At 36.1% G+C, this 72,089-nt stretch overlaps 5 protein-coding genes across 5 annotated transcripts; 4 read left to right on the plus strand and 1 right to left on the minus strand.

Annotated features, from left to right (window-relative positions):
• The first annotated feature begins 9,614 nt into the window (after positions 1-9,614).
• On the plus strand, positions 9,615-10,313 carry LOC145060528 (uncharacterized). The gene has a single exon (XM_079008178.1). The coding sequence runs from the start codon at positions 9,615-9,617 to the stop codon at positions 10,311-10,313; it is 699 nt and encodes a 232-aa protein (XP_078864304.1).
• Positions 10,314-11,418: 1,105 nt separating this feature from the next.
• On the minus strand, positions 11,419-11,736 carry LOC145060529 (uncharacterized). The gene has a single exon (XM_079008179.1). The coding sequence runs from the start codon at positions 11,734-11,736 to the stop codon at positions 11,419-11,421; it is 318 nt and encodes a 105-aa protein (XP_078864305.1).
• An 8,224-nt stretch (positions 11,737-19,960) lies between these two features.
• LOC145057701 (root allergen protein-like) lies at positions 19,961-20,733 on the plus strand. The gene is made up of 2 exons (XM_079005577.1): positions 19,961-20,191; positions 20,318-20,733. The coding sequence occupies exons 1-2, from the start codon at positions 20,011-20,013 to the stop codon at positions 20,611-20,613; spliced, it is 477 nt and encodes a 158-aa protein (XP_078861703.1). The 5' UTR covers positions 19,961-20,010; the 3' UTR covers positions 20,614-20,733.
• A 28,671-nt stretch (positions 20,734-49,404) lies between these two features.
• Positions 49,405-50,186, plus strand: LOC145059349 (root allergen protein-like). The gene is made up of 2 exons (XM_079007203.1): positions 49,405-49,638; positions 49,770-50,186. The coding sequence occupies exons 1-2, from the start codon at positions 49,452-49,454 to the stop codon at positions 50,063-50,065; spliced, it is 483 nt and encodes a 160-aa protein (XP_078863329.1). The 5' UTR covers positions 49,405-49,451; the 3' UTR covers positions 50,066-50,186.
• Positions 50,187-55,177: 4,991 nt separating this feature from the next.
• On the plus strand, positions 55,178-58,334 carry LOC145059350 (root allergen protein-like). Its single transcript, XM_079007204.1, has 4 exons — positions 55,178-55,273; positions 57,765-57,849; positions 57,963-58,137; positions 58,169-58,334. The coding sequence occupies exons 1-4, from the start codon at positions 55,178-55,180 to the stop codon at positions 58,287-58,289; spliced, it is 477 nt and encodes a 158-aa protein (XP_078863330.1). The 3' UTR covers positions 58,290-58,334.
• Positions 58,335-72,089: the final 13,755 nt, after the last annotated feature.

Consider the following 72,089-nt stretch of genomic DNA (forward strand, 5'->3'; position numbering starts at 1 on the left):
AATAATTACATACAAATTAAGACACTAAAATACTTATGATCTCACCAGCTTTAAAGCTGATACTCTCTTTCAAAATAACTTGTATCCTTAGGTCAACCATAGACAGGTCCCGATGCAAGGTTCAGAGAAGATGCTGCTCGTTCAAGACTCATCTGTCATTTTGATTTATACTTTAGTGTCTATTATAATTTGACAAAACACACTTGTATTAAATTATATTATTAATGCAATGGATGATGTTGTTGCTTGTTTACTACATTTCATTGTTGTGATACTGTACATGACGTCCTCTGCCCTAGAATGTTTCCGCCGTTCGTGGTTTTGGGGTGTGATAGAAGGCCATCAGATGATGACACGTGGCACCAACTCAGCAAGTCAATCAGGATTTCACACTATAAATAGATGTGTCGGGTTCTATTCATTCTCACACCTTTCCTCTTCCACTTTCTCTCTCTAAACTCTCTCTTTAGCCCCCCTTAAGCCCCCTAAAGCCTAGGTAAACCCCCTAGCACCCGAAGGAAGCCCCGAGGCTCCCGGAGTTCCAAGAAAAGATCCTTTTGGCTCGGGAACGCTGCTCCAGCGAAGCCCGGTTTTGCAAAAAAAACCCGCTGTAAGTGAGCTAAGCCTACGCTATTTTTAATATAGCTTCTAATTAATTATAGTAACATTATTAGGACCTTAAAATAATTATTTGGGCTATTATTATGAGTTATATAGTGTTGTTTAATGCTTATATAATAATAATAATAATAATAGCTAGACTATTAATTAGTCGCGGTTAACGTTAGACTAAACCCTAGTGGTATTGATACTAGGTTTTGTCGAGGAAAATTGTTTTAAGAATTACGAAGTACTGTCCGAGAACCGAGTCACCACCTACTCAGGTGAGTGCATAGTTACTTTCATCTTACACATAGATATGAAGTATTTTACATAAATTACGTGCTATGTGTGCATATTATCTGAATACTTGTTGTCTATGATGGATGAATGATTTTATACATGTTTTAGATGATTTAAACTGTATATTTATTTTATATCAACAAATATGTTGTGATAAAACATGGGTAGATGAAATAGTTGGTGTGTGATGAAATAAAATAATGAGAGATAGGTGATGATAATTAGGTGAGGATAGATAGGTGATGATGAATCGGTGATGTAGGATTCTACAACCTTGTCCGACAATTTGGAGATGTAGTCATCTACCAGAGTATAGATGGCGACCACACACTATTATAGACAACCCCGTGGAAACACCAACAGGCTCATAACCTGTAGGTGATGAATTTCGAGTTCAGGCGATGTTGTAACTACGTATTTATGCGATGATACTCTAACCCCCTTACTATGAATTACGAGTTCAGGCGATGTTGTAACTACGTATTTATGCGATGATACTCTAACCCCCTTACTATGAATTACGAGTTCAGGCGATGTTGTAACTACGTATTCATGCGATGATACCCTAACCCTTGGTGGGCACGTATTGAGGGAGTAATCCTTGAATCAATACTGTCTAGGCGATGTAGGCAATGATCCTTAAGGAAAGTCCTTAGGAACAAGCATGAAAGGAGAGGCGATGTAAGGAGATGAGAGGTAAAATATGATGTAGGAGACGACCCTTAGGATAAATCTTTAGGGAGGGTACTTAAGAATAAAGAAGATAATGGGGATGGGTAATTGGGTTAATTGTTTGATGATTGAACATAATAATTATATTATTGTGGGTTGAAAACCCTATGTACTCACCAGGGTTCCCAACCTGACCCACTCAGTTTATTTATATCACATGTGTTGTTATGAAGTCATGTTACACTGAGAGATTAAAGAGATGTAGATCACCAGTGTAAATAAATGTAAGTTTTGTTTATACTTATGTTTTTGTATTGATGATGACATCCCAAACGTTTTAAAATGAATAAAATACGTTTCTTCGAAAATGTTTTGATAACGTATTTAACATGTTTTTCTGGGAACAAATTCCGCAACATTTTTATGAAAAGAAGTACTCTGATTTTTACAAAGTATAAACAAAATCAGTCTTTTCTGGCCGTGAAAATGGGGATGTCACAGTATCTTAGCATCGAGTTCCACGACAATCTCAAGGAATGTGGAATCGTTTCACAATTGATTCCTCCTAGAACACCGCAAGTTAATGGTGTAGCTGAGAGGCGTAATCGAACATTGCTTGATATGGTTTTTTCCATCATGAGTCAATATTCTCTTCCTATTGATTTATGGGGTATTCCTTAGAGACAGTCGCCCATATCGTGAATCTTGTTCCAAAAAGAAGGTCGCCAAAACACCTCATGAGATGTGGACAGGGAAGGCTCCCTCGCTCGCACATATCAAGGTCTGGGGTTGCCAAAACACCTCATGAGATGTGGACAGGGAAGGCTCCCTCGCTCGCACATATCAAGGTCTGGGTTGTGAAGTACTCGTAAGACGAGATACGCATGACAAACTTGAACCCAGAGCCGAAAAGTGTTATTTCATTGGCTACCCACATAATTCCTTTTGATATTTGTTCTACAGACCTAGTAAGAACGTGGTCTTCATAGCTTGAAGAGGAGTCTTTCATGACAGAGAGCTCAACTTCAAAGAGGACAGTGAGAGTACTATTGATCTTGTAGAAATTCAAGAGTAATCCAATGAAGGAAGCTCATAAAACACTAGCACTCAACATAAGGAAGAAGTTCCATTTGAGCTAGTGGACAACTCATTACCCCTTCTTCATTCTAGTAGGGTTAGACTGACACTTGCGTTCTATGGCTTCCATATTAAATCATATTGTGATACATTTATCAGTGATAAAACTATGGTAAATTTTGATGATTCAGCTAACTACAAGGAAGCAATGGTTGACCTAAGGCTACAAAATGGAAGGATTAATCTAGCAAGCACAAGTAAAAATCATTAACATACAATCAATGGCTATTTAACTACACATAATTTAAAGGCAATGTAATAGAGAAAGAAACATTAACATGATAGGATTGATCTTGCAAGCACAAGTAAAAACCAACCTTAATAATCCATATATCTAATATTAACTCATAGTAAATTGAGGTTCATCTACACCAAACGAACATTAAGGGTATTAGCCCATGATTGGAAAAGAAAAAACAGCCAATCAAATAGTAGATAAAACTAAACATCATGCAAACTGAATGCTTGAGTCTATTTCGTGCAAATTATTCTTCTTCTCTCTATCTCCTGGCCAAAATCAGGTCTTCTATGGTTTCTTAGAAGTATTCTTTCCAAAAATTCCCATCCTCGTGGCATTTTAATTCATCCTTTATATATGAGGAAAAATTACCATAAATTAGCCACCACGACGTGGCCAATTGCTTGCTACACCCTAGTAACAATTTCCTTATCGTAATCATCAAGGTAATCTACTTTAGTCGAGATCCTTCCAGACGCCACGGCGGGTGTGGGCTAGACTTTACTGCACCGTGGTTAATGCCCTGAAACATGCTTTTGAAGCTTCTTTGGTCTTTATTTTCTAACTTCACCCTCCAACTTCCAGTTTTTTCCATTTTGGTCCCTTTTCTTCAAAAATGTCTTCTTGTGTTTAGACCAAAAGTCCTTGTATTTAGACCAAAATACTACTAAAATATAAGGAAATAATTCATAAAAATATGTATAAATATGACAATATTAATTTCCATCATTAAGATGGGTAGTTCTTCATTGGCTTGTGAGAGGTTCGCCTCCTCACTGTGGTTCTTTTCCAGGCACGCTGATGCATAATGACCAAACTTCTCACAGTTAAAGCATTTTACTTTGCTTTTATTTTTGTTGTGGTCATTTCGTTTTGCATTGGATTCATAGACACCTCATCGGCCACACCCTTGTCTTCGTCCTCTTCCTTGACCTCGACCACCATGACTACCTGTATCCTTTAAGGTGTTTGAAGAGCTCCCTTTGTTGGTTTTCTTGGATCATGATTCCCACAAGGCATGCGTAAGTAACAAGGAAGTTCCATCTCCTTGTACTACGTAACTCCGAAGCCTCTCTTCATGATATTTTAGACGACCCACAACCTCCTCCATAGTCATGTATTTTAACTCTCCAAATTGTTCGATAGATGTCACAATTTGCATAAATCGAGATGGGACTACTCGAATAAATTTCTTCAGTACCGTAATCTCCTCAATTTTCTCACCTAGAGATCGAATATCGCTCACATTGGTAGTTAATCTCATTTAAAAATCATCCACCGATTCACCGTCTTTCATTCGGATAACCACGAAGTCACCTCTCAAGGTTTCTACTTTAGCCTCTTTTACTCGATTGGCACCCATGTGCATCACCTTAAGTGTTTCCCATGCTTCTTTAGTTGTGTCCTTCTCAGCTAATAAAAGTAGCACATCAAATGCTTGGTAGATAGCAGCTAGAGCCATTCGATCTTTCTGTTCGTTTACATCGTTATCTTGAATTGCACACCACACTCCTTGTTCTTGCAAATTCACTTGCATCTTTGGCACCCATACTGAGTAATTTATTTTTTTAAGCATTGGATAGTGTAACATAACATTACCATTCTTCTCAGATTTTTGAACACCTTCACCTTTATCTACCATTAGTAACATTATCATATACTTTGGCATACAATCACCTTCCTCTTACAACACTTGTTGGGAAATAAAGATGTAACTATATACAATATTAAAGGTAAATTATTGTTCAAACGTGTGAGTCGGAAAAAATGCAAAGAGGCAAAAAGAAATAAATGAGACAAAGTATTAGAAGTTTAAAGCTTAAGTCTTTATTTAAGGAAAACAGACGGTTACATTAGTTGTAATAAAAGGCTGACCACATCTACTATTTATAACCAAAGACAACTAATATAATAATAAAAAAATCTAAGAGAGATCCCGCACATCTCTTAAAATCAGGAGCATGTCTACCTATTCTATTAATAAAATACTCACAAAGACGTATCTCACTTGCTTTTTTGACATACAATTAGAAATAGTTTTAAACAGTTGTACCCAAAAAACATTAAACAATTGTACCATACAATTTATTATTAATGAGAAAATGTATCTAGAAAAGAGAAACCATTTTTTCTATCATTTCCGTAAGAGAGAAAGCTACATTCCTTTCTATCTTTCCATAAAGCTATCTTTCCCATCCAAACGCTATCCCACAATTTTTTTACTATTATTATTATTAGTATCTAGTTTAATGTCACAACACATTAATATATATATATATATATATATATATATATATATATATATATATATATATATATATATATTAAGGAAATGAAAGTTAGAAACAATACCTGACCAGGGTGCTGCAGTGGTTAGTATTTACTTGCCGATCCTTCCACATATTTCCTTATCTCTACTCCAAATCATACACATCTATTTCTTCATCGTTTCACCCGGTTCTCCATTGTTACTGTTTCACCATCCGCCTCCTTCTGCATCGGATTCTTCCCGACTCCCTTAGTCGCACCCTCCATTATCTCTACAATCCTCAATCTACACAAATTGAAGTTATATATCGACACTCTTGTTGTCTCCGCACTTCGCATCGCCACCTCCGGTCATCTCCACTGTAGGTATGTTTTCTTTTCGTTTTTTGTTGATAACAGAGATGAAGCAACCTATCATAGGGTTACTCTAACTCTACACCGCCTCCATTGCTTACTTCCTACATGGATCTGCTTTATCTCTTCTATTCTCCCTCCACCGCTTGTATCATCTGAAGAATCCTTCTGTGGCTTCTAAAAGTAAAAACCCACCATCTTTATCACATGTCACCATTGTTGGTGGTCTCTTCTGATTCAGTTTTATAAAACCCTCCATTTTCCTAGCTTCTAATTTCTGACACCCATTTTTGCTCCCTTCATCGCTTCCCCCAATTTTGTAAAAGAGTTGCAAACTTGAAGAAAAGGCGTGGAAAATGTGGTTTCCGATCCTAAACATATGATTGAATGACATTGACAAAATTGCAAAAATGGTCCTTGTGGTTGACAATTTTATGTGCTTTTGTTCCAAAACAAAATCTTGGTGCACCACTGGTCCAAAATTGGATATTTCTATTGTTTTTGGTCCCTTTCCACTTAAAAAGACCATTTTGCCCTTATAATTTGTTTTTCCATTTTTTTATTATCTATTTTTATTAAGAAAAACCCACCACAATCCCGTCTCTCTCTCTCTCTCCATCTCTTTCTCTCTCTCTCTCTCTCTCTCTCTCTCTCTCTCTCTCTCCCTCTAACTAAATATTCATATGGGTTCTTTAACTTCGTCTTCTAAAACACACATACACACCCAAAATACAGAAAATTATGAAGATCCTCGTCCGATAGAGAAAAAGAAATACGAATGGGAACAACCCCAAGGTCGATCGATGGTCTAGTGGCCATATTCGTGAGTATGGGCACACAACACAAGAGGTCATCGCCTCTTATCGTTCATTGGGAAGAGAAATCGCTGCCTCTCAGTGTTTTACTCATCCGGAGTGGAGGATGAAGCGAGGGCAACAATGGCTGCTTGAGCAGCTCTTATGCTCTTCTGTCTCGGAAAAAGGATATGAAGGAAGGGAGCTCGGTGTGGCTACGAGTTTCGAAAGGAAGGAGGCCAGAAAAGAGTTCAGATGAGAAGCACGACGACGCAGGTCTTTTGGTGACGTTTGCTTTGACGGGAGAAGAAGAGATGTGCGAGAGGTGAGGCTGTTGTCTCGATGGTTCATCGAAGCACCGCTACAGTCGGTGGTTCATGACAGAGGACGAAGAAACAGGCCGAAAATCAAGGAAGAAAGGTGAGAATTTTTTTCAGCTTTATTTTAATTATCAACAATGGAAATGGGGAAAAGGGTGCCATTTTCTTGATTTCACAAGTAATCAGCCACTCTAATGGTGTGTGGTCTTGACAGGTGATCAAAGATGAATGAAGAACAACCTCAAAATCTTTAGCGTGTTTGGTGTTTCATTTGACAACTTTATTTGAGGAAGGAAACACGAGGAACGTATTCCTTTATGTGTAGTTTTGTATAAAAAAAATTATTGTGGTGGGTTTATTTTGTTTAGAGAGAGAGAAAGAGAGAGGTGGGTTTATTTTGTTTTTGTTTTTCATTTTATTATAAGAGTAAGAAAATGAATAAAAGAAATTAAAATATAATTATTTGAGGGGCATATTAGTCATCTTAGGTGGGATAAAGACCAAAAATACAAGAAAATACAACCATAGGGACCAAAGCCACACAAGGTATCTAAAATTGGACCACTGGTGCACCAACATTTCATTTTGGACCAAAACTACATAATTTTGCCAACCACAGGGACCATTAGTAAGGGGGTGTTTGGATAGGAAAAAAAAAGTGCTTATTTCTTATTCCCACAATAAGCTAATTTGAGTGTTTTGATAAAATCCAGCTTATTAGGCTAAATAAGCTAATTTTAATAAGCATTCCTCCCCATGCTTATTGCTTATTGCTTATTCCCACCACAAATAAGCTATAAGCAATAAGCTAAAAATCTAATCCAAACACCCCCTAAGACCAAAGTGAGCTTCTATTCCACCATCATATGGCAAGGTCATATGTAAGTGACTTGGTTTTTTTGGTTTTGTTTTCCAGATTGTAGAAAAGTTGAGGCAAACCCTAATGTTTCTGTGATTCCTCTTTATTCTTTTCTAATTTTCAGTGCTTTAGTTTTGTTTTCAGGTTTTCAATTGCAACTATTTACTATTATAAAGGTGAAACACATATATCATTTCACTATTATTTCTTCCTTCAATTGGTCTTCATTCTTTCTTCCTCAATATATTATCACTTAGCACCTCTTGGGCGCAATAAGCCATACGGTCAATTTTATTGAAAAGGAATGAAATTCATATGGCCCCTAAAGCTCTAGGAAAGTTGTTTTTTCCAGTTAGTAATTCAAACTAATTCTGATATTGTTGTTCATCGTATATTTAGTACACATATATTCTAATTTTCTTATTTTTCTTTTTCTTATTGTACAATCATTTTTTCCCTAGAAAAAGCTTGATGATTCCTGCTTCAAGTGAATCAAATTATGATATTTTCTCATGGGTAAGTCTCTTTTTCATGTTAAAGATGCTTAAAAAATAATTGTGTAGTATATTAAACTTGGTTTTTTATGTGACAAGTGAGTATAATTATGTATCTTCCTGCAACAGATGCTACACAAAGGAAACAAATTATAGAAGAATTCTTTGTTTCTTGAGAATCTAAAAATCATGTTATAATTAGTAGATACCATGTTAATTCAACTCAATCCATTGGAATCTCCGCTTAATTCTTACATGAATGATTTTGATCAAAACTTAGGTTCACACTATACTTGCGGTGGGAAGCAAGATGTGAGATGAGTGTAATGTATATCATTGGTTTTTATTTCTATATATGAACTGAATTTCAGTATGTTGTTGCTTCAAAATTAAGCTTCCAACAGAAACTGTTGTATCGGTTATAAAGCTGAACTCTATGAGATACATGCCTATAAGGCATTCGATGTACGTAATGCCTAAGCCAATTAAGGTATCCACTTTACTTTACCTCATTTATTACTTTGTTATATTTCATTTGGATTATCATAATTTCAAAATGTTTTTTAATTATTTCGTTAAGATTTGTAAATGTTTTATATTTTAGGTTCTTGCATTTGACCTATCTCTATCCACATTGCTGGGAGAGCTTCTTGCACATCCAAATGTAAGTATTTTTCAACTTTTTGAATTGTCACATATTGTCGTTTTCCTGTAAAATGCGGGACATGCTTTCAAATTTTTTTATTTTATTTATTTATTTATTTATTTTTGCAGATAAAGAGTCTGATAGGGAAGAAACATTGATTTTATTGAAATAGTCAGGATTTTTGATATTTGGTGGGTAAACGAAAGCTTTATTCTAAGGACACCTTTAACCATTAATTTTCATAAAGTTTATATTGTTTTTCGTTTTCTTTCTATTACCATTCTACTGACATTTCAGTTAGTTTTTTTTGGAGTAACTCAACACTTTCAAATGTTTCCTAGTATGTTTATAAGATTTGCATATGTTTATGTGATGTATTTGCATTATTCCATTACATTCGACTGAATTTGATGGGTATTTTAAAGAAGGAAATGGAGTTGGTTCCAACTGATTTCTAGATGTTCAGGAACTTTGAATGTTTAGGATTTCTTTTAGGCATGTGCAAAATTGGTATTTTTACAAACCTGATTTGCATTGTTTCTGTCAAGAAATTGCATATGTTTCCTAAATGAAGGATCAAAACTTCTATCCAAATCTGTCATTTCTATCTACAATGCAGTTGCCATTTGCTGTCCACTATATATCTTGGATAATATTATATAGATTTTGGCTCCACATTATTAGCCGATCATATCTTAGGAAGATATTTATATATCTTGTAACTATCTATTATATAATTTCCTATTTTATACCCCCCATATGAGGGTATATCCAATTGTATCTTATTCCCTATTTATAGGGCTTTATTCATTAACAGAGGAAATCAATTCAATATCCATAATCGTTGTTATGGTATCAGAGCCTAGGTAAACCCTACCAGCCGATTTTTTTTCTAAGATCAAAGCCACGATTTTATCTTCATCTCTTCTATGACAAAAGATGCTTCTGGTTCAGGTGAGGTGAAGGCCATGGCCTTGCACCCTACCTACACTGTCATAAACATCCAGACAAAGATCCGAACATTGGATGGCTCAAAAGTCACGTACTCGTCCTGGACAAAGTTGTTTCGTCTTCATGCCAAGGCTTACAAGGTTCTCGATCACATTGAGGACACTCCTGCACCGGTTGAAACCGATCCCGGGTACCTTCAATGGGCTGAACTCGACGCGCTTGTCCTTCAATGGATATACAACACCTTGTCTGATGAATTGATGGTCCGCATCTTAGAGACTGATACCACTGCCCAAGCCTCTTGGAATAAACTCAAATCAACTTTTATCAACAACAAAGGGTCACGTGCAGCAACCCTTGAACAAGAATTCACCAGTCTTACTTTAGGAGCATGTTCATCAATGGAATCTTATTGCCAAAAACTTAAAGATCTTGCTGATCAGCTTGGAGATGTCGAGAACCCAATCCCCGAGTCTAGACTGGTCTTACAAATGGTTCGTGGGTTGCCACCAGAGTTTGATGTTGTCGGGGCCTACATCAATCAAAGCTCTCCGTCATTTGAAACAACTCGCAACATGTTAGAACTTGAACTACACAGACAAAAGCTAGACAAAATCAAACCCACACGGTTCTCGCTGCTCCCACTTCTGTTGACAGGTCACCACAAAACGAAGTAGCTGGTCAACGCAATCAAGGTCAACCCTACAACAGCTACTCGGGCAGAGGTATAGGCACTCACGGGCGAGGCTTTACTGGTCGAGGACGTGGCAGAAGCTTCAGGGGACGTGGAGGTCGTGGCCACCAAAATTGGAACCAAGGAAATCAATGGCAACAAGGATGGAATGGATCGCAAGCATGGTATCCACCGCCATCACCATACCCGTCTCATGGACCGAATCAATCTACAAATCATTGGGCTAATCAAACCTATGGGCTCGGTCAATATTCTGGACCCATGCCACAACAGGGGCCAAATGGACCTACGATGCAACCATCAGGTCCGACGCCTACTCCCACTCCTTAATCACACCTATAGTCGGAATAACCAACAAATTGAGGAGTGGGAGTAGGCGTCGGACCTGATGGTTGCATCCTAGGTCCATTTGGCCCCTGTTGTGGCATGGGTCCAGAATATTGACTGGGCCCATAGGTGTGATTAGCCCAGTGATTTATAGATTGATTCGGTCCATGAGACAGGTATGGTGATGGCGGTGGATACCATGCTTGCGATCCATTCCATCCTTGCTGCCATTGATTTCCTTGGTTCCAGTTTTGGTGGCCACGACCTCCACGTCCCCTGAAGCTTCTGCCACGTCCTCGACCAGTAAAGCCTCGCCCGCGAGTGCCTGTACCTCTGCCCAAGTAGTTGTTGTAGGGTTGACCTTGATTACGTTGACCAGCTACTTCGTTTTTTGGTGACCTGTCAACAAAAGTGGGAGCAGCGAGAACCGTGTGGGTTTGATTTTGTCTAGCTTTTTGTGTGTGTTGTTCAGGTTGTAACATGCTGCGATCTGTTTCAAATGACGGAGAGCTTTGATTGATGTAGGCCCCGACAACATCAAACTCTGGTGGCAACCAACGAACCATTTGTAAGACCAGTCTAGACTCAGGGACTGGGTTCTCGACATCTCCAAGCTGATCAACAAGATCTTTAAGTTTTTGGCAATAAGATTCCATTGATGAACATGCTCCCAAAGTAAGACTGGTGAATTCTTGTTCAAGAGCTGCTACACGTGACCCTTTGTTGTTGAGAAAAGTTAATTTGAGTTTATTCCAAGCGGCTTAGGCAGTGGTATCAGTCTCTAAGATGCGGACCATCAATTCATCAGACAAGGTGTTGTATATCCATTGAAGGACAAGCGCGTCGATTTCATCCCATTGAAGGTACCCGGGATCGGTTTCAACCGGTGCAGAAGTGTCATCAATGTGATCGAGAACCTTGTAAGCCTTGGCATGAAGACGAAACAACTTTGTCCAGGACGAGTACGTGACTTTTGAGCCATCCAATGTTCGGATCTTTGTCTTGATGTTTGTGACAGTGTAGGCAGGGTGCAAGGCCATGGCCTTCACCTCACCTGAACCAGAAGCATCTTTTGTCATAGAAGAGATGAAGATAAAACCGTGGCTTTGATCTTAGGAAAAAAATCGGCTGGTAGGGTTTACCTAGGCTCTGATACCATAACAACGATTATGGATATTGAATTCCCCTGTTAATGAATAAAGCCCTATAAATAGGGAATAAGATACAATCGGATATACCCTCATATGGGGGGTATAAAATAGGAAATTATATAATAGATAATTATAAGAAATATAAATATCTTCCTAAGATATAATCGGCTAATACTTACATCTGATCAGGGTAAGATCTCATGTTCCATAACTACTTCGCCTATAACATCGATTTTTGTTGGAAATGGATCTAGTCTGCCAATTCATGGGTCTGGTCATGCTTCTTACACTACCCCCTCCCATTCATATACTCTAAAAAATATCTTATTTACTCCATCCGTTATTAAAAATCTATTATCTGTTCGTAAGTTTACTATCGATAATCAACCTTTTGTTGAACTTGACCCATCTGGTTTTTCTATAAAGGACCTCAAGACTGGAGCTCTTCTTTCTCGTCATGATAGCACCGGAGATCTTTACCCATTCACCGCACCTTCCAGTTCTACTGCTCTGCTTGCCACTTCTCACGATCGTTGGCATGCTCGTTTGGGTCACCCGGGTGCTCCTGTTTTAGATTTACTTCGTTCAAAATTTTCAATTTCTTGTAATAAACCTACAACTTCTTTGTACAATGCTTGCCAACTATCTAAACATACTCGCTTACCTTTTTATGATTCACAATCTGTTACTTATGCACCATTTGACATTATACATTGTGATCTTTGGACATCCCCAGTCTTAAGCAAATCTGGTTACAAATACTATATGGTCCTCATTGATAATTTCACTCATTATGTATGGGTATACCCCCTCAAATATAAATCTAACACATTTCTCACTTTTACAAAATTTCACAAGCTTATCCAAACGCAATTTAACCGAACCATTAAGTCATTCCAATGCGATCTTGGGGGAGAATTCGACAATAATGACTTTAAATCCTTTGCCCAAACTTACGGTCTCGTCTTCCGTTTCTCTTGCCCTCAAACTTCCCAACAAAACGGATGAGCTGAATGGATGATTCGTCGCATTAATGACATTATCCGTACCCTTCTCACTCATGCCTCTCTTCCCCACTCATTTTGGGTCGAAGCTCTTCACACCCCCACCTACCTTCATAATATCCTTCCTACTAAACGCCTAAATTTTTCCACACATGCCTTCTCTCTCTATGGTCTCCAACCATCATATGACCATCTCCGCAACTTCAGGTGCACTTGCTATCCTAATATCTCATCTACTCAATCTCATAAACTCCAACCAAGATCCGTCAAATGTGTTTTCCTTGGTTATCCGGAAAACTTTCGGGGATACCGATGCTTTGATCCTTCTACTGGAAAAGTCTATCTGTCTCGTCATGTTACATTTGATGAAACATCTTTTCCATTTGCCAATACCCCTACCCCCTCCACATCTTTTGACTTTCTTGATGACCCCCCTCCCCCCTTCATGTTTTTCCTTACTCCACATCCACCAAACCTACTCCATCTTCACACCACCTCACTCCACATCCTCATCTCCTCACCCTCCTATCATGACCTATTCTCGTCGGTCAAAAGCCCCATCCACCACCACCGACCCTTTATCAATGCCCATACGTCCCTCCCATACTCCACCTTCACCTACAACAACCCATCCTCAATCCACTCCACCTCAAACTCCCCCTCAACCTCCCCTTCCTACTCATCCCATGACCACACGTGCACGGGCAGGAGTAACCAAACCTGTTACCCGTCTAAACCTCCATACCACCTCTACTCCACCTATCTCTCCAATTCCTACATCCATCTCTGCCGACATGTCTGACTCTAATTGGCTACGAGCCATGGAAGATGAATTTCGAGCTTTACAGGTGAACAAAACATGGGAACTCGTTCCCCGACCGACCGACAGCCCAGTTATTCGGTGTATGTGGTTATTTCATCACAAACTTAAAGCTGATGGAACACTTGACCGCTATAAAGCACGACTGGTGGTCAATGGGAAATCACAAACTGTAGGTGTTGATTGTTTAGAAACATTCAGTCCTGTCGTGAAGCCAACTACTATACGCACAGTTCTCAGTCTTGCAGTCTCACAGGGTTATCCGATACATCAGTTAGACGTCAAGAACGCATTTCTCCATGGTGATCTCCACGAGATGGTTTTTATGCACCAACCCCCTGGCTTCATTGATAGTCAGTTTCCATTTCAGGTCTGCCACCTCCGTAAATCTTTGTATGGACTTAAACAGGCTCCACATTCTTGGTACACTCGCTTTGCCTCATTTATTACTTCTCGGGGTTTCAAGAGTAGAATTTGTGATTCTTCGCTATTTGTTTATCAACACGGTTGTCATCGTGCTTATTTATTACTGTATGTCGATGACATAATCTTGACAACTTCTGACCCTGATGTTCTCCACAGCATTATTACTTCTTTGTCTCAGGAATTTGCTATGACTGATCTCGGGGCGCTTCACCATTTTTTGGGTATCACGGCTACTCCTGATAAGCATGGGTTATTTTTGTCGCAGGCTTCTTACACTCGTGATATCCTTCAACGAGCTAATATGGCCTCGTGTAAGCCATGTGCTACACCAGTGGATATGTCCACCAAACTCAGTGCCATTGACGGTGCACTACTCGCTGATGGCACTCTCTATCGTACTCTTGTCGGTGCTCTCCAGTACCTGACTTTTACACGCCCCGATATTGCCTATGCTGTTCACCAAATTTGTTTATTCATGCATGCTCCGCGCGAACCCCATTTTCAGTTCATGAAGAAGATTTTTCGGTATCTACAAAGTACCATAGACTATGGTCTCCAGCTGGTTGCATCATCCCCTAACACACTTACTGCCTACTATGATGCTGATTGGGGCGGTTGCCCTGACTCGCGCCGATCCACTTCTGGCTATTGTGTTTTTTTGGCACCAACCTTGTGTCTTGGTCCTCAAAGCGCCAACCAACGATTTCGCGCTCGAGTGCAGAGGCCGAATACCATGGTGTTGCTAATGCTGTTTCTGAGACTACCTGGCTGCGTAATCTTTTACTTGAGCTTCATGTTCCGCTAAGCAAAGCAACGATTGTTTACTGTGACAATGTATCTACAGTTTATCTGTCACAAAACCCAGTTCAACACCAGCGCACCAAACATGTGGAAATTGATATCCACTTTGTGCGGGAAAAAGTTTGTCTTGCTCATGTTCGAGTTCTTCATATTCCCGCTTCTATGTAATATGCGGACATCTTCACAAAAAGCTTACCTCGCTATCTATATCAACAATTTCGATCCAGTTTGAGCGTCCGTCCTTCCCCAGCTCAAACTGTAGGGGACTATTAGCCGATCATATCTTAGGAAGATATTTATATATCTTGTAATTATCTATTATATAATTTCCTATTTTATACCCCCATATGAGGGTATATCCGATTGTATCGTATTCCCTATTTATAGGGCTTTATTCATTAACAGAGGAAGTCAATTCAATATCCATAATCGTTGTTACACATTTCCTAAATGAAGGATCAAAACTTCTACACAAATTTCCCTCCCCATAAAATATGAAGTTGAAAATTGTATCTTCTTTACTCAATTTCCTGACTTTTCTTGGTTAATATAACAATACCTTACATTAGGCGGTTGGTTTGGTGGATACACTTGAAATGCTTTTACACCATGCACACTACAGATGGTCTTCGGTTTACAAGCAGCTAATTATTATTCATGCTTGCAAACCCAAAGGTGGATTGAAGAATGCATTCAAAGTTGAAAATGATAATATTATATGCATAAGTTCGGATGAACAAGCACTTGAAAAGGCTGTAGAAAATCATAGGCATGATGTAGTAAAGTATAAAATATATAAATTTTGATAACAACTCCTCAGAGAATATTCTTAGGGTTGTGTATAACTTATGGTTTAGAGTGTTATTAAGGTACTTTTTTTACTGACCTGTTATCATTTTAAGCATCAAGATACCAATGTACATTTATTTTTTTACTGCGTTTTTAAACAGGTGGACATCTGTATTTTCCCTCCATCAATATCAGATCAGGTAGTTTTTCTGATTTTTTTCCTATAATTTTACTTTCTACATCTTATATTACTTTAAAGAATGCTTTGATAGCTCAATAGCCTGCATTTACACAATTAGAAGGTCTAACTGAGGGTTTATTGGATCAGTATGTTCCTCGGTGGGTGTTTTCTTGTGAACCAGCTGAAGATGTTGACTCAGAAGACACGAGGAGTTACACTTGAATCAAACGAGTTCCGAGATGAGCTTCTCAACTGAATTTTCGCGTATCATTCAGTTTTATTATCAACCGTAGGCTTCAAAATCTTTCCTGATGACTAAATTTATTTGTTTGTGTTTTTATTTTCCATTTTTATAGTATATCAGGTATGACAACCATTATGCCACCAAATGGAAGTGATGCGACAGTTTCTTCTTACCTTTAATGCAAAAGGTAATGTCTTTAACCCATGTTTCTTCATTTTTTTTTCTCCATCGGTTGTTTTCACAAATAATATTTGAACAATATTTGATAAAAAAAAAGATGTAGAATTTGAAATAAAAGTGCATATTGTATGTATATATTAAATTTGTTACAAATCAATATCTACTTAGAAAGTTGAATGTAATAGTCGAGTTTAAAAGTAAGGATGAGGGAACGACATGTTCATTCTTACATGAAAGTGTACCCTCGAATAAAAGTGGTTGCAATGATCGTTTATACATTTATCTACGTTAAACATACTAAATTGCTTTTTCTTAACATTACGTTAATATGTTTTGATTTTCATAAGTTTTTTCCTTGTGATAATATATATATATATATATACATATATATATATATATATATATATATATATATATATATATATATATATATATATATATATATATATATATATATATATATATATATATATATATATATATGAGTAGATGTGTGGACTTTAACTCAAGAAATGGAGTCATAGGCTAGGTACTTTTGCTGGCAGCTTTTGTTTCGCTTCTATCTTCACCTTTTTCCATGTTATATTCTCAAATTAATGTGTAGAAAGTAAATGTATATACCATGGTTGTTAAAATCGCGATCCTGATCGTAGGATCGTACGATCCTACGATTCTAGGTATGAAAAACGATCCGGATCGTAAAATGATCGTATTTGGGGTAGGATCGCAGGTAGGATCGTAAGATCGTAAGATCGAGATCCGATCCGATCCTACCTTCCTTTGATTTTTTTTTTTTTTTTTTTTTTTTTTTTTTTTTTTGCAAATGGAATTTTTTTTACAATTTTATATCTTTTACCTTTTATCAATCTACCATTTATCATTTTTTATTGTGATTTGTGACCAATATTTTGAAGTTTTTATAACTTTTGAACGAAAAATTAAATGTTTGAAATATTTTTCATGATTAAATATTATAAATTAAAATTATATTCTATTTTGTGGGATCTTAGGATCTCGATCCCGATCTTACGATTCCGATCTTGCAAACCCAAAAATGATCCTAAGTAGGATCCCGATCTTGACAACCTTGGTATATACTTTTTTTCACCTGAATATGTCACGGTTTTTTGAAGTTTTATTTTTAACTTTTATGTTTAGTGGACATATTGACTGGCCCTATCATTTATTTTTCTTTTTGCAGTACATACATTACCAAAGAATGCCATTATTGCTAAAAGATAATGTTGGTTGCTATTTCCCATGCTGTCAAATTGACATTTTCTTATACCGAACCAGAAAATTTGTCCCTGTTCATGACATGGAAATTCCATGATTATGAACACCAACTCCAACTATTTTTTCGTTTTGATTGCTTATCTGAAGGCATCATAGCTTTCGATATCATGAGTCGGTTTCCTCCTTACCATCTCCTCCCACCTCCAGTGTCATCCAATCGAACGTTTAGAGTGACATTTATACCAAATCGATCTCAATGAAACTGATTTTATACTCTCAATTTTCGACTTCATTCCACCCAAATGTTGGATACAAGAAGATTCCGCTCCACCACATCTGCCTGGTCTCTCCTACTATGACACTCCCCAGTCCATATCAGTTGTAAGTTTCAAAGAATTTGAAAAGGGTTTGTATTCCAGTTGTTGATTCACATCTTGGTGGTTTTCAGATGAGATAATGCATGATGACGATGAGTACAATAGTATTGAAAAGGGAAAAGTTAGAGTAGTTACAACAATGCTATTAATGTCATCGAAGTTAGAAATAAATGTTCTTAAGCGAAGCCTTGCAACGGGACCTACAGATGATCCTTTTGATGCGTTGGTAATCTCAACATTGATGTGTATAAAGAAGATATTTATTGCAATTTTCCCTTTTTTTAATTTGAATTGATGGTATCGTCATTAGGACTCAAGGAAGCTTCAACAGTTGATATATTGTTGAAGCGGTCGTGTACTGGAAATCATCGTGTTGTCCTGTTTGCACAAATGACCAAGATGTTGAATATTATCGAGGTATAGCATCATCAACTAAATTATTATTGTTATTCTTTCCTTTTGCTGACATAGTCATTTTTTATGAAAGTAATTGGAACCCAACTCTTCATTTACGAGAGCTATGGACATCATTTACGAGAGCTATGGACATGGCTCATCGGTTGGGTCAAACCAAAGATGTTAGTTTTCTTACTTCATTTATTGATTTTTCTACTAAAATAACCTTAACAAAAATGTATGTTTGTTGGCTGGTGTAGGTTATCGTGTACATGTTATTAGTGATTTCATCAGCAGGTAAAGGTATCAATCGATCCTTTCAGCAACACGGTAAGAATTCCGTTTTCTTTTTCAAATTTATGAATGAAGTTTATCGTGTGCATTTTTTACTGTGTAAGAATTCCGTTTGTTGGCTGGTGGAGGTTATCGTGTACATTTTTTACTATGTAATTTTAATGACAATTTTGTTAAAATAAAAGTAATAAAGATAATTGATTGACGAATTTGCACCATATATAAAGAATACTTCAAAATGATGTTTAATGCGGTAATTGTACTTACTTTCTTTCGGTTAATGACATATTTTTGTGTAGGGTTAAGGAGAGGTAGCAAAAGAGGGTGGTCGTGAATTTTCTCACAAGGCTAAAGAAATGTTGAATCGATTGGAGAGCAAAATTTATTTGCTCATTCATGAACAGCTAAGCGACTATAGCTTTTTTTTATATTTTTCATTGCTATTTGTGTATACTATATCTTTGATATGGTATGGTAGACTTTGAATTTGGTTTCCGGTTTCTTTTGAAAAGAAATTGAGTTTTTATGCTGCGGTTGACAGAAACGTGGTTATTAAGCTAATGAATATTAAATGCAGTACCATTTAACTATAACAAAAAACCAACATTGAATGATTCCGGAAAAATGACATTGAAGGCTTCTGATCCTCGCAAAGCGAGGGGACACTTTTCTAGTTTATATTAAAATATTATATATAAATATTTGCTAGCAACTATGATTAAATAAAGTAATATTTTTATTACATCATTTTTTTTACTATCAACCGTGTGTGTTATAACACACATGTCATAATGTAATTATCTTTACAATGTTGATTATGTTGATGTTGGTTTAGTATTTCACTTAAAGTGATTTAAAAGTAAGTAGAGAAGGCGTGGAGAATCAAGTTATCATATCAAAATTCTATATATTAAATAAAAATATGGTCATAGTGTTGAAGTGGTGGAGACTCAAATATGTGTTTTATATTAAAAACGAATAATAATCAATTTTTTTTATAAAATTTATGTATCTTAGTTTCATCACGGGCATGAGGAATTTTGCCTTATTCGATCGGAGAATTAGTAAAGAGTCTATGTAAAATAGCTTTAAACCCAAATATCAAATTTAAAAATAACCTAAAATATTAACTTAATAATGAAGGTATTATATTGGCTTCAATTTTCAATTGATGTGTTGGATCATTAAATAAGTATAAACCCAATCTCCGCAGCATCTTATTTATTTTTGTAATGGAACAAGTTTGAAAAATATTTCCACTTATACGAGATCACATGGACATACATATATATTTTAGTTTTTTTGGGGGCACGGCATCTTTTTATATTGTCAAACTTATATAATTTTATTTTTCTTATTCAACCATTCAACCTTATAAATACCACCACGCTCACACAACAAAACCATTCATCTTTTTAATTCCTTACTTATCATCTCTTGTAAATTGGCTGACAATGGCTGTTATTACATCTGAACTTGAGGTCACTTCTTCTCTTCCCGCTGCTAAACTTTTCAAGGTCTATGGAGACTTTGACACCCTCGCACCTAAGGTAGACCCTCAAACTTTCAAATCTGTCAATATTATCGAAGGTGATGGTGGTGTTGGAAGCATTAAGAGCATTACCTTCGGTGAAAGTAAGTATTACATAGATAAAGAACATTTTGTATTTAATATGATTCATGTACTCTAAGGATTGTATATAACATATCAATAGTTTTGTCATAAATGGTTCCCTAATGTTTGGTGTAATACTTTTGTAGGTGTTCCGTACAAAAATTCCAAGCATAGAGTCGATGCCATAGACATAAGCAATCTAAGTTTCAGCTATACAATCTTTGAAGGTGACGCCTTGTTAGGTATTATTGACTCAGCCACTCATCATATTAAGTTCGTACCTTCTGCTGATGGTGGATCTGTGTACAAGCACTCGACTGAGTTTAATTGCAAACCTGATGCCCAACTATCTGAAGATATTCTTAACTTTGCCAAAGAAGCATTCAAGAACACCTTTAAGGCAATAGAGGCCTATGCAATCGCACATCCCGAAGCTTACTAGTTCTTCTTTAATAACCATCGTTTTCAATTTCATTATTGTGTGCTAAAAATGGAAAAGATTTGCTGCTTGTGTTTTTTCACTTTGTCACCTAAATAAATGGATACTTGTCTGTTTTTGTCATTGGTGATGATGTCATCGTTAATTTGCTTTGTCTTTTTTACAGGTGTGATGATACAAATTAGATATTGGTTGTCAGTTAATAATGTTTCATGAAGACCTATAATATTATTAGATACAACAAGAAGTAAAACCTGAATCGAAAAGGAAAACATGAAATGCTAAAATATAAGGCATTTTTTAAAGTAATAACTTGGTAGAGAATAAATATTTTACTGGAAAAACTCATTACAATAACTAGAAGGCTACCTATTGATTCATATTATTAGATTCCTTATTCATTGTTTCACGTACTTCGTGCTACTATAATTTATTGATCAATAAGCATTTTATAAATTGTTAGTCTAATTTTGACATCATAAATGTTGTCTATGGTTGGCTCGGTAGGGGCGTCCATAGCTCTATGTCCATTAAGTATCGATGCTCGAGACACCCGACCAAACAATTCTCGTCTCAAACGGTTCGAATAAGGGTGCTACTATTAAGACACCATATAGATATCTTTACCAAAAGTCAATTTATAGGTAACTACTTTTAATCAACTTTTTCAAAAAAACAATGCAATTTTAACCAATAAAAATACCTTAAAAACTATATAAAGTGTCTAAATGGTAAAATGGAGTGTCCAGTCATTTTTTGTTTTTTCTTTTTTCGGATTCCAAACTTAAAGATTTTGTGTTGGATTGTGTTAGTGACAAATAATAGATGGCTCTTTGTGGCAACTTATTAGCAACTGCGGACCGAAATATTTACAACATATGATCTCTTTACCAACAAATAATCGACACATCTGTTTTCCAACAAACATCCGTTCGTATTCCCGGTCCATATTGTACAATCAAATTTCTAATTATCCTTTAAATTAATTGCGAACAATAAAATTTTCACGCCAACCTTTACGATAAAGGATAATAATATGTTGTATCATCTTGAACATATGATATTATTTCAATAATATTTATTTATTTATTACAATAATCAGTGACGGACCTATGTAGGGCATTTGGGGTCCCGGGCCACTGCTCAATTTCCGGTACGCAGTGTAATTTTTTTTTTTTGTTTTTTTTGGGTTTTTTCTATTAGGTGCACCCGCTTGAAGTACGATGGACACCCCTACTAAAACAGTCTGCGTCCGCCACTGACAATAATATTTGTTTGATTTAACTATTAAATTATAATATTTGTTTCACCATCTACAACTACAACATAAGAATATCATTGGTTATGTATACATAAAAGGGAACATACTTATGAATAGTAACCGACTCAATCAAATATTATCGATCCAAGTTCATAATAGAATGAAGAGTCCAGACTTACGAATTGAAATGACCGATTTACAAATTCAATTTAAAGAATATCCCGTCAATACCGTCTCCCCCTACCTTGCGTCATTAGCTCCCGCTCACCATCCCTCTTTCTTCATTCATCGTTGTTTCTTCGTTCTCACCCCAATCAATCAGTGTTTTTTTCTTTTCTCCTTGCTCGACACACAACAGCTGCAACACCAAATTATTGATTAGGCTCTAGTACACACATAATAGTCCCATGAGAAGAAACCGATGCATTGAAGAAATCATGTAGATACAAGTTCATGGTGGTTATGCACGCCATTGCAAACAAATCTCTCCAATTTTGATTTTGCACACTCCCCACCCCAAACCTAGATACATAACAATTTAAGTTAGTTTTATTAACATTTTAACCCCTCTACATCATTCATAGTGTTAGGGTCTAAATGTTGTAATATGTCGAAGTGTCAGTTAGGTTGTTACGAAGTGTATTTTATCTTCGTAAGAAGTGTCTTCGGATGTAATGTTATTTGTACTAAGGCATTATAAAGAGTAGTCTGAATGTCTAGTCCTTAGTATTGTTATGCTTTTGTTCTCCTATAAATAGGAGTTTGTACTAAGTGAATAAAAGAACTTTTCACTCGGTCTTTACAGATTATTCATTGTACTCTGTAAATTCAAAAGCATAATATGAGCTGAACAAATATTGTATTTACTCTCGTGTTCATCGCTATTCTTCTTTCTAAATTCATACTTGAATTGTTTGTAAACTCGATTACAAATCTCATCAATTGGTATCAGAGCAGGAATCCTTTCTGTGATCTGATTTTCATAAGTTCAAAAAGATTTTTGAATCTACTGTTTGATTCAAAAAGTTTCCGTTCTTTTTGAGTGTGAAAAATTCTTCTTGATCTCAATCTAGGATTTGATTCTGCAAAAATATTTGTAAATCGAGTGTTCTTTGTGTGATTCTGATTTGAAATATACAATTTGATTTCAATATTCTCAAAGTTTTTGTATCTTTTTGAAGCTTTTGTCCGTACAACAATGGCGTCATTCAATCAGAATTCGATGACATCATTTTCTCATTTGCTTGAATCATCCACAAAAATTCCGATGCTTATTCCAGAATATTATGATCAGTGGGCAGATCGGATGGAAGATTACTTGAACGGATTGGATAAAGAATTATGGAAATGCATCTCAGGAGAAATCAATCAACCTGTACAAGTTCAGCCAATCGGTATGTCTTCAAGCAGTTCGGAAGTCGATAATCAAACCAATCGTTTAAAACAACTGGAGAAGAAATGCATGAGGGAATTAAGAGGTGCGTTGCCTCCTGTTGTGTACAATTATGTCAGAACATGCACAACAGCTAAAGAAATCTGGAACAATCTCAAAAACAAATTTCAAGGAAGTGAAAAGACGAAGATCACATCTGTGAACCAATGCCTGGTGGAACTCAAAGATTTCAAACAAAAAGAAAATGAGTTTATTGAAGCATACTATGATCGGTTCAACGAGCTAATCTATCGTTGTAACCGTTATAGTATAATAAGGTCTTCAATGGAGTAAAATTTGATATTTGTAATGGGACTTCGAAAGGAGTGGAGGAGTGTGAGTATGATGGTGAAAAATCAACAGAGTTTTGATACTTCGACTTTGAATGACTTATACAATCAATTAAAATCTCATGAAAATGAAGTTAATGAAATAGCTGAGGAAGCGATAGCAAGTCTTGGTGGACCATTGGCACTTGTTTCGAAGGTTTCAGAAAGGGAGAATGAAAAATCAAAGTCTGATGAAGAAGAAGGTTTTCTGATAATTCTGATGATGAGGCTGTTGCATTTTACTCAAACAATCGAGTAAAGAAATTTTTCAAGAAACCTTTTAATCCAAAGATAAAGTCATCAGATTCGAAGGGTAGTTTTGAGAACAAAAATAAAGTGGATGAAAAGAAGAAAGAAGTGAAGACTGATTCGAAGAGTGAAATGGAGCAAATGAAGATGATGTTGAAAGGTGATACAGGGATTAATTGTCATTATTGCTATGGAGCAAATCACTTGGCAGTAGATTGCTTGTTGAGGAAGAAGGAGGAAAAGAAAAATAAAACAAAGGATGAAGCTTATTACACTGAGAAACTGGAGGAAGTAAAGTCGAAAGCAAAGAATTTGTCATTGGTGGCTCATGGAGAAACTGAATCGGATGGCACATATCAAATATGGTCTCCGGGTTCAGATGATGAAGAGATGAAAAATCCATCACATGGAGCTATGTATGAAAAGATGGAAGAGGATTCAGATGAAGAACAGACTTACGAAGTGTGTGGGCAATGCTTCGTTTCGAAGTCTACTGACAGGTCGCCCATGACTACCAAGGTACGTAACATTCTTGAATCTTTTAACATTCCAGTTTCTGCATATAATTCTGAGTTAGTATCTTTTGATGAAACTGTTACTTACTTTGATTCAATTGTTGTGTCTGCTAGCAATGAAGCGAAAAAGTTAAGTGATCAATTATTAGAGACAAGAAAAAAATTGGATTCAAAAGTCACTAGGATTGATTACTTAGAATTGCAAGTTTTGAATATTATGGAGGATAAGGAGAGTTTAGCAAAGGAAATAAACTTGTTGTTAGCACAAAGAAATATTTTTTGTAATTCTGCGAAAAGATTGTATGGAAAATTAACTGAGTTACATCATTCGAGTGAAATAAGTAAGGAACAACATAGAAAATTACTACCATTTTTAGCTTATGATAGAGCTAAGGTAGATAGTATTTCATATGATTGTGAAAAAAAAATTTCTGATTTCAACAAAGTTCCAGATGATAGGTTTAGATTTGGAATTGCTAAAGTCGAAGATTATCTTAATGCTAATGATTTAGTAAAAATTGTAAATGAAAGCTTATCTAAATCAGAACAACTTAGAATTTTGAAAAAGACTGAGAATTCTACATCTAATTGTGAAACTAATTTTGCTGATATTGAAGATAATTCTGATAATATTAGTGAAATTAGTGATTTAGAAGATGTAGATTGTTCTCAATTGTCTGTCATAAATGTAGCAAATTCGTTTAAAGGGAAAGAAAAATGTGAAGATTTATTAATAAAAATTGAAACTGATGAACCCTCAACTTTGAAAGTTTGTGATATGGAGTTTGTGGAAATACATGATAGTCAAACCGATGATAGTGACAATGAGGAAGAAAATACAAATTCGAAGCCAATTCAAAGGTCGAAAGAAATTGAAATTCCTCGAGTGGTTGTTGATCAAGTCTATTTGGATACATAAGAATTTGAGAAAATTCTTAGTGAAAAAGGTGCTCATTATCTTGAATCGAATATTGTTGTGTATCCAATCTTCAAATGCACTGATGATATTGTGTTCCCAAATCAAGTCTTCGTAACAACAGGTAATGTTGAAAATATAAATCCTGAATTCAAAAAGATGGTTGAGGAAGACAATATGCAAACTTCAAATGAAGGATTCTTTTCGAATCAAAGCACAGTTGAAAACAATCTTACAAAGAACTCATATAAATTTCAACATCAAAAACCAAAAAGAGTATGGGTTGAAAAGTGAAAAGTTGAAAAGAAGAAAGTTAACCCAACTGAAAATGTGTTTACAAAGCACGAAGGTGTTAAAACAGTCAACAAAGCAATAACATTAAATTCAAAAGAATTTAAAGCTCAAGTTGAAAAATTTTCAAAGGAAAATAATATTTCGAAACGTCAAGCGAGAAAAACAATTTTTTGGCAAACTATTGAATCATTAAATATGAAATCAACAAATTTTTCAAGAGGAAGAAAAGTTTTTAGAGAAAAATCAAAGTGTCAAAGTTTTGAAAAGAAAAATGATTCATTTTCAAATAATAAAATAAAAGTTTCAAATAGAACAAAAACAACACTTCCAAGAACAAGTTTTCAGAAAAAGGTTGAAACACAGATTTCAAAATCGCAAATCAATACATCTTATCATGAATCATATCTTTCAAAACCAAAAGTGGATTATGTTCCAAGTTCAGCAAAATGTTATAATCCTTTGAGGAAACAAGTTGACAAAGTCTCATATGCGAAGGGAATAACAACGAAAAGAAATATTGATCATTGGTTGGAAGGAAAAAGAAAAATATATCAATCAAGTAAGTTTTCGAAACAACAGATACATGAGGCGTATGACAAGTATGCTAATCCTTCAACGAATGGTAGTTCGTCATCCAAAGAGTCAAATATTTCAGTTAAAGTTTGGCAGCCGGTCACAAAAGCAAAAAGGGAAGAATCACAAACTCAAAATGCGAAGGGTATAATCAGTGAAAATTTGAAAATAATAAAAACTCATATATCTGACCCTTCGAATGAAAATGTTAAATTTATTGACAGTTTCAAAACACAAGTTTGTGATTGGGTTAATGGTTGTACTTTACAATTGAAAAAAAATCTAATATGAATGGACCCAACAAGGCTTGGGTACCTAAATTTTTTCAATAATCGCAGGTGCTTTGTGACGAGCAATATGATAACAAGTGGTATATTGATAGTGGTTGCTCACGTCACATGACTGGGAAGAAGGAAAACTTGCGTGATTTTCGAAGCCTAGAAAATGGAGGAGTGGTTAAGTTTGGCAATAATCACAAATGCAAAGTCAACGGTTATGGAAAGATAACGAATGGAAATTTCACTGTCAACCGAGTTGCATTTGTTGAAGGTTTACAACACAATTTGATAAGTGTTTCACAACTTGTTGTGGGCACTGGAAATCAAGTTCTTTTTAATGAAGAAGGCAGTGTCATTTCGAATGTTGAGACAAAGGAAGTTTTACTTAAGTCAAAATGAAAAGGTGATATGTTTACATTGGATATTGTTCCTATTGTAGGCAAACCTGCTGTGTGTTTACTTTCAAAGGCTGTTACCGATATTAGCTGGTTATGGCACAGGAGGTTATCACATCTCAATTTTCGAAACATCAACAAACTTGTCGGACAAGATCTGGTAAGAGGTTTACCCATTCTTAAATATGATAATGACAGTTTGTGTGCAGCTTGTGAAGTAAGAAAACAACACAAACAAGGTCATCCTATCACAATAGATTCGAAGATTGTTGAACCTCTCGAACTCTTGCATATTGATTTATGTGGTCCTTCAACAGTTGCTACTCTTAACAAGAAAAGGTACATTTTAGTAATTGTAGATGATTTTTCAAGATTTACGTGGGTTTATTTTCTCAGGTTAAAATCCGAAGTTTCACAAATGATGATTGATTTTATCAAGAAAATGGAGGTTTCATTGAAGAAGTCAGTTCGAAAAATTAAAAGTGATCATGGAACCGAATTCAAAAATCGTCTTTTTGATTCATTTCTGGTGGAGAAAGGAATTTCGCATAATTTTTCATCTCCTTATACACCACAACAAAATTGTGTAGTTGAGAGAAGAAATCGATCATTATGCGAAGCTGCAAGAACAATGTTGGCTTATTCGAATTTACCTCAATATCTTTGGGCTGAAGCTGTTTCAACTGCTTGTTTTACTCAAAATCGATCATTCATTCATAGACGGTTTAATGTTACTCCTTATGAAATAATCAATAATCGAAAACCTAATGTCAAATTTTTTCATGTTTTTGTATGTAGGTGTTTCATAAGGAATCTTAAGGATAATCTTTCGAAGTTTCAAACAAAAGTTGATGAAGGAATTTTCTTGGGATATTCACACAATTCTGTTGCTTATAAAGTGTTAAATAAGCGAACTCGCAAAGTGGAAGAAACTTTTAATTTTACATTTGATGATCATTACATTGAAAAGTCTAATAATCAATTTGCAAATTATCCTATTTTGCAAAATTCTTCAAATATAGATGATTCAATTGAAATGGATGATGTTAATTATGAATCGATTTTTGGTATTTCAGATCAAGCAATTGATGCAGAAAGAAATGCACCCGATAATCAAACATCAGAAAATTCGAAGCATGACAATGATTTAATTTCGATTTTGAATCTAAACACAAATGAACAATCTGATGATCCAGTGGAGGGGGAGCACTTGGATTCAAATAGTTTTGTTAAGGGGGAGCGTTATAGTGAAAGTGATAACATGTCAACAAATGTTAATATTGAGGGGGAGCCAATTATTGAAGAAGAGCCGATCATTGAACCAGAGCAAAATATCGAAACGGAGTCAATCATCGAGGGGGAGCCCATAATTGAGAAGGATCCAATTCTTGAAGAAGAACATTTGATGATGCTGAAGATTCAATTTCCATAAATGGATCAGAAACAGATGTTATGTTCGAAGATGCACCTTTGGATTTTGATCCTAATTATCCACCATTGGATAAATGGACAAGAAATCATCCAAAAGATCAAATTCTTGGCGATCCACAAGCAGGTATAATGACAAGGGCACAACTTCATGCACGAAATGAGGTATTGAATAATCATCAAGAGTTATGCATGTTTAATGTTTTTATTTCCAAAATCGAACCAAAGACAGTTAAGGTTGCAATGGAACACTCTGATTGGGTTGTTGCTATGCAAGCTGAATTGTCTGAATTCGAAAGAAACAAGGTTTGGAGATTAATTCCAAAACCTGTTGATGTGTGAATTGTTGGACTCAAATGGATTTATAAAAACAAAACTGACAAAGATGGAAACATTATTCGAAATAAGGCTAGACTTGTTGTTAAAGGATATTCTCAACAAGAAGGAATTGATTACGAAGAAACATTTGCCCCTGTCACAAGACTCGAGGCTGTTCGTATTTTTCTGGCTTTTGCAGCTCATAAAGATTTCGATGTCTATCAAATGGATGTAAAATGTGCATTCTTAAACGGAGAACTCGAAGAAACGATATACGTTGAACAACCACCAGGTTTTATAAACACAGAACATCCTGATCATGTTTATATTTTAGATAAAGCTGTATATGGGTTAAAACAAGCACCAAGAGCATGGTATGCAACTCTAACATCATTTTTGAAACAATCTAAATTTAAACAAGGATCAGTTGATCCCACTTTATTTCGAAAGAAAATTGGAAATCATCTGATGCCTGTTCAAATTTATGTTGATGATATAATTTTTGGCTCAACTGACCCTACTTTATCTAAAGAATTCGAAGATTTGATGAAAAGCAAATTTGAAATGAGTATGATGGGTAAAATTAATAACTTTTTGGGTTTGAATATTCGTCAAAACAGGGAAGGCATTTTCATTAATCAGGAGAAATATACGAAGAATTTGTTAGAAAAATTTGGAATGACGAATAACACAAGGTTCCGAATACCAATGGCAACGAGCATAAAGCTAACTCCTTCGTTAGATAAATCTGTTGTTGATATTACTCTGTATCGAAGCATGATTGGGTCTTTATTGTATTTAACTGCAAGTAGACCTGATATTATGTTTTCTGTTTGTAATTGTGCAAGGTATCAATCAAATCCACGTGAACCACATCTAACCGCAGTGAAGAATATTTTTCGATATTTGAAAGGCACTACTTCGTTAGGTTTGTGGTATCCTTCAAAAACAGGGTTCTTTGTACAAGCTTATTCGGATGCGGATCTTGGAGGATGCAGTCTTGATCGTAAAAGCACAACTGGTGGGTGTCAATTACTAGATGAAAAGTTGGTCAGTTGGCAATCGAAAAAGCAAACATGTGTTTCAATATCTACCGCTGAAGCTGAATATGTTGCTGCAGCTGCGTGTACATCACAAATAATTTGGATTCAAAGTCAATTAAGAGATTATGCAATTAATATGAAAAAGATTCCTTTATATTGTGATTCACAAAGTGCAATAAGAATTTGTCATAATCTTGTGCAGCATTCGAAGACTAAGCACATTGCTCTTCGATATCATTTCATCAAAGATCATGTTGAAGATGGAAATATTGAAGTTCATTTTGTGAAAACAACAGAACAATTGGCAGATATTTTTACAAAGGCATTGGATGAAAAATCATTTCTTCGTATCTTTGAAGGATTGGGTATGATTAATGGAAATTCACTTCTATGTGATAAAAGCGAAGAGTGATGGGTCTGAATCATTTGGTGTACAGACGGAAAGGGTGATTTAGTGTTCAGAGGTTACTGTTCATAGTTAACGCTTCGAACGCTTCGCATTCGGAAGATTTATTTCTTGTTGAAATACATAATCAGAGATTACTGTTCAAGTCAACGGTTCGAGTGCTTCGTATTTGCACACATTTCAACTAAGGTTAGACTTTTAGTTTGTTTAATTTTTTTTATATGAAAAACCTGAAAAATCAAAAATATTTTCTTTTATTGAAAAATTAAAAATCCAAAAAGATTTTGTTTCGGTTTATTTTAAATTTTTTTTGAAAAATTTCAAAAATACCAAAAATATTTTTTGTTCTCTTTGGTTTTAACATGTGTATTGTGAGTTTTGTCAAGTTTCAAATACGAAGGATTCATGTGTCTGGTTTCTATGGAAAGGTATGATCTCGATACACTTTGGATTAGTTAGGATGTCCCTAGAAGCATGCTACTGCATGTTGTCTCAAGTCTCGTATGATTCTATGTATGGGAAATGAAAGTCTTGATGAAATTATCTCATGAAAATTTCTTCCCAACAAGGCTTGTATTTGCATAAATCAACAAGAGCTACCTTACTCTTCTCAAATGAGTTAAGAGTTTTCTGTTTTTTCCATTATAACAGAGGTACACTTCGATTCTTATCCAATCTTTTTATACCAAACAATTCTTACATTCCAAATTTTTGAAGCGATTTGTCCTTGAGGTCTTTGATCAAACCAATCAAAACCTAGTCAAATCACAAGTCTGTGTTTATGATCTAACATCATGAGTCCGTGCTGGAAGTGAAACCCAAAATATCATCAACCTTAAGGAATTGACGGGGAACCATGTTCCAGATCTTACGAAGCATTTGTTTCAGTACCTTTTATACTCAAAATCATATTCATTTCTTTTGAGTGATCTTAATCAAACATTCGAAAACTATGATGTTTGTTCCCAACAAGATCCAACATAAATTTTTTTATGAATATGATTTCTGTGTGAGTATATTTTCAAAATTCTAGTTACTTTGAATATCATTCGCAACCAAGTTGTCACTGACTACATTGGTTATACAACTAATTTTGTTTACAATTTATCACCTTATGTTAAGGTTGAGATGTAACGAAATTTTTGAAGCCACCCATTTGCCTTATAAAAGAAACCCTTCGAAACTTCTCTACAAGTTATCGATTGTAATTCACGGGAAACCAAACAAGCTGTTAATTATCTCTCTTGATAATTTTCGAAGATATATTTGCCTGGGATTAAACTGTTTTTGTGTCAAAATAAATTTTTGACATCACAAGTTTTCAAAAAAAAAAATTCTTTGTTTCTCAACTAATTTCTTTTGGAACACAGCACACACGAAATCCTTGAGGTTTGAGTAAAACCAACTTAAACTGATGATTTCGAAATTCTGGCATATGACTTCGCTTTCAAAACCTCAAAGTGAAAGAGCCTAAACTCTATTCCGAAGGCATCCGACGGTTACAATTCTCTTGGGGAATACCAAGCAGTCTTGTCTCTTGGTGACGCATGGTGTACGATAAGCGTGTAAGGCGTGTTGACAGTTACGTTTGTTACTTTTTGATGAGTACAGTGCGTATTTCAAGGTGCCATGTCAGCAAACATTTATTGTATCCCGCTTCAAATTCAAAATTCTAGGGTTACATATAAAAGGGCAAATCAGAACTCAATAACACTTTATGCGATCAAACCTTCTGTAACACAAAATTCTCTTTGCAATTCATCTTCTTCAAACGTTCTTTGCTCTAATCATCAACAATGGCGACTACTTCATCACCAACCACAGACGAAATAATTAGCGTTCCGATTCTAAAGATCCAGGGTTCCAACTACCAAGTAGAATCGGATTTGTCAAAGTATCTGGAAGAACTTCAAATGCTTGTGGTTGCTTTACAGAATTCAGTTCTGTCTAAAGCAATGTTTGATTCCTTTGCTGCTCCGATGTCTTGGCTATCAAAGGCGGGTTCTACTGCATCATACAACAAGGAGACAGGTTGTGTGGAATTCACAATGGTGAATGATACGAGAATTAGGGTCTCCAAGCGTTTATTTTGCAAGATTTTGGGAATTCCAAATTCTGGTCCTTATGATGAGCTTTCTTCTTCTCAAGTGGTGTTCATGTTCAATGAGATGGGCCATCAACCTCCTTTGACGCGTATCAGTGATTTCAAGAAGTCGGGGTTACCTACAATATGGAATTTTTTGTTTGGCATCTTCCTTCGATGTCTTACTGGAAGAACTGTGGGTCTTGATAAAGGAAGGATGGAGGTGTATGCAATGGTAACTGGATTGTATTACGATCTGCAAGTAGATTACTTTGAACAATTATGGACAGAGTTCTTAACTAGCATTTCGAAGACGAGTGCCAAGCAGGGGATTTCTTGTGCACGATATTGGAGTCTGATAGTACAATATGTCTATCAGAATGAGAAAATCGAAGTTCCGGAATACGAAGAAAAAGCGGTTTTTCACATGTATGGTAGTCCGAAGGAGGTGCATGATGATCCGGCTATCTTTACAATAATTGCTCGCATTCCGGATGCAATGCTCAAGAAGGTGGATCCAACGAATGATGTGTTGGTGTCATATTTGCAATCCATTGACACAACCGTCGTTACTGGTATGTTACAACACGAAGAGAAGAAGAAGTCGAAGAAATCAAAGAAGACAGAGGGTGGGTCTTCGGAAAAAGGGGTGAAAGCAGAACCAAAGAATCAAGAGCCAATAGCTACATCTGGTACTGTCGAAGAGGTGTCTCCAATTTTAACATCAGTGGTTGATACACCAGTCATCAAAGCGTCTCCATCAAAAGAAACGATTCCTTCGAAGACGGGTGTTTTTCGACGTATCAAAATCAAGAGAAAATCTCAGTTGGTGAAGAAAACACAGGTTACACATCAAGGAGTCACAGTTAGAGAAATTCCAGCTCCGGTGTCTCCATCTTCTAAAAAACGAAGGGCTGAAGATATGGCAAAATTTTTGAAGAAAACCCAACGAATCGAAGAAGTAGATCAAGTTCCTGAGACACCCGAAGATGAAATTCCTAAAGAAGTAGATATCAGTCAGACTACTGATATTTCGAAGCCTGTTGATGTGAAGCTTATTGAACCAACTTCTTTACCTCAGGTTACATCCACAACTGATTCTCCAACATTTCAATCAATTATGGATCAACCATTTACCACTATCTTCTCAACTCAATCAACTGATCCACCCAATCCATCCTCACCTATTGCTGAAACCATGGCTGTTGATGATGAAACTGATAACGAAGGCTTCGGAGGAATGTTCGAAGCTCTTCATTTTGATAAAGCTGAAGAAGATTTTCCTGATCATATGCTGATGACCATGAAGCAGTTCAAGATTTTGAATTCGAAATTGAATTCTATCCTGCAATCTCAAGAAGATGTGGGAAGTGCTGGAGTTACCATCTTGGAAGTTGATTCCATAATGAAGGAAATGGAAGGAAGGGTTATTTTGAAGGCATCAGGATTAATTCGCGATTCTGAAAGACGAGTTCTTGAGAAGACTGATCAGAATGATAGTTCTACAGAGAATCGAATCAATTCCCTAAGGTCTGATTTTATGAAGGAGGTGAAGGATTTGAAGATTGTTACGAAGGAGTGTCATGTGCTTTTCATACAAGAAGTTAAGAAGGTACGTGAAGATGTTAACATGCAAATTCGCGAACTTCGTGAAGACATGACGAAGGAGGTTCAGAATATTCAGCAAGGGTATGAATCAGCACATCAGAAGATCGACATTATTTGTGATGCGGTTGTTCAATGTGTTAAAATGTTTGAGCAGATGAATCCTCAGATGATCTCTCTTTCTGCCAAAGAAGAACAAAATTTTGGAGAGTTGGTCAAATTGTTGAAAGAACTCCAAGACCTGTCTTCAAAATCTACCTCTCCAATTGTTTCTCAAAAATTTCTTTCTCAAAAATTTACACATTTCGAAGTCATCTTACACAAACACCTTGCTCCATTACTTCGTATATCAAGCCTTTTTCCAAACGTATTAGATGCCCCACCTGCTGTCATAGGGGTGCAAGGGGGAGAAAAGGTCGGTCATACAAAGGCTGGGGAACATGTGAAAACAAATGAAGATACGAAGGTAGTAGGAAAAGTGTATCCTTCGAAAGTGGTTGTAAAACCAACTGTTGTTTCAGCTGATCCAGTTATTTCGACTGTGACTACAACAGTTCCAATTTCAAGACCTATATCAAAAGGTATTGTAATTGAGAAACAGAGTGATGTCTCTTCGTCAAAGAATATAGCTCCTTCAAATGTTAAAGACAAGGGAAAAGGAGTTATGGTTGAGAAGTCTAATAAAGAGAAGAAAGCTGAGGTGGCAGCTGAGGTTGAGAGAATGAGGCATGTTCAAAGTATAATGAGACAAAGAGCTTTGGATGGTTCGAATGTTGATAAGGGTGATCCTTCGAAAGTTTTCAATTACGAAATAATAGAATCCAGGGTGATGTTTGATCACATGTATTCTTTTGAAAAGGTTCCGAAGAAGAGCTTTGTGGTGACGAACACTGATTTTGGTCAACTTGATTTTCCAATCAACGAAATGATGTTCGTTATGCCACAGTTCAAGGCTGAAACAAAGTCAATGGAAATCGAAGAGGGAAAGAAGATGAAGATAAGATTTCATGCTGTATTAGCGAAGGCTCAAGAAGAAGTATGGTTCTTGGAGAAGATCAAGAAGGTGATATCTATAAAAAGGGATGTCATTTTCGAAGGGAAGTTTCAAAATCTGAAGTACATTGTGGCAAGAGCAAGTGGAAAGTTACAAGAATTTACTGTGGCAGACTTTCCGTTGATGAACACTTATGATCTCATCAACATTGCCTTGATGCTTAAAGACAAGTCATTTTCTTTTCTCCAGGAAACAGAACCAGATGTTTTCAGTCTTGGGTGTAGGCACATAAAAATATTTTTGGAGAATTATTTTGAGTGCTTAGCTCAAACTGATGTCGAACTTGCTACTGTTAAAGGCTTCGACATAACTGCACCAATGGCACCTTCGAAGAAGCAGAATGAGTTGAAAAAGTACGAAGACGGTGAAATATGTTTAAAGCCATTGGGGATTGTTTTCGCAGGAAAAGACAAAGTTGGAAGAGCTAAAAGGTTCTTATTTCAAACTTCCGAAGTGGAGAGATTCACAAATTCACATTATACGAACTTAATTGTTCGTATGAATTATTGCAAGAAGAACTCGGAAGGAGACAAGAAAGAGATAAAGAAATTTATCTCTTGGTACATGGAAATCCGAAGAGTGCTGATGTATGCCGTTCAATCACTGACTTCTTGAAGACTTCGACCTTTATTCCAAAGGGGGAGATTGTTAGGGTCTAAATTTTGTAATATGTCGAAGTGTCAGTTAGGTTGTTACGAAGTGTATTTCATCTTCGTAAGAAGTGTCTTCGGATGTAATGTTATTTGTACTAAGGCATTATAAAGAGTAGTCTGAATGTCTAGTCCTTAGTATTGTTATGCTTTTGTTCTCCTATAAATAGGGGTCTGTACTAAGTGAGTAGAAGAACTTTTCACTCGGTCTTTACAGATTATTCATTGTACTCTGTAAAATCAAAAGCATAATATGAGCTGAACAAATATTGTATTTACTCTCGTGTTCATCGTTATTCTTCTTTCTAAATTCATACTTGAATTGTTTTTAAACTCGATTACAAATCTCATCACATAGACTATTTAATGAATTATATTTTCCTTATTTTTCCACAAAGTCATTTAATTTGAATTATTTCCTCTTAACTATTGTATAATTCATTCAAATATTAAATAACATCATTTTTATTTTATTTATTTCATTATATTAGCTTTAAACCGGAATAATCCTATGAAAATAAATATTCGTTATAAGAAAGCTAACATCACTAACGAACGTAAATTTAGGTCCTTACAAGTTGGGTTGGGCTCATTGTATATGATACGTATATGTGGATAGGAGTTTTATTTACTTGACGCTAGAGTTGAGATTTTTTATGCATGCATTTTATGAATGGCGGAATATGTGGTATACTGAGGAACTCATAAGATTTATGCTTATGGTTGTGGAATAAACATTTTGCAAGTCTCTTGTGAGAAGAGTTCAGCGATACTGTACACACGTATCCAAGATATTTTTTTCCGCGGTTTTGTAAATTTAACTCCGATAATGTATGGATTCAATCAATCAAACAATACTCAACGTTTTTTTTGAAGAAAAGGTTAATTGATTATTATATTTTAAAATTGAAAAATCTATTTATATTTTTTGGGACGTTACAACTTTAAACTCTCCAGTGGAAAGACGTTTGACGATCAATGGAAAAGATAGAGTAGAAGCATGACAGGTATGGCGGCCGATTTCTACGCAACAAAATAACTGATAATAACTACTATTCAATTTTATGGAACTATCCTGGAAATAAAAGCGATCGACGAGAGAGAATGAGAGATAAGGTGGTTGCAACACCCAATAACCAAAATCGGAGAAAGAAAGAAATCTAATCATTTAAAACACACCTTATAAATTCAAGATATGAATTGATATTGATTATCTTGATTCATAATTAGAAGGAGAAAAGGGGCAACAATATATAGAAGCGAGAAAGCAATAAAGCAAGAGAAAGTCCACTAAAACAGGAAATCAATATGGCGAGGATATAAGAAAACCAATACTTTCCCTTAGGTTAAGGCGTGTAAATTGACAACGCCCAGCTTATCAAGTAAGAAACGAAGCTCCGAAGCTCCAAGCCCCTTTGTGAGGAGATCAAAAAGTTGAAGTTTTAAGTCGATCATAGGGTAAATTTCCTTCGATTCAACATGTTCACGAACAAAGAAACAGTCCATTTCAACATGGTTAGTACGTTCAAGAAAAACCGGATTGTTGGAAATATGTCGAGCTTCTAGGTTGTCACAGAAAAAAGTAGTAAAGCCAAGTTGTGAAAGACCCAACTATAGTAAAAGCCATCGCAACCAGATGATTTCACTAACAGTTGCAAACATGGCATGATATCAGCTTCAACGGATGAGCATGAGACAACGGAATGCCTTTTGTTTTTTCATGAGTTGGGGGCACCACTGAGAAGGACCAGGTAACCGGTTCGAGAAACACCTAGTAAGAGGACAACCAAGCCAGTCTGAATCAGCATATGTAACCAAATTTACGCCACCTGCTTTCGATAAAATTATGTCCTGACCGGGATTGGCCTTGAGATATCAAAGAACTCTAAACATGGCATTCAAATGATTATAACGGGGATCCGAGACAAATTGACTAAGAGTATTAACCGAGTATGATATGTCTAGATATATGAGTACCCTGGAGGTGAAGAAGACACCAAAAGAGGCGTTGAGAGGTACTATCATTAACCTTGTGTTCTTGGTCATCCGTAACGAGCTTGAGATTTTGTTTAATAGGAAATGAACTCGGGCGACAAACTTCCATGCCACTATCGTTTAAAATATCAAGAATGTACTTCCGTTGACTTAAAACAAGACCACAAGTGATCCGGGCCACCTCTATCCCAAGAAAATATTTCAGTTCTCCAAGATCTTTGATGTTGAATCTGTCATATAAACATTGTTTGACTTCATGTATCTTCTTAGAATTGTTTCCAACAATGATGACGTCATCGACGTATATGAGAATAGAAAGGAAGGTATCGTAATTTTTGTAGAGAAAAGGGGAATGATCTGCTTTGGATGATGTGAAGCCAAGAATGAGAAGGGCAGAAGTAAATTTTTGATAATAGTTTCGAGAGGCTTGTTTGAGACCTTAGAGAGAGATGTTCGTTGTCGACAAACATGATCTTCTTTCTTTGTGGAAAAACCTTGCGAAATATTCATGTATACTTCTTCATCAAGATCACCATGAAGAAAAGAGTTGTTGACATTGAGCTGGTGGATGAAGCAATTGTTTTTAGTAGCTACAAACAATAATGTTCGAACTGTTGCTAATTTAGCCACCGATGTAAAAGTGTCATGAAAGTCTTCTACTTCGATTTGAATGAACCCTTTTGTGATGAGTCTCGCTTTATATGTTTTGATATCCCCATTTGGCTTGTATTTGATCTTGTAAACTCATTTTCCCTTTGACAAAGACTCAATAGTCCATGTGTTGTTTTTTCAAGAGCTTGAATCTCCTTTTTCATCGCTTCAATACAGTTTGGGTCTTGCGTGCCTTGTTTAAAGGTTTTGGGCTCATCAGTGGTGGTGATGGCCGCCAAGAAAGGTTTTGTGAGTGTTAGCAAAATATTATAAGAAAGATAGTTGGTAATTGGATGTACGGTTGCGGCGCCTTGAGTTGATGTGGTATGTGCATGGTCAACCGAAGGGGGAAGTTCAACAATGAAATTATTCAGGCGTTTGGGTTGCGTCCGGTCCCTCTTTGGCCGAATATCCCAGATCAGTGTGTGTTTCAAGATTTTGAGGAGGTATCTCTTCATGACTAGTATCAGGAGCACTCCCATCGTTATCCATTATGTGTCCACCCAAGTCTTGTAGGCTAGAGTCAGGCCCATTATCTTCCACCTCATTATGTATGGTAATCTACTCATGATTTGGCCCTTCAATACTGTAGGATTGTATTGGAATAAAGATGTCAAAATCATCTTTTGAAGCTTGGGTTTGAACTGCAAAAGTAAAAGTGCTTTCATGGAACTTTACATCTAGTGACACCACAATTTTCTTGTTATTAATATCAAATATGTTGTAGCCTTTTATTCCTTGAGGTTAATCAAGGAATAGTCCAAGCCTCCCCCTTGCTTTCAGTTTGTCACCCTTTGTTTTGATACTCCAAAATTAAGTAAGACAGCCTAAGACCCTCATGTTATCATATTCGTGTTTTTGATTATATAGCAATTCATATGGAGTTTTATCACCAAGAGTTTTAGAGGGTAATCGGTTAATAATATATGTAGCCGTTCATTCCCCCCAAAAACGCTTTCGAAAATTAGCTTCGAAACATAGAGCTCGAGCAGTATCAAGTAAGTGTTGATGCTTGCGCTCAACAACCCCATTTTGTTGAGACGTATGAGGACATGTGGTTTCTAACAAATTACCTTGCTTGGTGTAAAAATTCAACATAAGACCTGATGTAAATTCCCCACCATTGTCACATCTTATTCTTTTGATGGTTTTGCTGAACTGCTTTTCAATCGTTTTGCAAAAATTCACCAAACAAGTACTAGTATCACTTTTATAATTAAGGAGAAAAATATAAACATTTCTACCGAAATCATCCACAACAGTTAAAAAATACTTCGCTCCAGAAAATAAAGGAATACAATATTTGCCCCATATATCACAATGTAATAACTCAAAACATTCTTTGGTTTTAATTTCACTTAACGAAAAAGGAGATCTCGTATGTTTAGCCTGGGAACAAGAATCACAAACACTATTTCTAAGATTAAAAGAAACACCTTTGAGAAACTCGACTTTAGCTAGTTTTTCTTGAGATGTGTGACCTAGCCTCTTATGCCATCTTTCAATAGTAACCGCTGTAGTTTTACTTCCTCCAAACATCCCCATTCGGTATAGACCCCCCTTGCACTTACCGCACCAATCAAGTTCCTCGAACGAAGACCATGCATTACACAAAAATCAAGAAAAAATGTCACAGAACATTGAAGAATTTTTGTTAATCATCTAACGAATAAGATATTGCAAGTAAAGTTCAGAACCTGCAATATCCATTCGATTTTGGTGCCTCGCCGTAGAGTGTAATCATCCTTACCCTCAACCTGGATGGTATCTCCATTAGGAATAATCACAGGCATTTCAAGTGGGTCTTTTCTTTTGTTAACAAGAATATTACACAGATAGGTTGTGTGGTCGGTGGCCCATGAATCAATAATCCAATCAACCTTATTATTAAATCTACCTGTCATGTTCGATACTCATTGCTTCCCTTCACCACCTGTGTTGGTTCCACATTCAAAATGTTTCAAGAAGGCATTGTATTACTCAACAGTGAGTCCTGGAATGGGAATCGAACCACCTTCAATGTAGGAGGCCCTTGGATTTTTCTTGTCTTCATTCACTTTCCCTGGCCACCACTCAGGATAACCAATTCGTTTGAAGCAACCCTCTCGATTATGTCCATCATGATTATAGTGACTACAATATTGTACCTCTTCTTCTTGTTTATTGTCGTTTTTAATGGACCTTTGTTTTCTATTGTGGAAAGGAAGAGGTGTCACGTTTTGGAGGAACGAAAAACTTAAAGGCGGCGGCTTCGATAGCAGGTTTCTTGTCTTCGGTTATTAGTTTGTGTTGTTGATCTTCTACAATGAGATGGTATGCTGTTCCGAGACCCGAGTTGGACATAATGACTCCGAACCCGTTTGTAACATCCTAGAAATATAGATAACATTTTGATTTTAAATTTATTCAATTCATAAGAATCTGATATCCAAATAGTCAAATGCGTATAAATGTCTCATGTTATCAGAGTACAATTCATAAAATAACTAAGTCCAGGAAAACATAGAGTGATGTGTTGCGATCAGGCCGTACCCTTCCACCCTCGAACTGGAAGTACCTAAAACATAAACTGAAAACTATAAGCACAAAGCTTAGTGACTTCCCCTAAAATACCACATACAAAACAAACATACCGCTAAGCATATCTAGGTGTTGGCCTGCCCCTTCGGTCTATTTCAATCGGATACTGCCAAGCATATCTGGGTGCTTGCTTACCCTTTTGGTCTTTCTCAACAATACTCTATCAAGCATATCTGGGTGCTTGCACTCCCCTTCGGTCTATTTCAATCGAATACCTGGTCTATTTCACCCCTACTACTACCACATAATATCATAATATAAATCATAGAGTCATCAAGCAAATACAGACATAACTCATAGTTTTCACAAAGACAATCAGCATACTACAACATAAACTAGTGGGTAGAACTTGGTGCCTTCGACCTATGGATAATGCGAAGGAAAACTAACTTCAGACTATGAGTATCAAATTGCACTCAACGGATGACTCACGAACTCCTCCCCATATCACACAAACATAAAACCCTAATTAGAAATTAGGCTACATTCTAACCCAAAGGTCCAAAACCGTAATTATTGACTTAAGGAAAAAGGGCTCCCTTACCTTTGCCTTATTGGGTCTCCTATCCTCCAAGGCCCAATTCCAAAAAAATCCAAAAAGGCATCCACGCCCACAATGGGGCCACAAAGGCCGAAGAACAACTAACTTGGCCTAAAGCCCAAAAAAATGATGTGCTACATTAGGTGGGCCTAAGGCCCAACTTACTCAAGTCCAAAGGCCAACACCAAGTGTTCCCAAAAATCTTCTAGGCCTACTTACTGCGTACATGCGGTCTACTTGGCTTGTACGCCCATCGTATGCTGGTGTTGACCAGGGATCGAGGCGCTGGCCCAGTATGTGCAGTGTACACTGGAGTATGCATGGCGTACTGGTCTGCCAACCCATATTCACTTCCATGTCTTAATCCATTAAGACCTAACATTCAAAACATAGATCTAGGTCCCTAAAAACGTCCTAATCCATAAAGTTGCAAACTTTATGCTTTTGCATGCAAGTATGGGGCCCAAAACATGAATTAAGTCCATAGATACACTTGGATGGTTCCTAACACTTGCATGGTTGAGGCTTAACCATCATGGTCTGATTTTTATGATTCAAAACACCTCCAAGAGCTCAAAAGATAGATCATATGGTCCAAATTTGCTAAACTCCGAGAATCCAAACTATGGGACTAAAAGATACCATTTTTTACTCTAAAACTAGATCTAATCATGCAATGATCAAGGTTTAAACTTTATACCTTCAATAGGTTAGAAATGGTGCCAAACGTATGGATTTATTAGCTCTTCCCACGTCCTTACTTTTTCCCAAGCTTCCTTCTTATTCAAAGACTCTAAAGAACAACAAAAACTCTCAAGAAACCTCACAAATGCACTCAAGGTGGCTTAAGGTTTGAGATTATCACAACAAGGGCAATGGAGGCTGAAAATGTATAGGATTTGGGGTACTTAATGTCCTTTTATAGGGTGCAAACCCTAAAATCTAGGGTTTTCTCAGACTCACGTACGCCATGGGTACTCTAGGTACGCCCCATGTACGTGGTTAAGTCCTGCGACTAGATATATGGCTCGTACGTTTTGTGTACCCATTGAGTACACCTCATGTACTAACCAAAGGACCAATTTTGAAAGAATTTTGCATTAGGGCTAAAAGAGGAACTTAACAAAATTTGAATGTTACAATTCTCCCTACTTGAATCAAACTTCGTCCTTAAAGTCTGCTGCTCCAAATAACTTCGGGTAATGCTCCCTCATCTCATCCTCTGGCTCACACGTCCACTTTGAACCCTTGCGTTGTTCCCACTGGACTTTCACCAACACAACAACCTTGTACCTCCAGGTTTTTCGTCTTCCAGTCAAGGATCGCCACCGATCTCTCAATATAGTTCAAGCGGTCATCCACCTGAATACCCTCCAATTGAACCACTGCGGAATCATTTGCCAAACATTCCCGTAGCCGCGAGACATTGAAAATATTTTGAGTCTGAATAAGCTACTCTGGAAGATCTAGTCAATATGTCACCCAGCCCACCGATCTCTCAATATAGTTTAAGCGTTCATCCACTTGAATATCCTCCAATTGAACCACTGCGGAATCATTTGCCAAACATTCACGTAGCCGCGAGACATGGAAAGTATTTTGAGTCTGAATAAGCTGCTCTGGAAGATCTAGTCGATATACCACCCAGCCCACTTGAGTTGTAACCCTGAGTGGACCGATATACATAGGGCCCAGCTTGTCGTGCTTCCTGATTCGAATGACACTTTTCCAAGGTGACAACTTCAGGAGAACCATGTCCCTAAACTGAAACTCCAAGTCTGATTAGCGCTTGTCGACATACCTTTTCTGCCAACTCTGAGGTGTCTGAAGTCTACTATGAACCTGAAGAGTCAACTCGGTCGTCTTGAGTACCACCTTGGTACTCCCCATAACTCGTTGACCGACCTCACCCCAGCATATCGGGGTCTTGCATTTCCTCCCATAGAGCATCTCAAAAGGAGTTTGATCGATGCTGGCATGGTAGCTATTGTTATAAGAGAATTCCGCTAATGGAAGATATGAATCCTAGCTACCACCGAAATCCAGAACACACGCTCGCAACATATCCTCCAATATCTGGATGGTTCGCTCGCTCTAGCCATCTGTTTGGCGGTGAAAGGTCGTGCTGAAAAGCAGACGAGCACTGAACTCGTCATGAAATCTCTTAAAAAAATCTGGAAGTAAACCAAACGTACCTATCAGAAACCACTGAAACCGGCACCCCATGCCATGCCACAACCTCCCTGATGTATACCTCAGCCAACTTCTCCGCAGAGATACTCTCCCGGATCAGGATAAAATGCACAATCTTGGTCAATCGATCCATGATGACCTAAATTGATTCCACACCGCGTGCAGTCTGAGGCAACTTCGTAATGAAGTCCATGGTAATCTCCTCCCATTTCCAAATGAGAATATCCAATGGTTGTATCTTGTCGTGAGGTCGCTGATGCTTAGCCTTGACTTTCAAGAAAGTCAAGCATCTCTCCACGTACCAAGCTACATCCCACTTCATGAAGGGCCGCCAATAGTCTGGAGGAAGATCCATATACATCTTCGTCGCCTTGGGATGAATGGAGAATCTCAATTTGTACGCCTCCTCCATCAGAACCTGACGCACACCACCCTGATATGGAACCCACACTCTCCAACGGAGAGTCAACAAACGTCAACTATCATAGTCGAAGTAAACCACCTAACCCACGATGCACTCACTCTTTTAGTGCTCTTCCTTTAAATCCTCGATCTGTGCATCTCAAATCCGCTTCAGAATTTGATAATCACTGTCATTCTAAGACAAATATCCCGGATTGGAGCCGCGACTATCTTGCAGCTAAGAGCATCAGCCACCACATTGGCCTTCCCCGAGTGGTAAAGGATCTCACAATCATAATCCTTTACAACATCCAACCACCGACGCTACCTCGTATTCAGATTCAGCTGATCCATCAAGTACCTCATGCTCTTGTGATTCGTATACATAGTACAACGGACCCCATAGAGATAATGTCGCCAAATCTTGAAGGCGGAAACCACCGCCCCTAGCTCCAAATCATATGTTGGATAATTCGCCTCATGAGGCTTCAGCTGCCTCGAGGCGTAAGCAATAACACGACGCCTCTACATCAAGACCGTGCACAATCCCATCATATACGCATCACAGTAAACCACAAAATCCTCGACACCCTCTGGCAAGGTCAAAATTGACACATCACATAATCTCTGTCTTAGGGTCTCAAACGATGATTGTTGCTCAAGCCCCCAGTGAAAAGTGGCAGTCTTCTTCCTCAGTTGGGTCAGTGGAACCACTATCTTAAAGAAATCCTGAATAAATCTCATGTAATATCCTACCAACCCAAGGAAACTCCGAATCTCAGATGGAGACCTCGGAATTTCCCACCTCATGACAGCCTCCACTTTGGTCGGATCGACAAGAATACCATTCTAGTTGACAAGGAACCCCAGAAATTGCACCTCGCGTAACTAGAACTCGCACTTGGAGAACTTCGCATACAATCTCTCCCTCCTCAGGGTCTCTAACACCTCTCGCAAGTGCTCCTCATGCTGCTACTGGGTCTTGGAATAAACCAGGATTTCATCGATGAATACAATCACGAACCGATCCAACATCGGTCAACACACACGGTTCATGTGGTCCATGAACATGGCTGGAGCATTAGTGAGTCCGAAGGGCATCACAACGAACTCGTAATGACCATAGCGATTCTGGAAGGCTGTCTTCTATATATCGTCCTCTCTTACCCTCATCTGATGATAACCCGAACGTGGATCAATCTTGGAAAACCAAGACGCACCCTGAAGCTGGTCGAACAAGTCATCAATCCTCGAGAGTGGGTAATGGTTCTTCACCGTTAGCTTATTCATCTCCCGGTACTCAATACACATCCGATGCAACCCATCCTTCTTTTTCACAAACAGGATTAGAGCACCCCCATGGTGAGCTACTAGGTCGGATGAATCCCTTGTCTAACAGCTCCTGTAGCTGTGTAAACAACTTATGCATCTCTGGTGGAGCTAACCGATATGGTTCCTTGGCTATCAAAGTCGCACCATGAACCAAATCAATTCAGAACTCCACCTGTCTCTCTAGAGGCACCCCATGCAAATCATATGGAAAAACGTTTGGGGTACTCCCACATAATTGGCACATCGTCAACCGACGCCTTACCCTTATCTTGGGTATCCATAACATATGCGATGAAACTGGAAAACCTTATGAAGATAGTGTATGGCCCTAGCGGCTGAGCATAGGACGGCCCGCGTTGAGCGCCCTCTCCATAAACCCCCAACTCCCCCCCCCACTTGTGGTCCGAACACATACCATCTGTCGCTCACAATTAATAACCCCCCATTAGGGCTTAGTGAATCCATCCCCATTACAACTTGTTCCCACGTAAGTGAATTGGAATTAAATCGATCGGATACCGCTCATTAAACATCCCTAGAACACAACCCGATGAACCCTCAATGCCTAGACATATTGGTCATTTGTAATCTCGACTTCTAATGGATGATCCAACTCAATCAGAGCTCCAATAAACCTCTTGTTGAGTGCAAGAGACACGAACGATCAGGTAGCCTCCAAATCAAATAATACCAACGCAGGGATACCGTTCACAAGGAACGATCCTAAAATAAAAAATAGAAAATATAAGCAAAGAAATCGACATAAATAAATAGTTAAGGGGAAGAGACATACTTTTCACCACATCTGGTGTAGCTCACGCCTCCTCGGCGGTCAACTAAAAGGCCCGACTCCTCACTGCAGGAGCATCCGCCTTGCCCTGGCGGCCATCTGTGATCCGTAAGATCGTTGGAACTAGTGCTACCACTGGTCCTCTTGATGCTAGACTTAGCCAGTTGGCCTTTTTGTGACCCTTCTGATTGCAATGAAATCTAATTTTGTCTAATGTCTGTGAAGTGGTGATAGAAGCAGTATAATCCTCAATTTGAGTCCAGGCACACCTGAGAGTATACTCGAATCCCTCAAACCAAGGCTTTGATACCAACTTGTAACATCTCAAAAATAAAGATAAAATTTTGTTTTTAAATTCATTCAATTCATAAGAATCTGATATCCAAATAGTTAAAAGAGTATAAATGTATCATGTTATCATAGTACAATTCCTAATCACCAAGTGCGGAGAAACATAGAGTTATGTGGTGCAATGAGGCCAGGCCCTTCCCCCTCGAAGTGGATGTACCTAAAACATAAACTGAAAATTGTAAGCACAAAGCTTAGTGAGTTCCCCCAAAATACCACTTACAAAACAAAAATACTGACAAGCGTATCTAGGTGCTGGCCAGCCACTTCGGTTCATTTCAATTGGATACTACCAAGCATATATGGGTGCTTGCCTACCCTTTGGGTCTATCTCAACCAAATACTATCAAGCATATATGGGTGCTTGCACTCCTCTTCAGTCTATTTCAACAGGATACTAGGTTTATTTCACCCCTATTACTATCACATAATATCATAACATATATCACAGAGTCATCAAGCAAATACAGACATAACTAACAATTGTCACAAAGACAATCATCATACTACAACATAAACTAGTGGGACGACCTTGGTTCCTTTGACCCACGGATACTAAGAAACAAGAATCACCTCAGATTGTGGGTATAAAATCGCACTCAACGAATGACTCGCGGACTCATCTCCCTATCATACAAACATAAAACCCTAATTAGAAATTAGGCCATATTCTAACCCGAAGGTCCAAAACCCACCCTAATTATTGACTTAAGGCAAACGGGTTCCCTTACCTTTGCCTTATTGGGCATCCAATCCTCCAAGGCCAAACTCCACAAAAATCCAAAAAGGCATCCAAGCCCACAATGCGGCCTCTAAGGCCCAAGAACATCTAACTTGGCATAAGGCCCAAAAAATGACTTGCTAGAATAAGATGGGCCCGAGGCCCAACTTACTCAAGTCCAAATCCCAACGCCAAGCGTATCCAAAAATCTTCTAGGCCCACTGACTGTGTATGCACGATGTAATTGGCTTGTACGCACAACGTATGCTGGTGTTGACCAGGGGTCGAGGCGTTAACCTAGTACGTGCAGCGTACATTGGAGTATGCATGGCGTACTGGTCTCCCAACCCATATTCCCTTCCATGTCTTAATCTATTAAGACCTAACGTTCAAAATTTAGATCCAGGCCTCTAAAAACGTCCTAAGCCATAAAGTTGCAAACTTTATGATTTTGCATGCAAGGATAGGGCCTAAAATATGAATCAAGTCCATAAACACACTTGGATGGTTCTTAACACTTGCATGGCTGAGGCTTAACCATCAAGGTCCGATTCTTATGACTCAAAACACCTCCAAGAGCTCAAAAGGACAACTTATATGGTCTGAAGTTGCTTGACTCCAAGAATCCAAACTATGGGACTAAAATATACCATTTTCTACCCTAAACCTAGATGTAAGTATGCAATGATCAAGTTTTAAACGTTATACCTTCAATGGGTTAGAAATGGTGCCAAACTTCTGGAGCTACAAGCTCTTCCCACGTCCTTGCTTCTACCCAAGCTTCCTTCTTTTTCAAAGACTCTAAAGAACACCAAAAACTCTTGAGAAATATCACAAATGCACTCAAGGTGGCTTAGGGTTCGAGATTAGCACAACAAGGGAAACTGATGTTGAAATGGTAAAGCCTTGGAGGAGTTAAGGTCCTTAAATAGGGTGCAAACCATAAAAACTAGGGTTTTTCTCAGACTCATGTACGCCCCGTGTTCATGGTTAAGTCCCGCGACCAGATGTTTGACTAGTAGGCTAAGAGTACCCATTGATTACGCCCTGCATACTAACCAAGGGACCAATTTTGAAAGAATTTTACATTAGGGCTATAAGAGGAACTTACCAATACCTGAATGTTACACAGTTATCAAGACCCATAAGGAACTCATACAAGCTTTCTTTCTCTTGATGCGCAACAAGGCATTTGCCAATGTCACACGTACACCCGTTACACGTGCACCGTGGAGTGGGAAACACCGACTGGATTTCATCCCATAGTGAACAAAGCTTTGTGTAGTATGTTGAAACAGTTGCACCATCTTAACGTGTGGCATCAATCTTATTTTTCAGTTCGTATTCCCTTGGTGCTATCTTTTTCCCAAATCGTTCATGAAGATTGAACCACATCTCTGGAGCGGTGTACGCGTATTTGACACTATCCCTTATCTCCATTTCGATGGCGGTGGTAAGCCACTCTTTAATCATCGCATCAACTCTCATCCATGGCATGTAATCCTTGGATGTCCTTTTTGGTTTTCCAATAGACCCGTTGATGAAGCCGATTTTATTCTTGGCGAATAGGAAATTCTCCATCTCCTATGCCCAATCTGCATAGTTTTTGTCCAACAATGCGTCATTGACCAACATTTGTCTAGGATTATCGGAAGGATGAAGGTAATATAGTGAGTTGTAATCAGCGACATTGCTACCGCTGTCTTCTAACGGTATCACTGATATCGTTATAAATTCAAGATAAGAATTGATATTGATTATCTCGATTCAAAATTACAAGGAGAAAAAGGGGCAACAATATATAGAAACGAGAAAGAAATAAAACAAGAGAAAGTCCACTAAAACATAAGATAAATATGGACACGATATGGGTCAATTATAAGAAAACCAATAACACCACAAAACAAACCTCTAGCAGTCGGAAGCGAGAGGAGAAAACGAAACCTTCCTCATGAATTTGAACCAATCGACTGATCTAATTGAGAAGGGAGAAATCGAAAGGAGAAGTACACGATGTGCAGAGGCGGTGGAGGAAAACTATTGATATACGAAGGTGGTGGAGTAGAAAGACGACAAGTTTAAAGGTTTTAGCCGAAGCCGATGAGCAATACTGTTCATAAGTTGCCATGTGTTTTCACAGTATGTATAATAACTACAGTATAAACTTAAGTTCCACACTATCTAATTTATTTTTATTTATTTTTAAAAGTATTTATTCTTATTTATTTTTAAAAGGAATAACTTTGAAAATTAATAAATTTCCATTTACATAAACGTGATCACATGGATATATATTTTAGTTTTTTTTATGGGGAACGGCATCAGTTTATATTTTAATTTCTAATTGTATTTATATGATTCTTGTTTTTTCAAGCCTTTAATATTATAAATACCACCACGTTCAATCAACAAAGCATTCATCTTCTTTAATTACTTACTTACCAACTTTTACAAATTGTATGACAATGGCTGTTATCACATCCGAACTTGAGGTCACTTCTTCTCTTCCCGCTGATAAACTTTTCAAGGTCTATGGAGACTTTGACACCCTTGCACCTAAGGTAGATCCTCAAACTTTCAAATCTATCGATATTATCAAAGGTGATGGCGGTGTTGGAAGCATTATAAGCATTACCTTCGGTGATGGTAAGTATTACGTTGATAAAAAAAACATCTTTGTATTTAATATGATTCATGTACTCTTTGGATCGTATAAAAAATATCAGTAGTTTTCTGACAAATGGTTCCCTAATGTTTGGTGTAATATACATGTGTAGGTGTTCCGTACAAAAATTCCAAGCATAGAGTTGATGCCATAGACATAAGCAACCTTAGCGTCAGCTACACGATCTTTGAAGGTGACGCCTTGTTAGGTATTATTGTCTCAGTCACTCATCATGTTAAGTTCGTACCTTCTGCTGATGGTGGATCTGTGTACAAGCACACGACTGAGTTTAATTGCAAACCTGATGCCCAACTACCTGATGGTATTCTTAACTTTCTCAAAGAAGCATTCAAGAACACCTTTAAGGCAATAGAGGCCTATGCAATCGCACATCCGGAAGCTTACTAGTTCTTCTCGAATAACTATGGTTTTCAATTTCATTATTGTGTGCTAAAATGGAAATGATTTGATGCTCGTGTTTTCCACTTTTTTTTCACCTAAATAAATGGATACTTGTCTGCTTTTGTCATTCGTGATGTCATCGTTAATTTGATGTGTTTTTTATCTGGATGTGATGATAAAAGTTAGATATTGGTTGTTAGTTATTAAAGTTTCACGCAGACCTGTAACATTAGTAGACACAAGAAGCGAAACCTGAATCAAAAAACATAACATAAATGCGAAAATTTAGGGCATTTTTTAAGTAATAACTTGGTAGAGAATAAATATTGTACTCGATTTCCGCTAAGAAAGAGGTACCTGTTAATTTCTTGACTGACCCGACAGAAGGAAGGTCAACCCTCAGACCGGCTGACATTTTGATTTTTGGATGGGTCAGAGGGAAACATGCATGTGTCGATCTTACAGGGGTATCCCCTCTTGTGGGCCTGAGGGCTGGGGGTTTCACAACGGGACATGCTGCTTTAAAAGCAGCCACAAGCAAAGTCACCAAACATGAGAGATCGTGCATGGAAAATCAACACGTGTTCATACCATTTGCATTTGATACGTTTGGTTTCCTCGCACCGGATGCGGTAGAACTTCTTAAAAGAGTACAACGAATCATGCATAGTAATGAATTAGTTTTTAAAAGAATTAGTTTTACCGTTCAAAAAGGCTTAGCGGCACAGCTTGTTGCCCATTTGTTATCTCACTCATTGTAGGATGACAATTGAACTTTTAGTTTAATTTAGAAATTATCATAAAAGCATAACATAAAATGCAAAAATTTAGGGCATTTTTTTAAGTAATAACTTGGTAGACAATAAACATCGTACAGGAAAAGGTCAATATTACAATTACTAGACGTATACTGATTGATTCATATTACATTCTCTATTTAGTGTTTCTCATACTTCGTCTTACAATAATTTATTCGTAAAATAAACATTTTGTAAATCATTAATTAATCTAATTTCGACATCATAAATGTCGTCCATAGTTGGCTCGGCGGGGGCGTCCATTGCTGTATGCCCATTATGGACCGATGTTGGAAAGGCCCGACCGAACAATTCTCGACTTAAAGGGTTCAAATGTTCATTTTTCATGGTTTGTTTCGGATTACCAACTCAAACATATTGTGTTGGATCGTCTTAGTAATAGATGGCTCTTTGTGACAATATCTGAGCAACTACGAACCCCAATATTTACAACATATATGTTTATCAACAAATAATCGACACATCTTTTTTCCAACAAATTTCCTACCAAATTCCATTTATAATTAACAACACCATTTACATCCCTTGGTATTCCCGGTCCATATTTTACAAACAAATTTCTAATATATAACCGTTTAACTTGCAAACAATAAAATTTTAAGGCCAACCTTTACAATAAAGGATAATAATATGTTGTATCATCTTGAAGATATGATACTATTACAATAATATTTATTTACCTTATTACAATAATATTCTTTTGGGTTAAAACTATAATATTATTTTCACCATGTACAACATAAGAATATCATTCATTATACATACATTTAAAAGGCAACATACTTATGAATAGAACATACTTATGAATAGTAACCAACTGAGCCGGATTCCATTGATCCAAGTTCATAATAGAATGAACAACCGAGACATACGAATTGGAATGACCGATTTACATGTTCAATTTAAGGAATATCCCGTTAATACCCTCTCTGCCTTACTTGCGTCCACAGCTCCTACTCACCCTCCCGTCAATACCCTCTCTGCCTACCTTGCATAGGCTGAAACAGTGGCCCCATTTTGATTTGTGGCATAGATCTTGTTTTTCAGTTCGTATTCCCTTGGTGCGCTCTCTTTCCCAAATCGTTCATGAAGATTAGACCACATCTCTGTCGCGGTGTATGCGTATTAGACATTGTCCTTTATTTCCCTTTCCATGATGGTGGTAAGCCACCCTTTAATCATCACACGATCAACTCTCATCCATGGCATGTAATCCTTGGATGTCTTTTCTTGTTTTTCAATTGAACCGACGATGAAGCTGATCTTATCTTAGGCGAATAAGAAATTCTCCATCTTACGTGCCCAATCCGCGTAGTTTTTGTCCGACAATGCGTCATTGACCAACATTTGTCTAGGATGATCGGAAGGATGAAGGTAATATCGTGAGTTGTAATCAACGACATTGCTACCGCTATCTTGTGGTGTTTCTGCCTTGTCGGCCATGTGTTTTTTCGGAGCACTAGGATCACTGCTCTGATACCATTATAAATTCATGATAAGAATTGATATTGATTATCTTTATTCAAAATTACAAGGAGAAAAAGGGGCAACAATATATAGAAACCAGAAAGCAATAAAACAAGAGAAATCCACTAAAACATAAGATAAATATGGACAGGATATGGGTCAAATATAAGAAAACCAATAACACCGCAAAACAAACCTCTAGCAGTCCGAAGGGAGAGGAGAAAACGAAACCTTCCTCTAGAATTCGAACCACTCGACTAATCTAATTCAGAAGGAAGAAATCGAAAGGAAAAGTACATGATGTGTAGAAGCGATGGAGGAAACTATTGGTATACGAAGGCGGTGGAGTAGAAAGCCGATAAGTTTGAAGGTTTTAGCCAAAGCCAATGAATAGTATTGTTCATAAGTTACAATGTGTTTTCATAGTGTGTATAATAACTAGAAACTTAATTTCCACACCATCTAATTTATTCTTATTTATTTTTAAAATTATTTATTCATATTTATTTTTTAATGGAATAACTTTGAAAATTAATAAATTTCCATTTATATCAACGTGATCTTTTTTTTTAGAAAAAGCAAATATCATTAAAAGGGGCACTCTCATAGCAAGAAGCTACAAAGAGACCAAGTACAAACATGAAAAGGAAACAGGAACAAAAGAATAAACATAAAAATTAAGATGAAAAATGAGTGAAAGGCGAAACGCTCCATTCAACCCAATTTCCACAACTAATGCCACCTCGATGCTTGCACCATATGTACGAGAGCGAAATTATATTATCAGCGATTTTTGTAGGATTTACATCAATATGTTTGAAAATCTTGTCATTCCTGGATAGCCAAATGTTCCAAACAAGGCAATAGAACACCGTGATTAAGATCTCCTTTTTCCTAGGACAGTTTCCCGAAGTAGTCGCGAAGTCAATGAATTCTCTAACACTTGAGAACATAATGTCATCCAATCTACACCATTTGAATATCCAATGTTGCACCACTCTAGAATAGCCACAAGTAATGAGCAAATGATCAGTCGTTTCAGTTTCTATGTTACAGAGAGAGCATAGGGTGCTGGAGGTATTTATCCCCCTTACAGCCAAGGTTTCAGCCACCGGTATTCTACCTAACACCGACCTCCATATGAAACATCGCACCTTCAGAGGAATTATATTTGACCACCAAATTGCCGCCCCTTTAAAAGGATTCAGTTTAGACTCCAATAATTTCCTCATTGAATTCACAGTATATTCACCACTAGGATTAAGAGAAAAACTAAACCCAAATTTGGATTTTTGCTCAGTATTCACGTTACCAATATCCGTATATAGCTGTAGCAGTTCACTTAATTCTTCTGAACCAGTTGGTTCAAATCTCCACATCCATGAAAAGCCATTGCCATAAATTCTATCTCCCAATAAACAGTTTTTAACTATTTCGATTGAATATAAGTGAGGGAATTTGAGGTGAAATGAATGAATTGGTTTCATGGGCAAAGCAGCAAAAGAAAAAATTGTTTCTTTTCAAGGTCGAATTTGAAAAAGCTTTTGATTCAATTAACAGGGGATATTTGGACTGTGTAATGGATCAAATGAATTTCGGGTGTAAATGGAGAAAATGGATTTTAAGTTGTCTATCCTCTGCAAAAGCTTCTGTCTTGGTAAATGGCTCTCCAACTGATGAATTTCAAATATCTAAAGGGGTTCGTCAAGGTGATCCTCTGTCACCGTTCCTCTTTATCTTGGCCATGGAGGGACTGAATATCGCTATAAAGAGTGCATGTGAAAAATCACTACTACATGGGGTCAAATTACCTAGAGGTGGCCCCTCAGTTTCACACCTTTTTTATGCTGATGATGTGATATTCGCTGGGGAATGGGACTGTAATTGCATGAAAAACTTATCTCGTATCCTAAAATGTTTTCATATTTGTTCAGGGCTAAAAGTTAACTTCTTCAAACCATGTTTATTTGGTGTGGGAGTATCAAAGACAACATTGTCTGATACTGCTCAGGTTCTTGGTTGTTTACATGGAGAATTTCCATTTTCTTATCTGGGGGTCCCAATTGGTGCCAACATGGCTCTGAAGAAGAACTGGAAGCCTGTTCTAGATAAAATATCTTCTAAATTATCAAGTTGGAAGGCCACTTCGTTGTCGTTTGGTGGACGCCTCACCCTCATTAAATCTGTCCTGGACAGCCTCCCTACATATTACATGTCTCTCTTTAAAGCTCCCGTGGGAATCATTTAGCAGCTTGATAAGATCAGAAGGAGATTCTTATGGGGAGGCAGTGAGCTTAAAAAGAAAATTCACTAGGTTGAGTGGTCTAAAGTTATTGCGCCAAAATCGGAAGGGGGTTTAGGTGTTGGTTCGTTATTCGCTCAAAACATTGCCCTGTTAATCAAATGGTGGTGGAGAATTATGAACGACAAAGGAAGTTTATGGAAATGTGTTATCGTGAGCATTCACAATTTGTACAACAAACCGGCATCGTGCATCGCGAGAAAAACCCCAAATGGAGTATGGTGCAATATTTCCAAGGCTGTTAGAGCTCTTGATAGTCTGCATATGGATTGTAAGGATATTTTTGCCCTTACCCCAGTTCGGATGTCAACATCTTATTCTGGAAAGATTCTTGGTGCAGTAGCATTCCATATCAACGTGATCAAATGGATATATATTTTAGGTTTTTTTATTGGGAATGACATCTTTTTATATTTCCTAATTGTATTTATATGATTCTTTTTTTGTTCAGGCCTTTAATATTATAAATACCACCACGTTCATTCAACAAAGCATTCATCTTCTTTAATTACTTACTTATCCACTTTTACAATGGCTGTTATCATATCCGAACTTGAGGTCACTTTTACTCTTCCTGCTAATAAACTTTTCAAGGTCTATGGAGACTTTGACACTACAAGAAAAAAGAGTATTAGCGGCGACAAAAATCGCCGCTATTGCTCACCAAAGTCGCTGCTAATACCTTTACCGACGACACATCGCCGCTATTAAGTCGCCGCTACTACCTTGTTGCTATTGCTCAAAAAGTCGCCGATAATGCTACATGTCGCCGCTAATGATAATGTCGCCGCTAATGCTACCTGTCGCCGCTATTGCCTTTTTTAATTTTTTTTTTTTTAAAAACAGCCATTCTCGGCTATTCAAAAACCCATACATAATAACTTTAAATGCAGAAAAAACTGATACATTAAATGCAGAAAAAACGATACGTTAAATGCAGAAAAACGATTTCATAACATCCATGTTTTATAATACCATACATACACCAAAATAAATAACAAAATTCTTATAAATTTATGTCATAGTACAATCTCTAATAAAATATAAAACTAATACGACATGTTATCATCCCCGCCACTGTTGTTCCATCTTATAAGCTCCACAGTTGACTTCGGATCGTTGGACATTGATCGAAGATTCTCCAAATACATAGTAAATAACAACATATAAACTTATAAGTTAAACTATTAACTTAAACCAAACTAAAAATTACAAAATGATCAGAAAACTAACAATTACCAATTTATCTATATATCAACAAATATCAAATTAACAAACCAACTAAGTAACATTAACCTTCTAAATTAAACCAACAATCAAACTAATAATTACCAAATGATCTACAAATACACATTATATAGGAACTATTATAGTAATTTACATTAAATACCATTTCAATAATAACGTCCTACTTGTTTTTTGTTTATTTTTTCCATTATGACATTTTAGTTTACACATTGTATACAAATACAATCCAAATTGCATATAAATACATACATACATACATTATACACATATATACATGCTTTTTATCAAGGTTGTAAATATCGCTTAAAGTTAGCTAATCGGTGGACTGGGTTAAGGGATTAATCGGTTAGGCGGAGATTAATCGGGGACCATTAATTGCTAATTTGTTGAATTTTAAAAAATTAAATATGACTATTATCATATAAAAGATCATAAATACCACTAATATATAATAATATAGGCTAATATGATTAATAAAAGACTAATCATACCTTAAATAGTTTCTATTAAGATATAACTTCTTCGAAGTGTTAAAATTTCATTGGGTTCTACTGCTTCACTCATTGTGTATGCATGAATTAATCGCTTGGAGCCTTCTACTCGGTCGAGTTGCGCATAGGAATTAATCGGAGATTAATCAGGACCTAGTCGGGATTTTTACAACATTGCTTTTTATACATATTAAACAACCATCAACACACTCCAAATTACACATAAATACACACATACATACATCATACACACACACACACACACACATATATATATATATACATACTTTTTATACACATAAAACAACCATGAACATAATCCAAAATGCATACAAATACATACATTATATACATATACACGTATTTTTTATACACACACATATATGAAATACACACAATTTTCACACACGTATATGAAATACACACAATTTTCACACACATATATATGAAATACATACACATATAACATATTTCACATACATATATGAAATACACACACACATATACAGAATACACACACAAATGCACACATATAAAACAAATTACAAAAAAATGCACATGTGGTTTCCAAAACTTTTCCCTCTTTCAACTGGTGGTGGTAGTCTTCAGTGCTGCAACAGTGGTTGCAACAGTGGTAGTGGTAGTTGATGTCGGTGACAGCAACAACCGATGGTAATGGTGGTGACCAGAGAAGAAAATAGCTTTTTTGAAAACAAAAATGCAATTAATCACAAAGTCTTATGGAAATCGACATTAAAATAGAAAGAAAGGAAGAGATGAGGAAGGAAACATGAACCCGAGAGAAGAAAATTGACAGCAACAACAATGTCGGTGGCCAGAGACGGAAAGTTTTCAGTGGCCGGCGATATCTCTTCTACTATATATTGTTAAATGAGGGAGAATCGTTGGAGGAAGGGAGAATCGTCGGAGCAGATGATCGAGAAATGGAACAAAATGAGAGAAGATCGCAACAGAAAGAGGAAGCAAGTGGTTGTAATCTGCGTCGACCTTTAGCGGCGACACCCAATAGCGGCTACAAAAGAATCAATACCGGCGAAATCCAATCTTTAGCTGTGACATACGTAGAGGGAAAAGAAGGCGCGTTTTTTTTTTACCTTTAGTGGCGACAATTTAGGTCTTTAGTAGTGACATATTGTCGTCGGTATTGGTTTTGTGTTTTTCACGAGTTTCTCAGTCATTGGATTAGCAAAATGATCGAACGGTTGACGTTCACCAGAACGTGAAAACGCGGACTCAGGTAATTAAGAATTACCGGTGACACCGATAGCGGCGACAGAACCTTTAGCGGCGACTTTTTGATTTGTTGCTGCTAAAGGTCTCGTCGACGCTAATAGTGTCGCCGGTAATGGTTGTATTTCTTGTATCCTCAAACTTTCAAATCTATCAATATTATCGAAGGTGATGGCGGTGTTGGAAGCATTATAAGCATTACCTTCGGTGATGGTAAGTATTACGTTGATAAAAACATCTTTGTATTTAATATGATTCATGTACTCTTTGGATCATAGTTTTCTCACAAATGGTTCCCTAATGTTTGGTGTAATATACGTGTGTAGGTTTTCCGTACAAAAATTCCAAGCATAGAGTCAATGCCATACACATAAGCAATCTTAGCGTCAGCTACACGATCTTTGAAGGTGACGCCTTGTTAGGTATTATTGTCTCAGTCACTCATCATGTTAAGTTCCAACCTTCTGTTGATGGTGGATCTGTGTACAAGCACACGACTTTTACTTGCAACTGTGTACAAGCACACGACCGAGTTTAATTGCAACCCTGATGCCCAACTACCTGATGGTATTCTTAACTTTCTCAAAGAAGCATTCAAGAACACCTTTAAGGCAATAGAGGCCTATGCAATCGCACATCCCGAAGCTTACTAGTTCTTCTCGAGTAACTATGGTTTTCAATTTCATTATTGTGTGCTAAAATGGAAAAGATTTGATGCTCGTTTTTTTCACTTTTTTTCACCTTAATAAATGGATACTTGTCTACTTTAGTCATTTGTGATGTCATTGTTAATTTGATGTGTATTTTATCTGGATGCGATGATAAAAATTAGATATTGGCTGTTAGTTATTAAAGTTTCATGCATACCTGTAACATTAATAGACACAAGAAGCGAACCTGAATCAAAAAGCATAACATAAAATGCGAAAATTTAGGGCATTTTTTTAAGTAATAACTTGATAGAGAATAAATATTGTACTGGAAAAGGTCATTACTATTACTAGACGTATGCTGATTGATTCACATTACATTCTCTATTTAGTGTTTCTCGTACTTCGTCCTAAAATAATTTATTGGTAAATAAACATTTTGTAAATTGTTAGTCTAATTTCGACATCAAAAATGTTGTCCATAGTTGGCACGGCGGGGACATCCATTGATGTATGCCCACTAAGGATCGATGCTGGAAAGGCCCGACTGAACATTTCTCATCTTAAAGGGTTCATTTTTCATGGTTTGTTTCCGATTACCAACTCAAACATATTGTGTTGGATGGTGTTAGTAATAGATGGCTCTTTGTGACAATTTCTGAGCAACTACGAACCGGAATATTTACAACATATTTGTTTATCAACAAGTAATCGACACATCTTTTTTCCAACAAATTTCCTACCAAATTCATTTTGTAATTAACAACACCATTGACATCTCTTGGTATTCCCGGTCCATATTTTTCAAACGAATTTCTAATTATCCTTTAACTTGCGAACAATAAAATTTTAAGGCCAACCTTTACAATAAAGGATAATAATATGTTGTATCATCTTGAAGATATGATACTATTACAATAATATTTATTTACCTTAATTATTACAATAATATTTTTTGGGTTAAAACTATAATATTATTTTCACCATGTACAACATAAGAATATCATTCATTATATATACAATTACAAGGGAACATACTTATGAATAGTAACCGACTGAGTCGGATACCATCGATCCAAGTTCATATTAGAATGAAGGACCGTAACATACCTTGTGTAGGCTGAAACAGTGGCATCAACTTGATGTGTGGCATCGATCATGTTTTTCAGTTTGTATTCCCTTGGTGTGCTCTCTTTCCCAAATCGTTCATGAAGATTAGACCACATATCTGTAGCGGTGTACGCGTATTTGACACTGTCCCTTATTTCCCTTTCCATCATGGTGGTAAGACACCCTTTAATCATCACATCAACTCGCATCCGTGGAATGTAATCCTTGGATGTCTTTTCTGGGTTTTCAATAGACCCGACGATGAAGTTGATCTTATTCTAGGCGAATAAGAAATTCTCCATCTCATGTACCCAATCCGCATAGTTTTTGTCCGACAATGCGTCATTGACCAACATTTGTCTAGGATGATCGGAAGGATGAAGGTAATATGGTGAGTTGTAATCAACGACATTGCTATTGTTGTCTTCTGGTGGTGCTTTGCCTTATCGGCCATGTGTTTTTTCGGAGCAGTAGGATTACTGCTCTGATACCATTATAAATTCAAGACAAGAAATGATATTGATTATTGTTAGGTACAATTTGTGCACCTTTTTGCACACCTTTTAGCCCCATCTATTTGGCATAATTGTTCTTTCCTTTTCCTTTTTCTTGCATTTCATCATATTCATGTTAGTCTCAAGAACAACCTTATTTGCACACTTTCATGTCTTTTTCAGGTAAACCGGAGCTTGGAATGCGCTTTGGGAGATGCCGGGAAGCGTTGGTAAAGATTTCGGGATGATCGGGCGAAGAACGAAAAAGTTGGAAAAATCAAGTTTAGATTCGGAGTCAGAGGGGTACACGGGCCGTGTTGGATTTACACTGCAAAATCAACACGGGCCGTGTTGACCAAAAAGAGGAGTTGTTGCCCCTGCTGAACACGAGCCGTGTCAGATTTACTCTACGTTCAACACGGGCCGTGTTCGACCCAAAAACCAACTTTTGGCAATTTTTCCTATCTTTCATATTACGGGTTAAGGGCCATTTTTACACGGAGACAACATATCAGAGCACCATTGGAGAGGGGATTTTGAAGGTTTTTGCAAGGATTTGATCATTTATCATTTGGAAACATTGTTTCTCTTATTTGTAAGTTGTAATTGCACATTATTTCTATCTTTTATTCATGTGATCTTGTTCTAGCCATGTGTGGCTAGAACCCTAGTTTCTTTAATTTCATGTTTTGACTTCTTGGTAGTGACTTCAATCATATGACATGATGTTTTTTCTTGACTTCTATCTAATGAGTTTGATTTTGCTTCAATCGAATGTTTGATTCTAATTGTGATTCTTATTGGCCATTTGAATTAGGGTTAGGTCATTTAAGTTATCTCTTTTACAAAATCTGTAATTGTTTTGTGAAATTGAACAAGTAACAAGCATTAAATTGATCTCTATTAAATGAATTTAGTGTAAATCTTATTCATACACTTTTACACTCCCGAGCTTATGAGGAGTATTGGGTGTTGTTGGGAACATTCACATAAAGCTTCATGCAATCTTATAATTTGATTCTAAGAGCTTGTTTAGATTAGGTTAATAAGGTTAGGGTTAATCAAAGAGCTTGTTTTGGTTAATTAATGTGGTGAATGAGAAGTGTGAGAGCTTATTAGCACTTTCAAGTACCAACTTAGATAGAATTGAACGAATATTGTGTCATCTTTGAGTCACATTGCTAATTTGTCATACATGAAGTTGGAGTCCTTACAAAATCTGAACTAAATTCACTCATTTAGCTGATTGCGTGTGTTTTTAATTTGTTTGTTTAGTCATTGCACTCTAAAACCCCCCTTTTTACTGTTGGTGACCATAGTACCTTGTGCAAAGAGGTATAGACTAATTATCCCGTGTCTCTGTGGATCGATCCTGCTTGCCTTGTACTATATTTTAGTGCAATATAGTGGGATTCTTTTGGAGTATATCGTACCCCTATATTTGTTGGGTGTGACACGCCTAACAAATTGGCGTCGTTGCCGAAGACACGGTGTTACTAATTTTTTATGCCTAGATTTTTGTGAGCAGGTACATCTCTATAAAAAACAAAAAAAAAATAGAAAAAAAAAAAAACAAAAAGTGTCGCTCAGAAATGAATACTCCTTACATAGAAGACCAACTTTCTGAGCTAGCTCAGTTAGTGATGATGATTGGAATGACCAAAGTGAATGGGAAGAAGTGCAATAAACGGGAAGCTACTATTGGCCAAACCAATGGAGTTATGATCAACCTCAACATGATCAATGGTGGGAAAACAACCAAGTTTGGGGAAACAACCAATGCCAAAACCCATACCAAACTTGGGGAAATGACCAATACCAACTAACTCCACAGTTCCAAATTACCATATTCTCCACCTCCACAACAACCTGAAACGTTGAGCATGTCCTTGGAAGACATTGTCAAAAGCATTGCCACTACTACCCAGATCTTCCAAGAAACAACCAAAGCTAGCCTCAAAAGCTTAGAGCAACAAATTTCCCAACTTACTCAATCTGTGAGTATATTGGAAACTCTAGGAAAACTACCATCATAGACGGAGGAGGACCCAAGGCATACCATTTCTTCCATCACCTTGAACGATGGGAAAAATGTTGATGGCCCAAGATTGCAATTAAAAGATGGGGAATAGGAGGAAGAAGTAGAATTGGAAAAGGTTATCGAGGAAGAAGTAGAAATTGAGAAGACTGACATGGAAGTTGTAGAGGATGTGTTGGAGGTTGATGAAAGAGAGGCTGAGCCACCAATTACCAATGAGAAAATCCTTTCCCTAGTAGACCAAACACTAGAGCTGAAAATGATAAATCTGTCAGAATCCTCAAAGGATATATATATCGCGAGAAGAAAGAGACACAATCGGTCGTCAACTCAACCACCCTATCAAAGAAAGAAGAGTTGATTACCTTACTGGACAAGTACATGAAAGGGGTCGGCTGGACGATTGGTGTCATTAAGGGTCTAAGTCCAACATGGTTCCCACGCAAAAAGAAAGTCAAGTACAAGATAAGTGTTCCATTGATGGAGATGGCAAAAAGTTTACTAATTTGGAGAGTCCCACATAATTAGATCGAAACGTATTCTGGGGCCAAGTCGAGCCAACGACTTAAAACAAGGGCGGCTAACCGGGAGGCAACCCGGGGGTATTTTTGTCTTTTTCTTTAAAAAATATTTCCATTTCTTTGAGTTTTTGGTTTTTAATGTTCCAAATGCATTTAAGCATGTTTTTAAATCACCAAGCGGACCTCGGAATGCAAAACCATTTCGTTTGAATGAGAGGGGGTTTTTTTTTGGGTTCAAAAAGTGGGAAGTGGCAAACAGAGCCGTACATAGCCTATGTTCATTTTTTGCCTTATATTGAACACGGGTCGTGTTCAAGCGAGGCAAACATTTTCGCAGTCAGAGGGGTACACGGACCATGTCATTTTTCCCTTATGGCCAACACGGGTCGTGTTCAGCCATTTTCATAATTTTAAACCCCCAACACGGGCCGTGTGATTTTACACTAAAAGAACACAGGTCGTGTTCGTGCTGTAGAACAAATGTGTTTTAAGTATAAAAATCGGCTTTTATCACCCCATACACCCATAACTCACCCCCAAAATAATTTCTCTCTTCCAAGAACCCTTAGGTCCGAAATTTTCACAATTTGTTTTGTGCTTTTGGGCTTGACACTTCATGTAGGCAAGCTTGGGGAGGTTGAAGAGGAGGTTCTCACCACCAACTGCAAGACTCCAAGAATGATTCGGTAAATTCTTTCCATATATTTAATCATCCATATTTTGCTTAAAACTTCAATTTGTGTGCACTTGTGATTGTCTGGACTCTTACCCAACTGGGCACCACCCGTCTCCTCCTCCGCAATAGGTTGTTTTGCCCTCTCCAAGCATCGAGGACGATGCTTATATTTAAGCTTGGAGAGGGGTAGAGTTGTACATTAGGTGCATTTTCATCATGTTGCATATTCATGTTCACATCCATATTCATGCATACATTGTTAAAAAAAACTTTATACGAGATGATGACACTCTTTACATACAATAGCTCCATGAAGTGGGAAATCGAGAGCTCAAATCAAAATGAAAAAAAAAAAAACCAAAGCAACCGGATTGCTACCGGAAGTGTAGAATCAGCTGTCATAACTAGGGGACCCAAACACCGTAATTCAAGACCCTAGCCTTAGATAATAAAAAGAAATTATATTGAAACATTTTTTGGGTGGTAATAACAACTTTCAGATGATTTGCTTTTGAATGTTTAAAAAGAATCTTTATCGGTAACTCTGGACCCACAAAACACGGACCTGTTTGTTGATACGCGTCACCCTCGCGGTGACAGAGAGCTTAAGTATTAGATCCACACAGTCAAGAAAGAAGGAAGGGTACAACAGTCATATCTAGTACCCAAATCAGAATTTCAAATGCCAAAACGAAGATATCTCAAGAAATTACAAAAATGAAGATTGAAGAATCCAAATTCAAAACGAAGTACAAATCAAAGTTCAATCAAATCAAAAGCCAATTCAAGTCAAATCTGGAAAATGAAGAACTGTGTGATATGATACTTGTAGCTCTTTAAAAAGTGAAAGCATAGGAGCTGGGCCCCTTCGGGTGAGCTCACTGTTTCAGCGAAAGCTGATTCGCCGTGACGGGTTCTTAAGGATGCGTCGATTCTGATTCTTGGCCATCTAGTCTTAAGGACATGAGATCCGGACTATCTTATTTTCGCCCATAAAGCTTAGTAAGGTATAAAGTTTTAATAAAACTAGGGTTGGATTATTGGGTTACAACGTTTCGGGTCTTCCTCACTTTGGGAGCCTGTGATATGTGGAAGGAAGCAGGATGGTTGCCTAGGTATTAATGATTGGAGCAATATTGATATAAAGTCTAATCATACTTGTATAGATTATTTACTTGTGCCTTAAATTTCTTTATGATATATTTTGTTTCTTTAGTGCTTCTGTACATATTTTTTCTTTTCCTTTTTCATTGTTTGCATTGCATGCATTCATTCCTAGCCTTTAGGATCCTTCTGTCCCTTTACCCCCATTTTTACTGTTGGTGACCATAGTACCTTGTGCAAAGAGATATAGACTAATTATCCCGTGTCTCTGTGGATCGATCCTACTTGCCTTGTACTACATTTTAGTGCAATATAGTGGGATTTTTTTGGAGTATATCGTACCCCTTTATTTGTTGGGTTTGACACGCCTAACAATTCTTTTGGAGTATATTGTACCCCTTTATTTGTTGCACTCCTTACCCCAACCTTAGATACATAACAATTTAAGTTTGTTTTATTAACGTTTCAACCCCTCTACATCATTCATAGACTTTTTAATGAATTATATTTGCTTTATTTTTCCACAAAGGCATTTAATTTGGATTATTTCCTCTGAATTATTGTATAATTCATTCAGATATAAAATAACATCATTTTTATTTAATTTATTTCATTATATAATCTTAAAACTAGAATAATCCTATGTAAATAAACATTTGTCTAACGAAAGCTAACAACACTGACATAGGTAAATTTGGGTCGTTAGAAATTGAGTTGGACCCATTGTATATGACGGGTTTATGTGGATAGCAGTTTTGTTTGCTCAACGCTAAAGTCGAGAATTGTTTATGGATGAATTTTATGTATGGTGGAATATGTGGTATACTGAAGGATTGTGGTTTAAACATTTTGCAGGTTGTTTGCAAGAAGAGCTCTGCGGGATTGTACTCACTTAACGAAGATGTTCTTTTCCCGACTTTGTAAATTTAACTCTGATAACGTATTGTTTTCAATTAATGAAATGATACTCAATGGTTTTTAAGCAAAGGTTTATTGGTTATTATATTTTGAAATTATAAATTTTTTTTTTTTAATTTTTGGGATGTTACACCTTTAAAACAAAAATTGGGAAACACACCCCGACCATCAATGGAAATGACAGAGAAAACGCGCGACAGGTATGCCGACCGATTTTCAAGCAACAAAATAACCGATTATAACCACTATTCAATTTATGGAAACAACGTGAAAATCAAAGCGATTGACGAGAGAGAATAAGAGATAAGGCATTCGCAATACCCAATTACTGAAATTGGAGAAAAAATAAATCTAATCTTTCAAACACACATCACAAAACAAACTTCTAGCAGTTAGGAGTGAGAGGCGAAAACGAAACCTTCCTCTGGAATTCGAAGTAGTCGACTAATCTGATTTAAAAGGCAGAAATCGAAAGGAGAAGTACATTATGTGCAGAGGCAGTGGAGCAAATTTATTGGTATACGAAGCCGAGGAGTTAGAAGCCCATAAGATTAAAGGTTTTAACCGAAGCCGATGTACAGTTCTGTTCATAAGTTGCAATGTGTTTTCTCGGTGTGTATAATAACTATAATCTTAATTTCCACACCATCTAATTTATTGTTATTTATTTTTAAAAGTATTTATTCTTATTTATTTTTAAAAAGAACAACTTTGAAAATTAAAATATTTCCAAATATATCAACGAGATCCATGGATATATATTTAAGTTTTTTTTTATGGGGAACAACATCTTTTTATATTTTCTAACTAATTGTGAGACCCGTGTATTACACGGATTTATTAAAAATAAAAATTTAATATCAATATTTAAACATTAAATATTTTATAAAATAATACTTGTACATATCATAATGTAATCTTTTGAAACATTTATAAAAAAAATCAAATCTTCTTTAGAACATTTATGAAACTTTATTATCAAATTAATAGAATGGTTCTTTTTCCTTATATGAAATTTTATTTAAAAAATAGAAATTCTCAAAATATGACAAGTGAAAAATGATAATTCTAAAACTCCCACAAAATTACATATGGCAAAACTCTTGAGAATTTGACAAGTGGCAAAAAAAACTTTCATTTATTAGAGAGGATTGTATTTATATCTCATTTCTTTTTTCAACCTTTTAGCCGTATAAATAACACCACGTTCATTCAACAAAGCATCAATTCTTTAATTACTTAACTAGGTGTGAGACCCGTGTAATACACGGATTTTTAAAAAATAAATAATATATTTTGTTAAACATTACGTGTTTCTTAGTAATAATTTTACATAAAAACAAAAGTATATAAAGAATAAATTAACTATTTCGAAATATAAAAAAATAAAATAAATACGTACGTATTTATAAAATGATGATGACAATAATGTTGTAAACATTAAACATTAATTAAAAAAAATTGCTAAATATATAAAAACAAAATGATGAATAAGTAGGTAAGATAATTTATAATAACAAAAAAAATTATTGAAATATCGAGACTTATTTTTATGAATTACAAATTTCCAAAGACTTCTTTGAATACCACATTAGATGTCGTATTGGTAAGTTTACCATCTTCATCTTAAATTAATATTTTTAATCCATCTTTACTCTTCACTCTCAACAATGCAACATATAACTGCCAATGAGTGAATATTGGTTGTCTAAAAAACAACCCCACATTCGATAGCGACTGCTTCCATTAGGAATAACAGTAGAATTTATCTAAAATTTCCTCCAAAAACAATTGTTTTTCCTAGAAATAAAAGAAAAAATATAATAATAAGTTATACTACACATACAAATAATTATAACTTAACATGTATAATTTAATAGTATCAAAAATAAAAAACAAAAAAAAAAAATCCAAAATACCCTTTCGTCCATTAATATCATTCCAATCATCCGAATTTGTTTCCACAGACGAATGATTCGAACCTTGATCGTGTAGTCATCTTCTGATAGTGCCAAGTCACTGATCATGGTAACGTTGGTGTTTTCTATTAAGTTGTAAACCAAATGTAGTAACGAAGGTCAGTTTTTGAATAACAAAAAAGTATGATAAATAAATGAAAAAAATAAACTTTATGTTATAAGAGTTTTATATCATAAACATATTATGCTATAAGCATATTTCAGAAAAAATCTGTACAAAAAACAAATATACGGGAATCACAATCAAATGAACTTCTTCACAGCTTAAATGAAGTTCACCAAAAAACAAAAATAAAGGAAGTGAAATTTGACACAACTAAAGCTATGAGAAGAATATTCAACAAGGAAGACAATTTAACCAACTTCTTGACGACTTAAATGAAATGCAGATTTCAGACACCCAAAGGGAAAAAAGAAAAGAACTTCAATTTGACCCAACTAAAACTGATATAAAAATGTTCACTTAATTGCATTTCACAGTCAATAAACAACATGCATAACCTGAATCTGAAAGAAAAAAAAAAAAAAAAAAAAAAACTAAAACCCAATAAAAAGACGAAATTGGTTGTTGTTAATAAAAAAATCTTTTGGTCCTTTGTAATTGCTCATACTGATATTGGTTGCAATCAAGGCTGCTGGGAATCTTCTATAGTCATAGAAGAAGGGCAATTTTGGAAAATGTGTACATCAAATAATAATGTTAGGACTTTGAATAAAAAATTGTTAATAAAAGATGGTTCAATTTTAAAGGGCAATTTTGGAAAATGTGTGCAGCAAATAATAATGTTATGACTTTGAATAAAAAACTATTAATAAAAGATGGTTCAATTTTTTCTGTTGAAATTAAGATATCGAGAGTCTAGAATATGATCAACAAGGATGGAGGTTTAAAAAGAGACAATAGAGGGCAATTTGGTCATGTTGGGGGAAAACAATATTTTGTGATTTTGTTAATTGTCACAGACTTCGGTTTTTATTTAGGGTAATTTAGTAGTTTTTTGGGTAATTAAGATATGGAGAGTCTGGAATATGATCAGCAATGATGGAGGGTTAAAAAGAGATAATAGAGGGCAATTTGGTCATGTTGGTGGAAAAAAAATAAACTTTATGTTCAAGAAACAACATATAGAACCTGAATCTAAACAAAAAAAAAAACCAAAAAAAAAAACGAAATTGAAAACCAAAGCAGAATCACAATCTAAGCAACTTCTTGACAGCCTGAATCATATTCACACATCCAAAAAAAAATGAATTTGACCCATATAAAGCTATGACAAATGCTCATCTAATAGCATGTGACATTCAAGAAACAGACATGCATAACCAAAATCTGAGCATAAATTAAAAACCCAAAAACAAAAATTACGAAATTGAAAACCAATAAGCAACTTCTTGAGAGCTTGATTTAAATTCAAAACATAAAAATGGGAAAACTGAATTTGACCCAACTAAAATTAATAAGAAATGTCCATCCAATACCATGTCACATGCAAGAAACAGACTTGACAAACACTTGAATAACTCAAATCTGGTAAAACTGTAGGATAACTCTTAATGCCTAATATTTGAAAATTATTAGTATTTAATGACTAAAATATGATTGTTTCTTCAAAGACACGAGCAAAACATGACATGACAAATACAGTTGTAGTAGGGTGCGTGACAAAAAAAAAACTTCTTTGAGGCATAACATAACATATGCATTGAAACATGAGTAAATTTTTAGTATTAAAATCTCAAAAAATTGTATGATAGCATGGAAAGGAGAAGATGAAAACATGAAATGCTCAAATAAAAAGAATTAAATGATTTACTTGATGTTGTAAACTCAATGTGTCGAGCATCACATATGCTAACCTGATGTAGTAGATATTGGCGATAATGAACTTTGATGATGAACGTGATACTGTAAATCTTCAATCTCTCAATAAAACACGACATATCAAATGAGATTGTAGTTATATATAATTTACAAAATTGAATTTGGAAAAGATATCAAGATTAGCTGTGAATGAATTGAAATTTGAAAACTTTCTGCAGATAAACAGAATTTGAAGAGTGATTTCCGAAAATTGTGTATGAAATTTAGAACTTTATACAGATAAATGGAATTTGAAAGGATTTAAATTAGGAAGGCTTATTTGATTTTAATATATTCATCGACAAAATACGGTACATTTAAGGAGATATTCAAGTTTCCTACATTTCTTTAAAATACAGTAAATCATTTGATATTTTTTTTACTTTGATAAAAATCCAAAAAAAAACATAATTTGCCAAGTGGATTTAATTTTAATTGAAAAAAATATAAAAATGTCATGTGGCATATTGAATGAGGTACTGACACTTGGCAGAAAAGCTTCATTTATTAGGTAGGATATGATTATCCTCTCTTACAAATTTGGTGACAATTAGTTACACTTAAAAAAACCAAAAGAATATTTTGTAAATAGTTAAAAGTGATAAATTTTGGTGATAAATGAAAAAACTAACTAGTAATCTCAATATAACTAAACTATTTTCTAAAGATATTTTTAAAATTGTTAAAAGTTTTCAAATAAGTAGCTTAAAATAACTTACAATAATAATAGTTAAAAAAAACTCTATATAAATGATTATATTGTTACCTTTAAAATCAAACAACAATGTTTTATGTTTTAAATAATTATAATGATAAAAATTAAAACATTAAACACATAAATTTTAAAAAAATAATTAACAATAAAACAACTATAAATAACATTAAACCATATATTATATTTAATTTTATTCATGTGTAACTCGCGGATAGAAGTTATTCAAACGATTGATATTATGCAGTTATAATAGATGTATATATTATCGTATAATTCAAAATAATATATATATATATATATATATATATATATATATATATGTATATATATATATATATAGCAATTTAGTATAGGAATTATTATATCAAATTTAACAAAAACGTTATTGCTATATTTAAAAAAACATATATTTGTAAAGACTTCAACTATATAGGTGTATATGCACAACGCGCGGACATTCGCTTAGTTCTCTTATAAAAAGCCTACAATTACTCTTCAAATTGTGTTTATCTTTGTTGCATTTCTATTTTGCATCTCTTCATGCCTTTGAACATGTTCCTCAACTCTTGCACCAAAGAGTCTTTAGGGACAATCAATAAACTAACAAATAAAACTTTTTAGTATAGGACATTCATTGATATGTAGCCGCATACAAAATAATAAAAAAGAATGAATATAGAGATTAAATAATATCCTAAAAAGTAACGAGGAATGGTAGTGTTTCCATCTAAAAGCTAAGAAAAGCCAAAAGAAACGATTTGTGAAGAAATGCACAAACTCAATATATGACTGAATACTTGAAAGTCAAGAATAAAGATTCCATCTTAAAATTTGATGACAAAGATTCCACAATTACAAAATAATGATATTCCACATTTTTATTTACTACATTTAACCCTATAATTTGGTTACTGTTTTGTGTGGTCAAAGTGATGTCAATTGTACATAGTGTTAAAAAATAAATTAAATAAATACGTAACAGAATCATGATCATCTTATGAACATATATATGCCAGTAAGAATTATTTAATTAATATACTTTTATCACTTATAAGTAAAACGCGACAAGGAGTCTAACTTAAATCTGTGTTTTGGTTATAAATTAATGACGTCAAATGTGAGTTTAAATTAAACAAAACTATAATAGTGTCTAGGATATATTTCCAACTTATGAAAGCTTATAATCAAAGATACTATGACTACGAGACTTGAGACTATTAATATATAATCTAAGTATTAATATATAACCTAAATGCATATACATATTATGTTTATGTCCATTCGACGGTTTACGAAGATTACGAGCTAATCAAGCTAAATAGAAGTCCGTTTGTTGAATATTAAGGTGAGTCGATAGACTTTTTATAAACCTTGTACATGGTCGAAAACTACTTTCTGGAAACGGCTCGATTAGTCAAATTAGAATATTATTAATTGTTGATTATGCCTATATGTACAGTATGAGATATGTCATTAGTTTGCCTTCTGTGACATTTGTATGCTTAGTAATTTGGTTGATATGCCTATCTTGGTACTTGATACGATTAATTGAAACTATGATATGCTATATGAAATGCTTGATATTTGACTATGATCTTGTTGAGTACCTTTTGGGTATAAATGTTATGAATCTTGATTATGATAGTACGAATATTGCATGTTTGTGCTTGATTTACGATCATTTATGCGCGGTTATGCGTAGATGGCAATGGTAGAACCTAGCACCTGAACGACACCACAATACTTAGATTATATATTAATACTTAGATTATATACGTTACACTATGTATATGCATTTAGGTTATATATTAATACTTAGATTATATATTATCGTAAGTCAATTTTCAACAAATTGAATGATAATTTAATTTATAAAACATCCGTTGGACTCTATTGAGGAGCTCCACCGCCTCTGGTGCGAGAAAACCAAATATATCGAATGCAAAAAGGACAAACACAAGTTAATTTTATGTTAAATGTTTATTGTTTATTGGAGTACTTGTGATGTTGATTATTGGGAATTAATTACTGTTGGAGATTGTTATATGATGGAATCATACAAATATAAGTTCAAATGGAGGTGTACATAAAGTATGTATGATTTTGCCTTCTGTCACATTTGTAGGCTTAGTAATTTGGTTGATATGTCTATCTTGGTACTTGATACGATTAATTAAAACTATGATATGCTATATGAAATGCTTGATATTTGACTATGATCTTGTTGAGTACCTTCTGGGTATAAATGTTATGAATCTTGATTATGATAATACGAATATTGCATGCTTGTGCTTGATTTACGATCATTTATGCGCGGTTATGCGTAGATGGCAATGGTAGAACCTAGCACCAGAACGACACCACAATACTTAGATTATATACGTTAC

Source organism: Lactuca serriola, chromosome 6, assembly GCF_051521515.1.
Source record: "Lactuca serriola cultivar US96UC23 chromosome 6, Lser_US96UC23_V15, whole genome shotgun sequence".
In the NCBI taxonomy this organism is placed as follows: Eukaryota; Viridiplantae; Streptophyta; class Magnoliopsida; order Asterales; family Asteraceae; genus Lactuca; species Lactuca serriola.

Coding starts and splice junctions, on each gene's coding strand:
- LOC145060528 (XM_079008178.1), top strand. CDS start 9,615: ATGACAAAAGATGCTTCTGGTTCAGGTGAGGTGAAGGCCATGGCCTTG.
- LOC145057701 (XM_079005577.1), top strand. CDS start 20,011: ATGGCTGTTATTACATCTGAACTTGAGGTCACTTCTTCTCTTCCCGCT. Junction 20,192..20,317: donor GAGCATTACCTTCGGTGAAA/GTAAGTATTACA, acceptor ATACTTTTGTAG/GTGTTCCGTACAAAAATTCC.
- LOC145060529 (XM_079008179.1), bottom strand. CDS start 11,736: ATGACAAAAGATGCTTCTGGTTCAGGTGAGGTGAAGGCCATGGCCTTG.
- LOC145059350 (XM_079007204.1), top strand. CDS start 55,178: ATGGCTGTTATCATATCCGAACTTGAGGTCACTTTTACTCTTCCTGCT. Junction 57,850..57,962: donor AAGCATTACCTTCGGTGATG/GTAAGTATTACG, acceptor ATACGTGTGTAG/GTTTTCCGTACAAAAATTCC. Junction 58,138..58,168: donor GTGTACAAGCACACGACTTT/TACTTGCAACTG, acceptor GCACACGACCGA/GTTTAATTGCAACCCTGATG.
- LOC145059349 (XM_079007203.1), top strand. CDS start 49,452: ATGACAATGGCTGTTATCACATCCGAACTTGAGGTCACTTCTTCTCTT. Junction 49,639..49,769: donor AAGCATTACCTTCGGTGATG/GTAAGTATTACG, acceptor ATACATGTGTAG/GTGTTCCGTACAAAAATTCC.